General features: G+C 44.8%; 1 protein-coding gene across 2 annotated transcripts; it reads left to right on the top strand.

Moving 5' to 3' along the window:
• The first annotated feature begins 31,632 nt into the window (after window positions 1–31,632).
• LOC146060268 (KN motif and ankyrin repeat domains 1-like) lies at window positions 31,633–69,585 on the top strand. Of its 2 annotated transcripts, none has more exons than XM_083173278.1 (4): window positions 31,633–31,781; window positions 44,628–44,668; window positions 49,741–51,630; window positions 68,406–69,585. In XM_083173278.1, the coding sequence occupies exons 2-4, from the start codon at window positions 44,647–44,649 to the stop codon at window positions 68,435–68,437; spliced, it is 1,944 nt and encodes a 647-aa protein (XP_083029404.1). In that variant the 5' UTR covers window positions 31,633–31,781; window positions 44,628–44,646; the 3' UTR covers window positions 68,438–69,585. The 2 variants fall into 2 exon arrangements, with proteins under 2 accessions (XP_083029404.1, XP_083029403.1); XM_083173277.1 differs by having other exon boundaries at window positions 44,628–44,683.
• The last annotated feature ends 2,504 nt before the right edge of the window (window positions 69,586–72,089 follow it).

The following is a 72,089-nucleotide window of genomic DNA, read 5'->3' as shown; positions in this document are numbered from 1 at the left end:
TAGTATTGGTGTGGGGCAGCATGGTAATGCTCATGCTGCCCACCGATGGTGCAAATCACCATCGATGGGCAGCATGAACATAATCATGCTGCCGTACACCAATGCCCCTTCATTTTTTTTTTATGTCACATAGTATTGGTGTGGGGCAGCATGGTAATGCTCATGCTGCCCACCGATGGTGCAAATCACCATCGATGGGCAGCATGAACATAATCATGCTGCCGTACACCAATGCCCCTTCATTTTTTTTGATGCCACGTACTATTGGTGTGGGGCAGCATGGTAATGCTCATGCTGCCCACCGATGGTGCAAATCACCATCGATGGGCAGCATGAACATAATCATGCTGCCGTACACCAATGCCCCTTCATTTTTTTTTTATGTCACATATTGGTGTGGGGCAGCATGGTAATGCTCATGCTGCCCACCGATGGTGCAAATCACCATCGATGGGCAGCATGAACATAATCATGCTGCCCAACACCAATGCCATCTACTACAGCCTATGCACTTACTGAATAGTGCGGCTGTGCAGGAGTCAGGACTAGCGTGCTGATGGGGGGAGATGAGCGCGGGCAGAGAAACGGAGCGGAGGTACTGTAGAAGCAGGGGCTGGCTCCGTGACACGGCGGGTGGGCGGTGACACGGCGGGTGGGCGGTGAAACGGGCGGCGCTGGACTAGCAGGTGTCGCTTGTCGCTGGTGCACAGTGCTTTGTGCACCAGCGACCAGCAATTTTGGGGGAGAATCGGAGGAGCAAGCTCCTGCGACCAGCGACCATGAAGGGCTGGCCGCGGGAGCGCGCTCACAGGCATGTATCGCTGGCTGCAAATGAAATTACTGGCAATATGGTCACTGAGCGACCATTTTGCCAGCGATTTCATGACAAATTGCAGCAGTGTGTACGCACCTTAAGACTGGTGAGTGACATCAATCCTTGAAATATATATATATATATATATATATATATATATATATATATAGATATATATATATATAGATATATATATATCTATATATATATATATATATATAAGTCCTGCAGATTCCTTTGGCTCATAGAATTGAGCTTAGAGGAAATAAGGCGGCACTCCAAGGGTTTAGGTAAATAGTAAAAAAGTTTATAAATGCATGGTGATAATAAAGGACATCTACGACGTTTCAAGGCCCACTGGCCTTTTCATCAGGTTGCTGTCCAAAGTGCAATGTGTGCACAGCACACATTGCACTTTGGACAGCAACCTGATGAAAAGGCCAGTGGGCCTTGAAACGTCGTAGATGTCCTTTATTATCACCATGCATTTATAAACTTTTTTACTATTTACCTAAACCCTTGGAGTGCCGCCTTATTTCCTCTAAGCTCAATTCTATGAGCCAAAGGAATCTGCAGGACTTATTTATAATTATTGGGAAGGCACCAAGGTAAATTACCTCATCGTCCGGAGTGCCGAGCGCACCAACCTACTACTATATATATATATATATATATATATATATATATATATATATATATATATATATATATATATATAGATATATATATATCTCAGGATCATCCCAAAATTCTTTTTTTTTTTTTGTCTAAATTGCACACTTATAAACACATTTGTAATCAAGACACACGCTAATGTTTTATTTTATGGCAATGGGTGATTATTGGTAAAGGGCCATCAAATATAACATTTTAAAGTCAGAGTATTTACTATGTTCCTGTTAAGCATTTCGTGTAGCTGTTACTTTGAAATATCTACTATCACTCGTAATGTACTGCGCTGTTTCCTTAGGATTTCCGCATATTGTTTAACTTCCTGTATTGAGCTAACTATCCAAGAAGTAACTGAAAAGACTGAGCTGAAGATTACAGGGAATCTAGTCACCGAATTGTATTATTGTGTAAAACTATGTTACATGCAAAAGAGCCATTTCAAAAATGGAAAAATACAGAAAATATCTATGATATAGTATATTAAATTGCCACCAGGGGCTGGCTGGCATCTTTTAGTCTAGGGGGGAAATCTATAGCACTGGCCAATAAGTAAAGGCTCATCCTTTACTAGAGGTTTTAGGTATTATAAACACTGATTAATGGAAAAAATTAGGCCTGGTGTCAGGGCCGTAGGGAGGGTGTTTTTGGGAGCCGAGGAGGGGAGAGGGTGCACCGCTGGCCCCCTCTCCTCCCTCCCCTGCTGTGCCGGGACTGTAGACAGAGACTGGGGAAGCGATGCCGCAAGGATGCAGAGACTCCATCCACATGCATATGGTGTGTGGCATAATGTGCAATGGGCAATATGGTATGTGGCCTAATGTGTAAGGGGCATTACTATTAGAAGAAAAAAGGACTAGGGGGGGACACCATTGCTCTGGGCAACATGTCACCTAGGTACTCCTCTGCCACCATGTCACATAGGTACTCCTCTGCATGTTATAACTAAAATCAAAGATACTTTAATATGACAAATTTCACAATGCAGATAATACAAATAAATAATACAATAATAGGTACTGCTTTCCTAGCACGGCGCCCACGATCTAGATTGTATGTATGGGGCTGATATCTCAAGCATCTCATGCATCTTATATGTTTGTGCGGCATAAGATGCATGAGATGATGCAATCAACGCGATCAACGAGATTAACGAGATTTTTACATTGCAAGCATCTCATGCATCTTATGTGTTTGTGCGGCATAAGATGCATGAGATGATGCAATCGACGAGATTTTTACATTGGAATCAATGTAAAAAGGCCCCAAAACCCCAATTTTAATCGATAACCCCCCCTCATGGGTGAAATGGCCCCCCCATTGTTAATGTTACCCCACTATTGACGCCAACCCGAAGTGTGGCGAGCACAGTGAGCCCGCGAGGGGCAGCGGTACGCGTCCTCCGACCTTTTCATACCCCCACTATCCACGTCGGCGTGAAGTTGATTTTATATAGTGTGGCGAGCGCAGCGAGCCACCGAGCCCGAAGAGTGGCGAGCGCAGTGAGCGGACACGGAATACATGTAAAGTAGTCCGCGGCCCCTCGCGGGGCTCGCAGCGCTCGACACGCTTCGGGCTTGGTGGCTCGCTGCACTCGCCACACTATATTTATGTATATTTATGTGTATATATATATATATATATATATATATATATATATATATATATATATAAATTCCACTGCTGGTCGGCACTTGTTTAAATAAATAAGTCCAGGTGCACTCCGCATCAATCAATAGGAATCCAAAGAAGGAGGCACTCCAGTGTAAGTAAGCAAAACAGCTGTATTTATAGCGCCAAGCGCTTTCGGGGATGAAAGCCCCTTCCTCAGGGCACAACATCAACAACCAACATTACACAAACACCACAAATAAATACCTTACCCTGTACAGCAGCCGCCCATTCGTAACCAGCGCCGGCCTCCGGCCCGCCGGAAGTCGTCATCCCGGAACTTCCGGTGGTATGCACTGTCAGCCAACGGGGAGCGTTCATGCGTTCCACCTGTCTCTAGCTTGCGTTCCACCGGAACAGTGCGTACCACCGGAAGTTCCGGGATGACGACTTCCGGCAGGCCGGATACCGGCGCTGGTTACGAATGGGCGGCTGCTGTACAGGGTAAGGTTTTTATTTGTGGTGTTTGTGTAATGTTGGTTGTTGCTGTTGTGCCCTGAGGAAGGGGCTTTCATCCCCGAAAGCGCTTGGCGCTATAAATACAGCCGTTTTGCTTACTTACACTGGAGTGCCTCCTTCTTTGGATTCATATATATATATATATATATATATATATATATATATATATGTATATATATACAGGGTGAAAGAGCCGGCACTCACTCCTAATGGTGGCAATTGCCTCTGGGTGTCCTCCGCAAGGTATGAACAAACGTAGCAGGAAGGCAGAGTCACTCCAAAAGGACTTTAGGTAAAGAAATTTATTCTGACATATCGGGGGACATTTACCAAAATGGATTCGTAGAAAAAAGGTGTATTCGTAGGGAGAAATACACCTTTTTTTTACGAATTTGTATTTTCGGGATTTACAATCCCAAAAATACAAAAATTCGTAGTCCTAAAGATGGAACATTCGTATTTGTATTTACAAATACGAATGTCTACACCATCGATAGAATACGACAGAAATCACCATTCAAAAGAATGGTGGTTTCTGATTTACTAAGCAGCCGTATGGATAATACGGCTGCTTAGTGGTGTAAAACACCCACGCAAATACGACAGGAAAATAGAACACCATTTTCATGTCGTATTTGCGTTTTAGCCTGCACGGATCAGTCAGATCCGTGCAGGCTTCAGTGTAAAAAAATAGAAAAAATAAATAAATAAAAAAAAAACCGGCGTGGGGTCCCCCCCACAGCCGAAACCAGCACCAGGCTGACAGAGCCTGGAGCCGGTAATTAAAAATCAGGGAACCCGACAAATAGGGGTTCCCCGATTTTTAACAACCAGCCCCAGGCTCCTGCTCTGGGGCTGGTTCCCAAAATACGGGGGACAAAATGACTAGGGGTCCCCCGTATTTTAAGAACCAGCCCCAGGCAAAACCAGCCAGCAGGCTAATGCCACAGCCGGGGGGAGACTTTTTATGCAAGTCCCCCCGGCCAAAGCATTAACACTACCGACCAGTCAGCCTGGCCAGGGGCCCTGGGGGAGTGGGGACCCCCCCAATAAAGGGGTCCCCCCCCTCCAGGACTTACCTGACCAGGCTGAAGCCTGGTGCTGTCCTCGATGCCCCTGGGCGGTGGGCATCGAGCTGATAGTTGTGTAAAAAATAGAAGAAACCATTGTTTTTTACTGTGGCACTACAAGTGCCAGCAAGCCTCCCCAGCAAGCTGGGACTTGGAGAACCACAAGTCCCAGCCTGCTGGGCATTAAAGGGCCCGCTGGGTCTTGTAGTGCCACAGTAAAAAAAATAGTTAAATAAAACACACTGACACACATTTTAAATAAAAGTTTAATACATACAAAACACACATACTGATACTTACCTAGCTTGATCCCGTTGGTAGGTCGCTGGCTCCGGTGTCGGCGGCTCCGTGTCGGCGGCTCCGTTGTCGGCGGCTCCGTGTCGGCGGCTCCGGGGTCGTCGGCGTCCTGTCCGAAGATAATCCATGTTGGACCTGTGGAAGGAAATCCTACTCACCCAGGTCCTGCATGGATGGTCTTCGTTCTTCATCCGTCGACATCCCGGTCTTCTGACAGCTGCTGGCGACTTCCAGCAGCTGTCGGCATCTTCCGCGACGCTCCCCGGCTTTCAGAGCCGGAGAGAGAACCTTCCTGGTCGGCGTCTGGGCTCAGAATGAATTCTGGCCAATCAGGAGCCGCCTAGCCGCCTAGCGGCCAATCAGGAAAGACCTTTCCTGATTGGCCGCTAGGCGGCTAGGCGGCTCCTGATTGGCCAGAATTCATTCTGAGCCCAGACGCCGACCAGGAAGGTTCTCTCTCCGGCTCTGAAAGCCGGGGAGCGTCGCGGAAGATGCCGACAGCTGCTGGAAGTCGCCAGCAGCTGTCAGAAGACCGGGATGTCGACGGATGAAGAACGAAGACCATCCATGCAGGACCTGGGTGAGTAGGATTTCCTTCCACAGGTCCAACATGGATTATCTTCGGACAGGACGCCGACGACCCCGGAGCCGCCGACACGGAGCCGCCGACAACGGAGCCGCCGACACGGAGCCGCCGACACCGGAGCCAGCGACCTACCAACGGGATCAAGCTAGGTAAGTATCAGTATGTGTGTTTTGTATGTATTAAACTTTTATTTAAAATGTGTGTCAGTGTGTTTTATTTAACTATTTTTTTTACTGTGGCACTACAAGACCCAGCGGGCCCTTTAATGCCCAGCAGGCTGGGACTTGTGGTTCTCCAAGTCCCAGCTTGCTGGGGAGGCTTGCTGGCACTTGTAGTGCCACAGTAAAAAACAATGGTTTCTTCTATTTTTTACACAACTATCAGCTCGATGCCCACCGCCCAGGGGCATCGAGGACAGCACCAGGCTTCAGCCTGGTCAGGTAAGTCCTGGAGGGGGGGGACCCCTTTATTGGGGGGGTCCCCACTCCCCCAGGGCCCCTGGCCAGGCTGACTGGTCGGTAGTGTTAATGCTTTGGCCGGGGGGACTTGCATAAAAAGTCTCCCCCCGGCTGTGGCATTAGCCTGCTGGCTGGTTTTGCCTGGGGCTGGTTCTTAAAATACGGGGGACCCCTAGTCATTTTGTCCCCCGTATTTTGGGAACCAGCCCCAGAGCAGGAGCCTGGGGCTGGTTGTTAAAAATCGGGGAACCCCTATTTGTCGGGTTCCCTGATTTTTAATTACCGGCTCCAGGCTCTGTCAGCCTGGTGCTGGTTTCGGCTGTGGGGGGGACCCCACGCCGGTTTTTTTTTTATTTATTTATTTTTCTATTTTTTTTTACACATTGCAGCCTGCACGGATCTGACTGATCCGTGCAGACTGCTAGAAATAATTCGTATTAGCGGCCGTATATACGGCCGCTAATACGAATTCCTACGACATCGGTGGGTTACAAAGCAGTCGTATATGACTGCTTTGTAAATCCCCCTCCGGAACACGACTTTGCATACGACTTAAACAGTCGTATGCAGTCGTAGGGAAAATACCAATACGAAAAACTAGGTTTTTCATATTGGTAAATTTCCCCCATCAGGTCACTAACGCCAATGTCGACGTTTCAATGTATAAAAATTTTCTCAAGACGGCGTGTATATATATATATATATATATATATATATATACACACTATATATGATTTTTTATCTCATGGATCTCATGCATCTTATGGATGCATAAGATCCATGAGATTAAAAAATCGGGTCCATCGCGTTGATTGTATGCCTTAAGTACCTTAAACTTAAGGCATACAATCAATGAGACGGGCACCGTGCTAGGAAAGCAGTACCCAATAATACTCATTTTAGGATTATAAATATCTTATAGAAAAGTAATTTTTTTAAACATTATCTGATTTTATAAATACAGATGTTCAATATTGGTGCAAAATGGCACAAAATATAATGCAGATGATTCACATTGTACCTATTCCCAGAAAGGACTGCCATATGTTTAATCTATCTATTTATGTGTGTACTGTATGTGTGTTTGTGTGTGTACACAGGGGCTGATAGGTATGGAAAACTAGGCTTGGAAATTTCTGAAGCAGCCACTAAGAGGGTATTAAGTATGTGGAGAGGCCATGTCGCGGTGCCCTCCATGGGTAAATAGATCATTTCAATGCAAGTTGATGGCACTCGCTATATAATGAAGAACTGACTTCAAATAGCTCAGAAATAACGTTTCAGTCTTGATAACTCTCTTATGATATAAACAGATGTAATTACAAAGTTTACCTTTATACAATGTAAAAGACACCATGAATGCCCTGTGCTTGCATCTGAAGTCCACTGTGTATCACAAAGAAGCCTTCTGATCTCTAAGTGAAAACAGTAGACACCACTGTTTCCATTTAAAGACTGGGAGACATGGGGCGTTCATGGGGAAGGGGTTGTCTTTGACATTGTATAACGTTAAGCTTTATATTCACATCTGTTTATATCTGAAGTTGGTTACTAAAACCAACTAATATATCTGAGCTAGGTTTTAGCTTGGTTACTAAAACCAACTAAATATCTGAGCTCTTTCAAGTATTTTTTCATTACATTTCTTGGCCAATGAATATACCAAGAACCTCTATTATTGATTGATTTGATTACTAATATGGAGTGTGCATCTGCACCACATGTTTTCCTTTGGAGTATTTTTTCATTACATAGCAAGTGCCACAACTTACATTGCAAATATATATATATATTATTTGGCGCCATGAATGTTTGCCCGGAGGGGTACTGGCTGTACTTGCATCATGCTGCCTGTTATTGATATCGACATGCTAAGTATATGCCCCTTCATGTTTTTAATATTTGTTTGATTGCACTTATGCCTTTTTTCAACATAAATAAAACTCTTTTGATATTTTTGCACTAAGATGTTGCTGGCTTCCTAATGCATGGATAGATTATATATATATATATATATATATATATATATATATATATATATATATATATATATATATATATATATATATATATATATATATAATCCAAATAATGCACGTCACTCCAGGTCTTGTACAGTCAAAATGGTAGTTTTACTGGTTTGCCTACGGCGTTTCGGGCTAGACCCGTCTTCAGGACATACCGAGTATGTCCTGAAGACGGGCCTAGCCCGAAATGCCGTAGGCAAACCAGTAAAACTACCTTTTTGATTGTACAAGACCTGGAGTGATGTGCATTATTTGGATTCTACATGTGGCTGAGGGGCAACCCTGAGCAACTGGACGAGCACCCGGGCAAGGTTTTACACATCAGCTTGGTGGGCAGTGCCGGACCTATTGGATTGTTATATATATATATATATATATATATATATATATATATATATATATTTGTAGGTAGGTTCTGGCACTCACTAATAAGCAATTTCTGGGTCCGTTGCCTTCCGTCAATTAGGAGTATAGAAACCCCACAGGTAGCAGCAGATGGCACGGCGGCACTCGGACAATAAAGCTGACAGAAACAAAGCGTTGATGCCAACGTTTCAAAGAGGTTTACTCTTTTTCATCAGGGCAATGCATACAAAAATCACTCACCATTTTATGTGCTCACCATCACCACGTTCCTGTCTGCGCAGCGCGGCTGCACGCCTGACACAGCCCACTTTAATGACGTCACCCAGTGCCCGTCACCAGTTTAAAAACTTTATGCGGCTGTCAAAATAAACAATGCAATCATTCCAGATGCATAATAAATGTTCCATAACATAAACACAATGCATATCCTCACATAAGAAAACAGTACAATGAATATGCGCGCGATTATAAAAAGCACGATTGTAAAAAGCAACTTAAACCCAGGGTTTCATTTAACCCCTTAGGGCTGAGTGAATCTAACCTAAAGATCCACTCGGCCTCTCTCTGCAGCAGAATCTGAGATCTATTGCCACCTCTATCAAGTGGAGGAATGTGATCTATTATTTTATGTTTGAATGCCGTGGGGGAATGTCCCATAAGCGCATAATGACAGGAACGTGGTGATGGTGAGCACATAAAATGGTGAGTGATTTTTGTATGCATTGCCCTGATGAAAAAGAGTAAACCTCTTTGAAATGTTGGCATCAACGCTTTGTTTCTGACTGCTTTATTGTCCGATTGCCGCCGTGCCATCTGCTGCTATATATATATATATATATATATATATATATATATATATATATATATACACACATACAGAGTACCACAACACTCGCCATCCCTGCGAATGGGGTGCAAACAGCACTCACCATTCCCAGGTTGGGGTGAAAGTGGCCTGTGACCACATGCTCTAATAAATACAAATACAGGGACTCAACACTCTCCATAATGAACTAACTCACCTTAGTATACAATTAATCAAATAAATAATGGGGTTTTAGTTCATGAATTGATCAATGCATTTAAGCTTGCAGCCCATCGCCAAGGGACCCCATTTCACTGCAAGTCCTACACTAGCATTTGTTTCTCAAGATCCTGCCAACTGCTGACACATCATAGCTAAAGTGGACATTTGTTTTTTCCTGGTTTAAAGCTCACCTGCCAAGTGCCTTATGGCTTTTAAAGATGAGGCAGTCACCTAACACAACACCTGACTTAGAATTAAAGGGGCAGCTGTAACAGGTTACAGATAAATTAGCTCATCTGGGGTGAAAGAGAAAGCTATGATCACAGTAACAAAGGTTAATAAAAATTAATTTATTAACCTTTGTTACTGTGATCATAGCTTTCTCTTTCACCCCAGATGAGCTAATTTATCTGTAACCTGTTACAGCTGCCCCTTTAATTCTAAGTCAGGTGTTGTGTTAGGTGACTGCCTCATCTTTAAAAGCCATAAGGCACTTGGCAGGTGAGCTTTAAACCAGGAAAAAACAAATGTCCACTTTAGCTATGATGTGTCAGCAGTTGGCAGGATCTTGAGAAACAAATGCTAGTGTAGGACTTGCAGTGAAATGGGGTCCCTTGGCGATGGGCTGCAAGCTTAAATGCATTGATCAATTCATGAACTAAAACCCCATTATTTATTTGATTAATTGTATACTAAGGTGAGTTAGTTCATTATGGAGAGTGTTGAGTCCCTGTATTTGTATATATATATATATATATATATATATACGTATCCTCTTTATGCCGGCACTCCCAGACAACATCACAATGACTTAGGTGCACTCCAATGCAATAATACAGACAGTCCAATAACGGAGGCACACAGGAGGTGAATTCAAATCAAGTGTATTGGCAAACGATCAAGCGCTTTCGGGGCTCTCCCCCTTCATCAGGATCACATCCCTTACAGTGCAACCAAGTGAACAACAAGAAAAATACACCCAAATGCACATTAAATACCTTCATACTCACCTGATTCCCGCGCTCAGCTCTGGACCTCGCCGCTCCGTTACCCAGAAGCCGCATCTCCAACTTCTATGTGGCGCCGGAAGTGCAGTCTGGAACATCATCCGTGCGTTCCATCTAGCTGCTTCCGCGTTCCACACGTTGCTAGGCAATGCACGCTTCAGCAGTGTGTCAGGAACCGGCTCACTCCGGGCGGCCACGCAGAATCTAAGGGAATATAAAAGCAGTATTTACAGAAACCAGCACCGGCTCAAAATGAACATGAGGGAGATAGCGATACAATACTATGCCAAGCTATTCCAATTTATTTTATCATTAAGGCCATCTGGTCTAATGGTGCCTAATCTAAGAATCCACTGAGTTTCTTTAATGAGTAATCTCTTGGCCCTATCCCCTCCCCGCAGAGAGGCTGGCACTTGGTCAATCATATAGTATCTCTGCTCTCCCTCATGTTCATTTTAAGCCGGTGCTGGTTTCTGTAAATAGTGCTGCTTTTGTGTACTGTAATTATTTGTAGATATAGATGTTTGTATGTATAATGTTGCTATTATATTCCCTTAGATTCTGCGTGGCCGCCCGGAGTGAGCCGGTTCAACTGCTACTTCTGAATACCATCCCTGCTGGGACCTATTGCCCATAGAGTGCCGCCACAGCTACACTACTATATATATATAAAAATGGTGTACTCCATAAAATTAAATCCATCCAAAGGTGTAAAATATATAGAGATGGGCGCACACCATGACCAAGGTTTTTTAGGCTTTTAATGAAAAATCATGATCATAGTCAATGTGACATTTTGGTCCCACACAGACCGTCATCAGGACATGAACATCATATGGCTAGAAAACAACCAGGCATCCTTCCTCCACAGAGGGTATACCTGCACTGCCTCACCGGGCCAGCTTAAGTACCATCTAGCCGGAAGTGATGTCACCTCTCCCAGTTAACCCAAAAAGCACACCAACTATCTCTTAAAAGAGCGAACAGAAACTGGTAACCCTAAGGTCAAGAACTATAAAATAACATATTACAACCTCTGAATTTATCCAAGCCAAATCGCCAACTGGAAGTGCCTCATGCATTCCACTGTGCCTGGTGGAAACCAGCGGTGTACTCCACCTGCCGTCACTGCTGGAAGTAGTACCTCTTCATGGGCTTAGAGGCAAGGCAGTGTTCCTGGGCATCTAATTCACTGAAAACGCCAGACCAGAAGCGCATCATGCGTTCCATAAGTCCCGGCGGCCATCTTAATGCATGTCAAGGACCCAGAAACGTCCTGCAACATAATAATATACGGAAGGGTACTTATGTAGTATCTGGGCGTCCGATTTAGAAATCGAATCGCATCGCATCGCATGCGACCAAATCTTATGCGATGCGATGGTCAAGATTTTTCCATAGGATTCAATGTTAAAATGGTCTGAGTCCATTTTAACATAGAATTCAATGGGAAAAAGGGGTCATTTTCCTTTCCCCACTATCCAAGTGGGCATGGAGTTGGATATAAACCTGTGGCGAGCGTAGCGAGCCACCGAGCCCGAAGCGTGGCGAGCGAAGCGTGGCGAGAGTAGCGAGCCCCGCGAGGGGACACAGAATACTTTTTAAGAAATATGCGTCCCCTCGCGGGGCTCGCTTCGCTCGCCACGCTTCGGGCTCGGTGGCTCGCTGCGCTCGCCACGCTATATAAAATCAACTCTATGCCCACTTGGATAGTGGGGAAATGAACAGGACCTTCTTAACATTGAATCCTATGCAAAATCGCATCGAATCGCATCGCATCGCATCTGATTGTATGCCTTAAGGTAAGGCATACAATCACAAAATCGGACGCCCAGATACTACATAAGTACCTACGGAAGAACTCTATATTTTAATATATATAACATATGGACAAAACTATGGTGTTCTTTCAGGGGAGTACCGAAGCCAGCCCGGGTGGCATCACACACAAATTGGCATACATATCAAAAAACAAATACAGCAAAACTACATACGTACTGTAAATATATACTGTAATACTAATACTAAATTATAAACAATTATACCAGCAAACAAAAAACACCCAATAAAATTATATATAAACAATTAAAATAAACCTGCATATACAATAACCATACTTATACTATGCATACATAATAGTACTATCTAAAACTAGATGTGGTCAATACACACATATATATATATATATATATATATATATATATATATATATATATATATATATATATTCCAACGGCGAGCACCTCCCGGCCTGCGTTCCACCACCAGCTTCCGGGTACAGCTATCCCAGAATGCTCATTGATTAGAACGCCAACACCCGGTTGTCAGAGAGATGCGGGGCTTCATAGTTACAAACAGATTCAAACCAAAATTACATACATGGAAACAGTGTTGCCAATAATTCAATTGAAAATTTAGGCAAACTAAGCATTCATAGAACAATTTATCAGACATATGGCCATATACATTACAGCAAATATGATATGATAAGGCAAAGGGTGAAGGTACTCTTTACCTAGCACGGCGCCCACGATGTCCATCACGGTCATCGGGGTTAAAAAATCGCGGGCATCGCGGGCCATCGCATGCACTAAAAAAATGGGTGCGACGCGATGCCCGCAATTTCCCATAGGGATCAATGTTAAAAGTGTGATTGGACGCGATTTTACTGTTCAATGCCTCAATGCCCACGATATTTCCATAGGAAACAATGTTAAATTGCCCACAGAGCCCTAATAGTCCCCCTGAAGTCTTAAATGGCCCCCACAATTGTTAACGCCACCCCACGATCAACGTGAACCCGAAGCGTGGCGAGTGCAGCGAGCCCGCGAGGGGCGGCGGTACGCGTCCTCCGACCTTTTCATACGCCCACTATCCATGTCGGCGTGGAGTTGAGAATAGAATAGTGTGGCGAGCGCAGCGTGCCACCGAGCCCGAAGCGTGGCGAGCGGACGCGGATACCTGTGAAGCCCGCGAAGGGACGCGTTTACCTGTGAAGGTATCCGCGTCCCCTCACGGGGCTCGCTGCGCTTCGGGCTCGGTGGCTCGCTGCGCTCACCACACTTTTCTATTCTCAACTCCACGCCGACGTGGATAGTGGGGGTATGAAAAGGTCGGAGGATGCGTACCGCCGCTGCTCGCCACGCTTCGGGTTCACATTGATCGTGGGGTGGCGTGAACAATTGTGGGGGCCATTTCAGACTTCAGGGGGACTATTTGGGCTCTGTGGCCCATTTAACATTGTTTCCCTTGGAAAAATCGCGGCCATTGAGGCATTGAACAGTAAAATCGCGTCCAATCACACTTTTAACATTGTTCCCTATGGGAAATCGCGGGCATCGCGTCGCACCCGTTTTTTAGTGCATCTGATGGCCGCGCTGCCCGCGATGGGCGCCGTGCTAGGTAAAGAGTACCAGGGTGAATTTATAAAAAAACATTCAAGTTTAGATGGTCATTCAAGCCTTTCCGCTTCACAGTATCTAGAATGTGAATCCACTTTGATTCAAGCTGTAATAACGCCCTGTGCCTGTCACCACGTCGCTTACTCTCAGGGACATGATCGATTATAGTATGTTTAAAATTAGATAGATTGTGTTTCATTTCTGCAAAGTGTCTGGCAAGAGACTGATCAGAAGGCTTGCCAGACACTGCAGCTCTAATAGATGTATGGTGCATTGCCATCCGCTCCTTAAAGGGTTCGATGGTTTTGCCAATGTAACATAGCCCACATGGGCATTTAACCATGTAGACCACAAATGCAGTACTACATGTTAGTGCGTGCATAATGTTGTATTTCCTACCCGTATGGGAGTAGTGACCAGCCGGTCGCTCGCCATTTTCTCCAGGCCAGACATACGGTGGCAGCTTTAAAATGCATTATTATAGACCATGACTATGTACCCGTCTCTATACGGGGCGGGGACCGTGCTCTTAAACTGCTGAGAAAAGAGGCGAGTTGGATTCAGCGTTTGGGGACGCTGGCACCTGGTGGCCTGAATGAGGCACCAGGGCTACACTGTTTTTTATGAACATGAGCATCATATAACTGTTTCTAATGTTCTTCCTAGCTTGTATTTACTGTAACAGTATTGTTCCTTTTTGTATCTAATTGCCCGCTGCTGTATGTTCCTCTGTTACACTGTTGTCTTATATTTTTGATATTTTTGATATTTGTGTTTATTCTGTTGTCATGGAGATGCGTGTGCGTGGTGAGCGGCGCCTTGACGTATCCACAGATCCGTGATGCCGTGCCCGTGGTCATGGCTACGGTGACGCGTGTGACATCATTGGGCAGCGCAAACCTGATTTCCCGCCATCGCCGCAATGTATCACTGGTGAGGGTATGTATATAAATGTATGTGGTTTCATTCTGTTTTATATATCCTGATGACGAGACATTAAATAAAGAGTCTCGAAACGTTGATGATACACCCGCTTCGAGTGTGATTTGTTTCTTCCGAGTGCCGCCCACGCATCGTCCTACATTTGGGCTCCACGCCAGGAGTATCCAGGGAAGGCACCGGGCAAGCTGTTTGATGAGAGGAGTGCATTCCCATCCTCGCTTGTATATATATATATATATCTATATCTATATATAAATGAGCCTGAGACGGCACTCCCAATCTGTTGCAGTTTAAGTCCCACCAAGGGACATAGGGAATGATGCGGTGCCCTCCGTGCTGGGTAGCAGAAGCAGCCAGTAATATAGCGTGTGTGGGCGGCGGCACTCGAACAAATGACAGGACAGCAGGTAAGTATACCGACGTTTCGGGACGGTGTTGTCCCTTTATCAAGGTGCTGGTGAATAACAAAAAATATACAATAATAACTCACCTAAATACCCCTGGAACCGTTCATGCCGCCCGGCGTGGCGCTGATGGGCTGCGTGTCAATGACGTCATCTCAGTCAGACGCGACGCAGGGACGCACGGAGGGAATCACGTGAACTAAAGCAAACCAATGACAGACATGTTAAAAGTTGCCATGGCAACGCGTTACAAACATAATACATGTACAGCTTAAAAGCATAAACCCGGTGAAAAATTACAGCAATCAAGCAGATCTAGCAAGAAAAGTGCATAATATAGTGCAGTTTAAACAAAGCTGTGAAACAGCATCTGCCAAGCGCTAGGCTCAATATGGGCAGAACAATGCAATGTAAATGCATAGCGAATACATTAAAATAAAAACCTGTATGGCACAATATATAATATTGCTGCATGCATATTACAGAATTATAAGAAATGGGCAAATCCCAGATTCTCATTTAAACCCCGGGGTGACAAAGTGTCGAGGCAGAAGATCCACCTACTTTCCAAGCGTACAAGCATCAATGATCGGTCACCACCCCTAGATAGAGGTGGGACATGATCAATGTGGGAAATCACTGTGGCCTGCAGCTAGGCCGATCTTAATATTGGAGCAGCAGCTCATCGGTCCAATATTAAGATCGGCCTAGCTGCAGGCCACAGTGATTTCCCTGTGGCCAGGCATTTTGTCGAGGCGAGGCATCCACTGACCTCCCTGCGATACAGGATCATTGATCATGTCCCACCTCTATCTAGGGGTGGTGACCGATCATTGATGCTTGTACGCTTGGAAAGTAGGTGGATCTTCTGCCTCGACACTTTGTCACCCCGGGGTTTAAATGAGAATCTGGGATTTGCCCATTTCTTATAATTCTGTAATATGCATGCAGCAATATTATATATTGTGCCATACAGGGTTTTTTTTTAATGTATTCGCTATGCATTTACATTGCATTGTTCTGCCCATATTGAGCCTAGCGCTTGGCAGATGCTGTTTCACAGCTTTGTTTAAACTGCACTATATTATGCACTTTTCTTGCTAGATCTGCTTGATTGCTGTAATTTTTCACCGGGTTTATGCTTTTAAGCTGTACATGTATTATGTTTGTAACGCGTTTCCATGGCAACTTTTAACATGTCTGTCATTGGTTTGCTTTAGTTCACGTGATTCCCTCCGTGTGTCCCTGCGTCGCGTCTGACTGAGATGACGTCATTGACACGCAGTCCATCAGCACCACGCCGGGCGGCATGAACGGTTCCAGGGGTATTTAGGTGAGTTATTATTGTATGTTTTTTGTTATTCACCAGCACCTTGATAAAGGGACAACACCGTCCCGAAACGTCGGTATACTTACCTGCTGTCCTGTCATTTGTTCGAGTGCCGCCGCCCACACACACTATATCTATAGATATATATATATATATATATATATATATCTATAGATATAGATAGATATATATATATATATATATATATATATATATATATATATATATAATGCAATGAGGCCGGCACTCAGGTCTGGGGGTGGATGCCAATAATTACTTGCTCCGGTGCCCTCTCTCTCGAGAGGGGATGGAAAAACGTTTCGGAATAAAGTTCCTGCTGTTTTCACCATTTATCAGCCTCCGAGTGCTGCTTATTACTGCTGTATGTATATATATATATATATATATATATATATATATATATATATATATATATATATAGATACAGAAGTACCAACACACTCGCCATTCCTAGGAATGGGGTGCAAACAGCACCCACATCCCAGGGTGGGGTGCGGTGGCCTGTGACCACACACTCTAGTAAATACAAACACAGGGGGCCCAGCACTCACTACAACAAACTAACTCACCTTAACATTCAAATAATCAATAAATAAATAATGGGGTTTTAGTTCATGAATTGATCAATGCATTTAAGCTTGCAGCCCATCGCCAAGGGACCCCATTTCACTGCAGTGAAATGGGGTCCCTTGGCGATGGGCTGCAAGCTTAAATGCATTGATCAATTCATGAACTAAAACCCCATTATTTATTTATTGATTATTTGAATGTTAAGGTGAGTTAGTTTGTTGTAGTGAGTGCTGGGCCCCCTGTGTTTGTATATATATATATATATATATATATATATATATATATATATATATATATGGTGCTTGCCTCTTTAATAGGGCCACTCCCTTTCTAAAGTGCCCTGTGTGCCCCTGTAGCCTTAATCAAAATCTAGTAGCAGCCTTGGCATTGTATTCTCTTACTGATTTCCTGGGTAAGTACCACACTCCCCATAATATCCTGTGGACATAAGTGTAAGGGGTATTACTACTGTGGGAATTATGTGTGGCACTACTTATGTGGGCATTGTGTGGCACTACTTCTGTGGGCATTGTGTGGCACTATTACTGTGGGCATTATGTGTATAAAAGGCCGTACTGTGGGTTGTAATGTGAATAAGGTACACTACTATTTTGTGCAATATGAATCACGGGCACTTCATGCGGTGTAATATAAATAAGATTGTGCTATTTTGTGGTGTACTTTGAATTGGGGGTACTTTTGTGTAGTTACTACCCTTCCATATGAGGCCACACCCCTTTTTGTGGGTGCAAATTTATAATTTGCAGGGAGGCTAAGAACATCCTAGCACCGGCCCTGGCTGCTGGTAGCTGTATTTGGAATTTTTAGCATTGTTAAATCTAATGGGACTATGCCAGGCAAGGGATTAAAGTAACAAAATATAGTTACATCCACAGTACAATTCACTTTTTTACTCTTTGTATACTGGCACTTATTCTAGTTGACTCAGATGAATGAATATTTTTCGGACAGCCACAGAGTGTTCTTAGCCCCGCCTACCATACGGATCGCTCCGTAATGCGGTAAGACTCAGAGTGAACAGACCGCCAGTGGATGTTTCATGTGAACAACTCCCCCATCTGTGGGAACCTCCCCCATCCTCCAATGGTCGCCGACCATCGAAGGATGGACCGAGCAGTCAGACAGCTCAGAGTGTTCCAGACCACTTGGACATTTCTCTGTGTGAAAGCAGGGATTTGGGTGGCATCTGGCATGTCAGCTGTCTGCCCCCCACACGTGCGTCATGGCTGGATTACCATACGTACGCCCAGCATTTTCATGGAGACGCCCATGAAACACGGGGCATACGCATATGGTAATGAGCCAAAAACAGCCCTTTTTGCACCTCTCCACCCCCTGCTCGGATTGTTCTGACTGATCATTTTCTGTACGAAATTCACGCTGTATTTGGATGTGCGCGGCATCCGCACATGCGTAGGAACTCCTCTGCACATGCACAACCTAATACAATGGCCGTCCGACCGAACACGCAGCCATCCGACTCAATCAGAATAAGGGCCACAGTACACTCTCAAGCCTGGAGTGGTGGCATTTGGCATTGTACTGTATTAATTTGGAATAGAAGCTGCTGGGAATGAAAATAAAAGTTTCATACGCAATAATAACAAAACAATTATTCAACTTTTTGGAAAAAGAATGTTAAATTCTTTGGAATGTAAATCATTTAAGGGGAAAAAGTTGATGACCTAATAATCATTATGGGAAGATTATTAGCTGGCAAATGTATATTCCTTACCTACAATAATAAGGTAAGACAATGCTATTGCAGTACAAAATCACCTCCATTGCAAAAGCACTGGAATGCAATAAAGTATGTTAGAAACATATGTGAAAGATACTATCAATTGATGCGTGATATTGCAGGTCTACAATTAGATTTTTGGTTAAATTTAGGAGTACTGTTGTGCTGCAAAAATTAGAAAATACAGTAACTCCTCACTGGTAGTAATGATACCCCTGCAGCTGAAATGTGTAAAAAGTAATCTGTTAAGAAAAAAAAAAATAGAAAAAATAATAGAATACAGTGAAAAATCTCTTAAATTAATTTTTATCCTTTGTATTCTTTACAGATTATTAAAGAATGGAATGTACTTTAATTAATGCATAGGCCTTGTTACCCATCCGACTACTTTTACAGAGAGTCCAAAATGACAAATAGAAAATTTAATAATTCAATTAATTTTGCATAATTTCCTTTACTTAATGCTGTCACTGTTGTGTGACACGTATAGCTGTAACTGTTGTGTGTATATTTGAGAAATTAGCAACATCCAGAACATTGTGAATGCAACTGGTCTCTTTGGCTATACCCCCATTTAAGAATACAGTACATGTTGTGTGTCCATTGCAGTTTGTGATCTGTTGGGTACAAAGAATTCAGTGTTTCAATTATAAATAGGAAATCAATTCAAATTTTTCACATTTCAGTCAGCTCTAATTTTTTCCAGATTTATCTGAATGTTGTGACTGTTTAGCTGTCATTTAGGCAGAAAATCACTCATTGTGTTCTGGGAAATCTATAGCAGAGCAGTGCCCGGAAAAAATAGGACTGTCTTGATAAAAAGAGGACAGTTGGGAGCAGGGCCGGTGCTAGGGTAATGGGCGCCCTCCTGCAAACTATAAATTTGCGACCTCCCATATCTTATAATAGAGACATGCTTGAGGTATGCACACTTTAGAGGGGCATGTTCTTAAGTGTAGTGTGCCACACCATGGCCCTTATTCTGATCGGTGCGGTGTTTTTCGCTTGCGGTCGTACCGCCGATGTTTGTCGTCTGCGCATGTGCAGAGGTCACTCTGCGCATGTGCAAGCGGTTTCGCCATACGTTTTTTTTAGACGCCGCACAGGGGGCGGAGAGGGGCGTGAAGGGCTACTTAGCCTCATTACCCTATGCATACGCCCCGCGTTTCATGGGCGTTCCCATGCAAACGCTGGGCGTATGCATGGTAATGAAGCCGTGACGCATGTGTAGGGGGCGGGCATCTGACATCGCCGGATGTCAGCTGCCCGCCCCCATACATGATTTCATACGGACAAGTGTCCGTGTGGTCTAGGGTGGCGGGAGCTGGTGGAGCGTGCGGCCCTGCATTCGATGGTCGGCGACCATCGAATGCAGGGGCTGCTCCCAAGATGGAGGAGGCGTATCCCCGTCCACTTTCATGCGGACCGCCACATATCCGCGTACGGACGGAGGTGGCGATCCGTATGGAAGGCGGGGATTCGCCTGCACGGTCCTGGCCGCATATTCTGATCTGTCCGCACAGATCAGAATAAGGGCCCATATACCTCTTAAACACATTATGCAACACAATAGTAGACCGCATAATACTTGCCCCTTAAACATTATGCGATACACCCAAAATTCTAAAGGATTTAGCCAAAAATCACATTATACCACCCAGATGGAGCAAAAATTCATGTTAAGGTGCCCGTACATGGACCGATGTGCTCTGTTGAACTAGAGCGCGTTGCATCTAGTTAAAAACATATGCAATGTGCTAAGGCAGCGTTGTTTTGAAATAGATGCGATGTGGTGCAATCTAGTTCAAAAAGTACATGCAGCATACTTTTTGTGCTTTGCGATGTGGGGGACCGCTTATCGCCTCGCAAAACAGGATCGCACTGTGTATGGGCACCTTTATGCAAAAATGAAGTGCCAAAATTCACATCATGTCACCCAGATTGAGCCAAAATTCACGTCATGCCACCCAGATTGAGCCAAAATTCACATCATGTCACCCAGATTGAGCCAAAATTCACGTCATGCCACCCAGATTGAGCCAAAATTCCCATCATGCCACCCAGATTGAGCCAAAATTCCCATCATGCCACCCAGATTGAGCCAAAATTCCCATCATGCCACCCAGATTGAGCCAAAATTCCCATCATGTCACCCAGATTGAGCCAAAATTACCATCATGCCACCCAGATTGAGCCAAAATTACCATCATGCCACGACTGAGCCGAAATTCACGTTATGCCACCCGGATTGAGCCGAAATTCACGCCATGCCATCCGGATTGAGCCAAAATTCACATCATGCGACCCAGATTGAGCCAAAATTCACATCATGCCACCCGGACTGAGCAGAAATTCACGTTATGCCACCTGGATTGATCCAAAATGAACATCATTCCACCCAGATTGATCCAAAATTCACATCATGCCATCCAGATTGAGATAAAATTTATGTTATGCTACATGGATCTAAGGGACTATGTAAAAACCGGACTCGGACTAAACTCCGGACCGCCGGACAGGACATCAAAATCTGCAGTCCGGAGCTTGTGGGGTCCGGTCCAGGGGGTGACCTGTCCGGGGGGTGTCTTGTCCGGGGGGTCCCTATGATAGCTATCACCAGGGACATGGAGAAGGGGAGATTACAGCCTCCCCGTGTGATCCAGACCGTCCGGTTTTTGCTACATGCCCGGACCATACAAGGAGACTTTATTCTACCCCTCCTCCTCTACCTGGTGACAGGTGTGACAGGCAGCCACCCCGGACAGGACACCCCCCGGACCGGAGGCTACTAGATCCAAAATACCCTGGATCTAAAAAAAATAATTCACGTTTTTGTCATGGATGGGGCCAAACTTTACATATAATTTGGGGACACAGGGACTGTGGGGAGGCAGGGATCAAGGCAGGGGGGAAGCAGGGACAGGGAGGGGATGAAGGGATGGGGAACAGGGGAATCAAGGGACCGGGGGGACACAGGGACCCGGGGGGGACAGGGACCGCTGAATGACACAGCGATAGGGACCAGGGGATGACTCAGGGACAGTGGTGACCAGGGGGAAGATGAAGGACTGGGGGGCAAGGGGGGGGGGGCTGCAGGAACAAAGGGGGGGGGCGCAGGAACAAAGACTAGGGGGATACAGGGACTGGGGGGACCCAGGGACTAGGGGGGGATGTAGGGATATAGACCTACCAGGTGTCCAGCAGTGTTGCCTTGCCGCAGATTTCCACCCTTCTTGCACGCCCGGCTTTAATAGCAGAGTCCACAGCTGCTCTCCCTCCTCCACAAGCAGTAACAGCGACACTGCATCAAACTCCTGCACAGTGCACCCTTGCTGCCCGCACACTCACTGTGCGGCTCCTCACCTCAGTCAGGCACAGTCTGCACAGCCTCTTTCACATGACAGCGGCACGGGAACCTTCCCTTGAAGCCGGCACACTCACTTTTTCTCCTCACCCGGCGGCTCCTCACTCAGGCATGCAGCACAGTGCAGCCTACAGAGCGCCAAACCTAGGACACAGCGGGGGAGCTCCACGCTGATGCTGATCGGTGCTCCCCTGCTGTGTCCTAGGTTCGGCGCTCTGTAGGCTGCACTGTGCTGCATGCTTGAGGGAGGAGCCGCTGGGTGAGGAGAAAAAGTGAGTGTGCGGGTTTCAAGGGAAGGTGCCCATGCCGCTGTCATGTGAAAGAGGCTGTGCAGTGTGCCTGACTGAGGTGAGGGTGCACTGTGCACTGTGCAGGAGGTTGACAAAGTGTCGCTGTCACTTCTTGTGGAGGAGGGAGGAGGGACAATTAGTGAAACAGGTGCCCCCTACAGCTGTCACTCGGTGGGGAGTAGGGAGCGCCTCACAGATCCGGCGCCTACCTGCTTTGCAGGCTTTGCTGAGCGGGTAGCGCCGGCCCTGGTTGGGAGGTATGGCATAGAAAGTAAATAAGGAGCAGACATTTGCACTGACTGGTACTGTATATACCCCTTTTGTGTCTTTCCTAAATCTCCTCCTCCTGGATCAGATAAATAAAGATGATCCAAACAGGTCCATGCACCCACTATTGATGGAAGAGATTCTTGCTGAATCCTAAGGTTAGGGGACTCCAGTGGCGCATGCAGGGGTGGTTTATGAGTACCCAGAAACCCCCCATGAGTCTAAGGGCCGAAGGCTGAAAGCTGAGGGTCCCCTCTTTCCATGGGTACAAGAACTTTAAAAATCGGCCCTTGGGAACCAGAGATATCTGACTTCAAAGCAGTGGTCCCCATCCAAGCCTGTTAATTGCTCTTCCTAGTCAGATATTTAATGTTCTGTCTGTCTTCGAGTTTTTCTGAGGGTATATTTCAAAAGCTGGGACTCTCCCCCTTTGATGGACACTAGCAGCTTGTCTCTACTTTTCCCAGAGCCAGAGATATCAGCCTTCCAGCAGCTGGTTACTGCTCCAGCTCCACACACCTGGTATGCAGTTTTATATACTCGTTGGCAGATTGCTCTGCCTCCTGAATTCTGATCCCCTAGTCCCCAATACCATTTTGTAGGTGGGATTCTCTTATTTTTAATTCCACTAAAATCTAAGAAATCAATTTCCGGGAACTGGAGATATCTGCAGTCAAACAAGCTGTCCTCCTACCAGAAAATTATGAATAATAAGCCCACTCCACTATTAACCCCTCCTCTGCATATTAAACACGCTCTACCACCCTGGAAGTTATGTATCAGGGCCCCTTCATTCAGCCAATGTCCCCTTCTCCCACCCCATCTCCCACCATATGTGCAGTAAAGGGGTAATTAGTGGAAATTACTGATCCAGGCCCTACATGCTGAGTGGTTGATATAATACCCCCTACCACCCGCGGGACATCAAAGCTTCCCCCACCCCTACCGTTGGAGGATCGTTAGGGGCCCCAATTTTTTATTATAATTATTTATATACATTTGGTCTATCTATAATACTTTAACTGACCCGGCATATACTGGGTCACCTAAGTGTCCATCTCCACACTTTGCTCCGCCCCTCTGGAAACCCCCTTCAGAAAATCCTGCGTTTGCCCCTGGACTCAAGGAATTTTGTGGCTTCCCTTTTCTATATCCGTTAAAGTCACTTGTTAAAAAGGGAAAGTGATTCTATATACTTGAAATGCTTGGGAACAGAAGTATTTTAGATATAGGATTTTTCCATTATTTGGAATATTTGCATACTATTATGAGATATCCTGGTGATGAGACCAGTCTCAACACAATATATATTTATGTTTCATATACACCTTCTACTTTGAAGATACAGTGGGTGACATTTAATAGGAATCGATTTCTGGTTTTTTTTGCGATATTTTCGCATAAAAACTGCGATTTCTCTTTTTTTCAAATTTTTTGGCCAAATCGCACATTTAATAGTGTGCGCAACGAGCCGTTTTCGCATTTTTTTGGCGATAAATCGCACTTTCTAAAAGTGCGTAAAAAATCGCACTTAATTCGCATCCAGATGTTTTCGCACAGAAAAGTATACAAATTGCTTATTTAATGGCATGCACAAACGGAAATCGCATTTTTTTGGTTGATATAAATCGCACTTTTTTCAGACCAGGTTCTGATTGGCGATTTGGCCCACAACTAACTTTGGTCAAGTGCACTAATGGTTAATTTTATCACAGGTGTCCTCATTTTTAATCAGAAACTCCCCCACATATACCCCAACATCATTAAGGACACCTGTGAGGGTTTCAGAGATGGAAATTTTGCAGAGTAGTTTGGAGTTGGCTCTATGTTATATGACCATTTGGAGGAACTGCGCAGGAGGAGGGAGGAAGCTGCGCACCAGATCCAGGTACCCAGACTACTGCGTGCTTCACGTATGTATCGTGATAGGCTGTACCTGGACTCCCTCTCGGATCAACAGGTTGTGGGGATGTTTAGGCTGAACCGCATTAACCTGTTGGACTTATATGATCAGGTGAGAGATGATTTGGACCCTTACTATGCTGTGTCTGGGCTGCAGAAATTAATGTGTGCCCTCTACTACTTGGCCACAGGCTCCACTCAGTCTGTGACCTTATGGTCCTTGGGGGTATCACAAGCCACTTTCTCAAAGCATTTCACTCAAGTGTTACTTGCTTTAAAGAAGTTGTGGTGCACATAAAGCAGATTCCCACATTCTGAGTCAGAGTGGCAGGACCTTAAGGTGGCTTTCTATAGGCTCTCAGCATTTCCTAACGTGCTGGGAGCTATAGATTGCACACACATTGGGCTTCGGGCACCGCACATGAGGGGACACGTCTATTTAAATAGGCGTGGGCGCCACTCCCTCAATGTGCATGTGGTATGTGATGCCAGCCTCAAAATCCTAAGTCATGGGTCCTCAAACTGCGGCCCTCCAGATGTTGTGAAACTACAATTCCCAGCATGCCTTGCCACAGTTTTAACACTCCCTTATAGGAAAACTGTGGCAAGGCATGCTGGGATTTGTAGTTTCACCACATCTGGAGGGCCGCAGTTTGAGGACCCATGTCCTAAGTGTAGTTGCAGGCTACCCGGGGAACTGCCATGATGCCTATATTCTGAGGCACTCAGCCCTCTGGGACCGATTCCATGACCAACAAATGCCAGAGGGCTGGCTACTTGGTAAGGACATTTTTAATTGTTTAAATATCTTCTCCTGTGGAGTGTCTCTATAGTCTGTGAAATTTACCCATACCTGCATTAAATCCTCATTAACATTACAATGCCCATTAAATGTGTGTCAAATATGCTGATAGCTCTTGTGGATTCAGTATAAAATCCCGGCGGTCGGGATCCCGGCGTTCAAAATCCTGACGGCGGAATCCCGACCGCCGAAATCTCGACAAGCGGGGGACGTGGATCGCTTCCCCCCCCTTGCGGGCTCGCTGCGCTAGCCACGCAGCGGTCCCAGTGCCTCGCTACGCTCGGCACGCTAATTTATTCTCCCTCCAGGTGTGTCGTGGACACCCACGGAGGGAGAAAGTGTCGGGATTCCAGCGTCGGGATTCTGAATGCCGGGATCCCGACCGCCGGGATTTAAACTGCATCCCGCTGTTGTCCCACTTACTCATGTTAGGCCAATGCACATACCTTACCATATACTGCATCTTTTCTGTGAAGGTGACTCAGGATATGGGTGTCTTCCGTGGCTCATGACACCTCTGCGATCCCCAGAAGGCCCTGCACAGCAACGCTATAATGATTCACATGTTGCCACCTGCAATGTTGTGGAACGCACCTTTGGGGTGCTGAAAAGTTGTTTCAGGTGTCTGGACAGGTCATCAGGAATACTGCTTTACCACCCAGCAAAAGTAGTGATGATCGTCCAGGCTTGCTGCATGTTACACAACATTGCCCTGGCCCAACCTTCCTATGTTGAGGATGCCGATGCAGCAGTCGTGCAGGAAGCTCAAACTACCTTGGCAACGGTTGTACGGGGTACGCAGAGGGGAGATCTGATGCACAGGGAGATCATCAGGCGCTACTTTTCAGGTAAGTAAATGTGTCTTTTTACCTACCCTGTACCTTGCATGTAAGTGTGCACGCATAAACTGACCCAAATACCATACTTTATCATCAACATATAGGGGAGTAGTTAGAGGCCTGTTGATGACAATCATTGATCCTGACGTTACCCAGTTACCTCTGGGTCCTAGAACCCCCTTCTCACCATTTCAACAATCTTTGTATGGGTCACATGTATACATGTGTATGTAAGCATATTTATGTGTGTAGGTATATATGCATATGTATGTATATATGTGTGTGTAAATATATATGTATGAGTATATATGAGTATGTACTGTATGTGTATAGGTGTTAGGCTCCCCTGCCCTGTGCAGCCATGTCGCCATTACAACTGGGAGGCAAGCTGTAAACAGGCTGGAGGCGTGGCATTCTCAGCAGCAGCAGGGGGCCGGCCCGGCACTCAGCTTCTGGTATAAACATCCGGTGCGGGCGTTGGCCACTTGCTGCTGAATCTTAGTCAAATAGTCAGTGAGCCTGTTCATGAGAAATACCAGTTAGTTAGAACTGTATTGCAGGTTTGCCGACCCTCCCGGAATTCCCGGGAGTCTCCCGAAAATCAGGTCCCCCTCCCGGCCCCCCAGAAGGGTGGGCAAACCTCCCGGAATCTGGGGGACCCCCCTGAGCCCCCCGAATCGCGGCATGTAAATGCCGCAATCCGCGGGTCTCGGAGGAGGGGGCGGGGCTAAAATATCACAATCGTGTCATTTTAGCCCCGCCCCCTCCATGGAGATCACTCATTTCTCCTATTTCCCGTAATGGGGGCGGGGCTTAATGATGTCACAGTCAAGCCCCCCGATCGGGTAAGGAAAGTATCCTCTCCGGGCTTCTCCCGGAGAGGAGCATTTAAAGTCGGCAACCCTGCTGTATTGTATTTTGTATTGTTTGCTAGTTTACTGCCAAATAGGTCTTGGAATACCATGTTCTATCCATCTGGTCCAGACCTAGCAGTAAACGGGACTCGGCCATTTGATTTGCTTGGGTCCCTGTTCCACACTGTGGATCCAGTAAGTCTGCAGATGTGCTCCCAGACCTGCCTTGTCCTTCCTCATTGTGTAGTGCTTCCAGGTGTCAGCTTAGTGGCAGTAAGCTGAACCGGTGTACTGCAAGTGAGGTTAGGCCTGTGGCTACACTCCTACGGTCCGTATTCCCATCTATGACCTAGGAGCTGCTAGCCTTATTTGCTTGTAACCCTCTGGGGTTCAGTGGTTGCCCTTAGCAACCGCACTTCAGTTGCTATCCACGTGTTGAAGCATAACATCTCGCTCCACTGTTTCTGCTCTATTACATCTGAGCATATACACCATGCTAGTGATACATTCTGTCTGTAGAGCCCTCGGCTCCCTAGTCTCTGTTTGTGTCTGTTAGTTAACCCACTACCTTCTGAGTAGGTAGTGTGTACTTCCCTGTTTATGTTCTATTGTTACTTACTCACTATCTGTGTATGCACTGTACCCAATCTGTGTGCGTGAGTCGTCCCCTATTGCTCCTTGTGTGTATCGTCTGTACCCCTTTCGTGGTTTACACCATATTTGAGCAAAGGAGTGCATAACAATAGGTATATATGTATGTTTATATGTGTGTAAGTACAGTATATGTCGCATCTGTATGACGGTGGTTGGAATGCCAGGGGTCAGAATACTGACACCAGCATCCTAATGGAGGGAATTCCTCCCCCTGCACCCCTAACCCTCCCTTCCTGCAGCCTAAACGTGTCCATACACGGTACGTTTTGTCCCGTGTGAGGCGATGCGCGCTTCCGTGCATCACACGCTACAAAAATAATGTGCTGCCTGTACTTTTTTAACTAGATCGCATCGCATCTAGTTTAAAATGCTTGGTGCTTTAGTAAATAGCATGCATGTTGAGCTAGATGCAATGCGATCTAGTTCAAAATGCACAGTTCGCAACTTGTAGGGGCGGCCTAACCCTCCTCACTAGTGAGGGGGGGGGGGTCAGCTGAGCCGATCCTCCAGGTCCAGGGGGTGGCAAAAAATATTGTGCCTAGGGGTGGCCTGACCCCTAAATCCGGCCCTGGGTGTGACTGGCCCCTCTGCCTCTTCCAAGTCTCCTTCCACTACTCTGTCCTCTCACTCCAAGCGCTCCTTTCCTCTCCATGCTCCTTACTCCCTATCAAAGATTAAAATGGCGCCAGTGCCCCTTAACATAGGGGGTGTGATGCATAATGTAGGGGACTTTTAGGTGGGCCAATAGGTTAGGGGGTTCTTTGGCATGCGGAGGCAGTGTTGTAAATCGCATTCCGGTTGGTCCAAAACTCGCACATGACCGGCGCATTAAATCATACTTTTCTGTGTCAGAATCTCGCACCACATCGCACCAAATTGCACTTTTTACCAGCTTATGCGCATCCAATTAAATATGTGATTCACACATGAAAACTGCGAAAAAAAAGTGCGATTTGCGGCGATATGGTGCGATTTTACTAAGTGCGAAAAACTCTCATTCTATTAAATGTCACCCAGTATTTTTAACAATTTTGTGCATGAAACAAGGGGCGAGATTTATTGTGTTGACCGTTTTTCCGAAAATGCGATTTTTGCTCAAATCGCCCTGTATCGCCGTTTTTTTAAATCACATTTTTTCCCAGAAATCGAATATTTAATGAGGTGTGTATTCCGGCATGAAAAGCGCGAGAAAGTGCGATGTAGGGCGATTTTCGGGATGAAAAGTGCGATTTTTTAGTCATGAAAAGGTGTGATTTTGTTAAAATGTGCGATTTTGTGTTTAAAAAAAAATAAAAAAAAAATTGGCGTGAGGTCCCCCCTCCTGTACATAACCAGCCCCGGGCTCATTGAGCCGGACCTGGTTCCAAAAATACGGGGGACAAAAAGCGTAGGGGTCCCCCGTATTTCTGAAACCAGCCCCGGACTCTTGGACCGGTCCTGGTTCCAAAAATACGGGGGACAAAAAAATCTGTGGGTCCCCCGTATTTTGAAACCAGCACCGGGCTCCAACAGCCCGCAGTGTCATGCCACAGCCGGGGGACACTTTTTACACAAGGTCCCCCGGCCGTACCATGAACACCGTGGCTGGTCAGCCTTGGACGGGATACCTGGAGGAGTGGGGACCCCCCCAATAAAGGGGTCCCCCCCCAGGCTTCACCCGTCCAGGGCTGAAGCCCGGGGCTGTCACCGGCATCCCTGGCCATTGGAAGCCGGCCTGATAGGGTTAAATTCACATTCCTAACATTGCTTAATACAGGAGAAATACAAGTGCCAGCAGTCCTCCCCCGCATGCTGGGACTTGGGGAACCACAAGTCCCAGCATGCGGGGCATTAATGGACCCGCTGGGACTTGTAGTCCACCTGTAAAAAGAATGTTAAAATAAAGCACACACACAGAAAAGTAAAACTTTATTACATACACACAAATCCACACACCTCACTTTTACACCGCTATACATACCGATCCAGGATCCATCGCTGGTCTCTCTGCAGCAGAGCCGGTCAGCCCGCACTATCAGCGGCCTGAAGCGGCTGTCTCCGATGCAGCTAACAGCTTCTGTCGCGCTGTCCCAGCGCGACACAGGCTGAGAGCGTCTCCGGCTTATGTGTCTCCATGGAGACGCATAGCTCAGCCAATCAGGGCGACACACAGACAGAAAGAGAAGACACCCCTTGTTAACTTGCGAGAGAATTGCAAATGTATGGGTAATCGCTATCCATTTTAAAATCCATACACAATTCCCGAACCATCAAAGAGTTTTTGCTGTGTGTGCAGTAGGTCTGAGGCTGCCACTAATCTGCTACTGAGATAGGGTAGAAACGGTTATTGCTGATATCAGAGACCCTCCTCAAGGAGACACAAAACAGAAAATGTCCGGTTTCCACCCCCAAACTCCAGCTTCCTGTCACATAAACTGCGGCTCAAGGGTGTTTCCCCTATGCATGCGCAGATGTTCGATAATATCTCGATATGGCAATTTTCAGATTTGCAAGGAAATTGTAAACTTTCATATATAAACCTGATACTTAATAAATAATTTCATTCCTTTACTGATTTGGCCGACTGTGGTCGCATCCCATACAACTTTTTTAATGGACAAAACCATGTGCACTGCAGGTGGGGCTGATGTAACATGTGCAGAGAGAGTTACATTTGGGTCAGGTGTGTTCAAAATGAAATGTGTTAAGGCCCATACACATCCAAACAGTAAGTTTGAGTGGCTTTCAGCTCAAATAATGAGTTTGCTTTTACAAACTAACCAGAATTACCGCCTGTGTTTGTTTTGTGCACATCCTGAGGTGTTTTGGTATTCCTATGATCCAGTGCGCGGGTCGTGAGATGGATCCTATGATCTTACCTGGTCAGCCTTGCATGAAAGATCTGAAGATGCTACTAAGGACCAGTATGCTGGAGTTGCAGATTTACAATAGATCTTATGTAAAAGTACACATATGAGATCTATCATGTGCCTGGGAAGCTGCCAGGGAGTTCAAGGGATATTGTGTCTGAAATCTTAAAGATTCCAAATCGTACTGTATGGCCAGGTAAGGTCCAGTGGCATAGCAATAGTCCCCATAGACCCCAAGGTGGCTTGGAGGTGCTTGGTGACTTGTGGGTGGTGGTAGGGACTTGTCTGCAGTCCTTTTGTGCCTGCCCCCATTGAAAATGACAATGCGCAGAACACAGGCAGGTATGACAGAACCTCAGACCCGTGGTGGTGGCAGCTTGGTATGTTTGTTTGATAGAATCCATGGGCAATGAGCATGTACCAATGGGGGATCGGGTGCCTGAAACTTTATTTGAGGGGGAGGGTCGCCTATATTATAGTTATAACACTGCCCAAGTCATTCCAGATGTTTAATATTGGAAGCGAACAAAGCTAACCTTCTGCAAAGCATTCTTCTTACTTACAAGGACCATAACAACAGATCTGTATAATTGTAATTTTTTATTTGACTATTTTTCTAAAAACTTACAAAAGACCAGATTATTGTGCAATGCATAAACAGAAGGTGCTTATTAAATGGCAAAGGTGAAGAAAAATCTGTTCTAGCTTGTCAGAAAAGAATATGTGGATAAAAAGGGGGATTTGAAAGAATATTTATCTTTCATTCTAATGTCACACAGCAAAGAATGCTAAGGATTTGCACTGGCCCAACTCGTGTTTATGTCAGGAAGCTGACTGAATATTCCTGACAATCTGGAATCATGTTCTAGCTGTACAACAATGAAGGGTTTTCCAGAGGAAAGGCTGCTTCCCAGAGCTGGCTTATCCTCAGGAAATCACAGACGGTTCTTGTGACACAGATGTTATTACAAGTTTCATTTCAGCTTGAAGCATTTTCTCTAACCATGTTCTCCGATTTCTTTGGGTAATCTCTAATAATTCTCGACTATTAAACATTGCTTCAAGACATTGGTGTAAAGGTATGTTCATAACACAATTGTTTAGCAGTTTTGCAATTTTTTTTGTGCAGCAAATGCTGATTTTTGGTATTTTTGTAGTTTCTTCCAACTACATTGTTTATTATTGGTTTGAACATTATTTTGTTTAGATCAGTAAGTATCATGCATTGTTCTATTTTATAAAACAAATAAAGAGGTATAGTTAATAGTGAAATTGTAAAAATACTGTATTTAGGCAAAATAATCAAAAAGCTGGCCTTCGAACACGTGATAACTTAGGATACTTTCATGCAAATATTAACATCATGGGTCGTTCATCTGTAAAATAGATTGAAGCTATGATATATTTTGCTTTTCTAATATCTCATTTGCATCTGTAATGGTATAGAATATTTACTATATTACTAATACTGTATCTGCTGTCTGCTTATTAAGCTGCATATCTTTATTTTTACTGTGCGAATATAGTGAAGTTAAAACTGATAGTGTCTTAGAACTGAATAAATAAGGTGTATATTTGTATACTATTTATGCAAACATTTCTCTTCTGAGATCCAGGACAGTGCAACACAACTCCAGAACCATGATTTTGTCATATTGACAATTAACAGTGGCTATTTTACATTAATTAACATTATTTATCAAAGAAATGGAGAAATATGGAGAAAGAAAAAGCACTAACCAATCATTTGCTAACTCTCATTTTACAAGCGATGTGTGAAAAAGGACATGAGCTAATTGGCTAGTGCTTTATTTCTCTTCAAGTTTTGATACTCCCCTAAATTATAGTTTCGTCAGCATCGGAGGTTATGCAAATGGAGATTTTTACTTAATGTTAGGAAACTGTTAATATCAGGTAACAGATTTGTATGGGACTCAAGTACATGTAGCTGATGTTGGAGAGAGTTACTATTACTACATGCTGCATTTTGTAAGTTTTATTTACATATACACTTTTTGAATTATGTAAAGATGGAGCAATGTTTTAGATATCTATCATTGTTCTCTAAAATTGTAATGACCTGTTTGGTTTGGAATGTAGTACAACCTACATTATTTAGTTCTAGTCATGTTTAAACAGTAAAAAAAATCTATACTTGATACAAGGTAATTTGTAATAATCGTTTGTCTTCTTTCATTTTTACAAAAAACATTTCAGAATCGGATTTTACATGAGTACAGATGCACAAAAATCATAATAATCAATATTCAGGACAAAATACTATTACTGTACATGAATGAATTTAATCTACTAATCATCTAAATAATTTTGTAGCTTAAAGAGCTTAAAGGCCACCGCCCCGTTAAAGAATGAAGACGCCAAAGTCGCCAAAGTCCTGGCTGCCATGCAAAAGAGCTCTAAGGCTACGCCCCCAGGAGAAGAATGCATACCACTCACTGCCTAACACTGTAAGGAAAGGGTGGCCAAACATAGTATACCACTATGCCAGGCCTGTCACAGAACCCAGGGTGTGTGGCTTGCTTGCCCTGCCTTTGTTATGCCACTGAGTTTAAATAATAGATCAGCATTTGTAAATCTTTACATTTGAATGCAGGAAATTGCAAAATAGACAATTTGGAAAATATAACGCCTATCCTATACCTAATTGTATATAGATACATTAGCTAGCAGCAGTGGCGGCTCCAGAATCTGGGCTGCACCAAAATCCAAAATATATACATTCTAGCAGCATGTTATTTTCACTTTCATCCAGCAGGGGACACTGGCGTACTACTCTGGGTTTTAGAGGTGAGATGCTGGGAGCTGGCACACTGTAACTTTAAGAAGCTAGCTCCTCCCCTCTAATACCCCACAACCCTCAGTTAGAAAATTTGTGCCTAGGGAGCTGGACACTCAGGAGTTCTCTCCTGATTTCTAATATTCTTTAGGCATTGTTTTCTAATATCTAGGCTTCTACCTCTGACTGCACTGAGGAATAGAAGCAAGGCGCCGCTTGATCAAACCAGCCTGTCTGTCAGGGCCTCCTAAAAGGCACCTGCCCAGACCTACGGTGTTCCTGCGGTCCCCCACCAAAGGGACCGTCATACACGCTGTCCCTGCTGCCCGCCTGCTGTACTCGCCAGGTCGGTGAGTACGTTTATGTGAAAGCGCAGCGCCGTGTTAGCGCTGCTCCAGGCGGCTCCTATAGCCACCCTATCTCACTGCCGCACACCGAGCGCTGTCTTCAGCACAGGTGCCGGTGAGGAGGAGGTGAGCGGGCAGCTGGGGGTACGCTGCGGCGCTGACTGTTTGGCGCGATCGCACGCATGTGGCGGGCGCCATTTTGGATTATAATCCACATTGCTGCAGGCTCTGAAACGAGTGGGGCAGCAGGGCTAATTATCTCTGTCACTACCTTTCCCACAGGAGTGTACAGAAGACGGAGGCTGTTAACACAGGGGATCTATCCCTCCTTGGCTTCAGGGCTATTCTATTAAAGGGGGGTTTTCTTGGTATCCTCCCCTCTGGTGCCCCACAGTCTCTGGTGCCCCTTCCTCTCCCTTGTACTGTGAGTGGTGGGACATATATACATAGATATATACAATTGCATTTATTGTTAAGTGTGTGTGTAGTGTGTGCGCTGTGCCATGACAGGCAGGGCTACCACCCAGAAAGCCTTCTCATGCTCCACTTGTGGAGCTAAATTCTCTCAGTCATCTGCTGACAGTAAGGCTACGGCCTGTGAGGCATGCCTGAGTTCATCTCAGGGGCCAGGGGCCAACCAGGGGGTTCCCCCTCTATGGGTGGATTCCCTAGCTGGGGCCATGTCCAGATTGTCTTCTGAACTTGCGGAATCCCGCTCGGCTCAGTCGGCGTGGGTATCCACCTTAACCAGATCTGTTGATTCTCTGGTAGCCTGCATGGCTGCTCCGGCAGCGCAGACGCGACGCCAGAAGCGCCCGTTAGCCATGATGCAGGACTCCGATGACTCGGAGGAGGACCCTGCTTTACAGCAAGATGATCTAGACCAGATGGATTTGGATGATGACCCTGCTCCCGCCACAGATACTGAGGGCTCATCAGGAGGGATGGATGCCCTCATTATGGCGGTAAGGCAGGCTCTTAATTTTCCAGAGGAACCTGAGCCTGTTCCACAGGAATTGGACCTTTTTTGAGGTTCAACCAAAACCTATGGTAGCTTTTCCTTTTCCTAAACAGGAACAATTGGCCTCAGCCTGGCAGAATCCGGAAAGGAAATTCCAGGTACCTAAGAGGTTTTCTAGCGTCTACCCTTTCCAACCAGCTGTTTTGCATAAATGGATAACCCCTCCTGCTGTTGATGCGTCAGTTTCCAGACTGTCCAAAAAGACTGTTTTACCAGTCCCGGGGGCATCCACACTGAAGGACCCCTCGGACAGGAAGCTGGAGAACACGCTTAAGGGGATTTACGTAGCTGCGGGGACCCAGCTGCGCCCGGCAGTAGTCAAATGTAAAACAGGGTTATACCGTTGTGGCGCAAAAAATAGGTCAGCTTAACACTATAACCTGATATTACCCACCAGGTTATACAATATGGACACAAAAAGTAACAATAATAGTGAAGCGCCCTGATGTTGGGATTAATTTAAATGTTATACATCATACCATCCAATGGTGTTGACTGTCCATGGATCTCCAAAGTCCAGTTGACATAAAAAGTAAAAATACAGAATGAAAGAAATTAGTCCCACATTCAAATAGGCCAAATGTTCAATTTCGGAACAAGTGTCCAAAAAGGGGATGTTTAAATTTCCTCTCGTCTAGCCAGGTGTTCTTTTTAGCTTTAAGGGTCACCGCGTGCTCTCCAAAAGACGTAGACTTACATCTGCTTACATAAATCAAATATATGGCAAAACCTATCAAGGTATCTTTTACTGTAAATACATGTCCACGTCACAGGGAAATCTCAAAGAAGTGCTCACATGTACGCTTACTTGAGTAAAGCAGGTGATCCTCTCATCAAGGTTTCTTTTACATCCAACAAGATCAGAAATGAATCTCCCATCCAGTGGTGCAGAAAGACTTTTTATTTTACACAGCAACCACAATTACAAAAAAAGGATTAAAAAGAATGTCCTCCTTTGCACCTTGTCTGTCTCTGGGAGAGTGTATTATTGACCCGGGTTACCTCACCAGATCTGGAACAAGGGCATCGGATAAGGGCAACTTTAAAATACAAACGGAGGTACCCCACCAACGCGTTTCGACCTGCTGGTCTTTTTCAAGGTGGTACCTCCAAACATACCCAGGTCAGGTATATATACCTTCCTGGTTGTCTCCTCCCTTTTCCCTCAATTAACCATAATAAAGCATAAAGAAGCATTTTACATACAACAGGTTTAAGAGGCTCCTATGTCTTGAATGCAGCTGCATAAACGTTGCCTCTCACATATGTAAAAACACATTTTGTATAGTGTAAGATACGTTTTTTTGGGGGGTTTAAATTAATTGCTCCCGGAAGTCCATATTTGGTAGCTCTCCTACCCGGTACCTTGTATAATTAATAGACCATCCGTGGGTCCTGATGTGGAGGGTATGGGATATACATACTACCGCAACTGCCGGTGACGCTGGCTCATGACGTCACTTACATCCGGCGGTGCGGCGGGTTTCTGTGTCCCTCGTCACAAGAGGCAGCCGTGGAGAAGTTCCCCCGGCTGTCTCAATGCTTGGGGAAGTGTGATAGCGGGTTCCTCCTGGTTGGAACGCACTGGGATGATGATTTCCGGTATTTGGTACGCAAACCCGGATGTTGATGCCTGCGTTTCATAGGATTGAAACGCAAACCCCGGAAGTATCATAATGCCGGAGATAAACACATGAATCCTTTAGAAACAGCAATTTTTTTAGGACCTAGATTATTGCCTACAGTATGGGAGCTGAAGTGACCGGTTTTCAAGAAATTTTAAATGCATAAGATGATATTAGAAGAACAATAGTTTGATGAACATAATAATGGTTTTTTCATGGTGAATACATATGATAATATTAAAAGAACCATAATTTGATAAAATGAACATGATAATCATTATAAATCCTTTTTCCAATAAATATTTATAAAACCTCATTCATGATACTTCTAAAACAAAATTTATAGAAACCACTTCATCTCGAATTCCCCGTTTAACCCCTTTGGGGTCAGGGTTCCAAGATTGTAAATAAACTTCATTTCGGTTTGGGCTAGAATGGATTCACTACCTCTCTGTCTCCAGTTTCCTACCACTTTTTTGATCCCAATTACGGACTTTATCTCTCCCAAATTACAGTTATGTTTATTTTTAAAATGTTCAGATAGGTGGTGGCCTATTAGGCCCTTTTTGATATTCCTCACATGTTCGCTCCACCTTTCCCTGAGGGTTCTGCTGGTTTTTCCAACATATTGGAGTCCACATTTGCATTCTATGAGGTAAATGCAATTTTTGGTGTTGCATGTAATGAACTCCTTTATGTTGTACTTTGTGTTATTTGATGAAGATGCAAACTCTGTTACTTTTATTGGAGTCCCTTTATGGGCTTTGCACATGGCACAGGTCCCACATCTGTGGAAACCCTTAGTATTAATCCTCCCTGTTTTTGGTTCGGGGGCTGCGCTCCTAATTACTTTAGTCCTTAGGTTATCTGCCTTCCTGTATATAAAACGAGGACGTTCTCCTATATATTCTTTCAAAAGGGGATCTTTTTGGAGGATATGCCAGTGACGTTTTAATATTTTCTCTGTTTCTTTGTATTGGTTATTAAATTTTGAAATGAATGGTATGGTGGAAGTTTTTTTCTTGATGTTCTCTTTATAGGTTAGCATGGTATTCCTTTCTTAGTAGTATCAGCCTGGGTATCCAAGGCCATTTCCAAATGGGCGGCCATGTTGATTCAGGGCATTGATGAGGGAACTTCTCGCCAGGAGCTCAGAGTACTTGCGGAGCATATCCAGGAGTCTGCGAACTTCATGGCAGATGCATCCAAGGATATATCCAAGATTGCCATGCGCATCTCAGCCAACTCTGTGGCTGCATGTAGAGCCCTCTGGCTGCGTTCGTGGCAGGCAGACGTGGAGTCGAAAAAGGCGGTTGAAGCTCTTCCCTATAACGGGGACATGTTATTTGGTCCAGAGTTGGACAGGTGGATTGCCCAGGCCACAGGGGGGAAGTCTACGTTTTTGCCCTCAGCTCCCCCTCCAGCAAGACGCCAATATTCGGGTCCATAATTTCATTCCTTTCGTCCTCAACCGTCCTTTCGAGGCCGCGGCAGAGGATCTTCCTTCTCTTTCAGAGGAAACCGAGGTAAGACAAGAGGACAGTCCTCCTCGCGTACAGCTCAACAGCCAAAGCCCCAGGACAAGCCAACAGCATGACTATCCACCGCCAATGGTTGGAAGTTCGCCGGTCGGGGCCCGCCTGCTGGATTTTCGAGATCAGTGGTTCGCCACGACTTCAGACCCCTGGACCAGAAACTTGGTGGCAGAGGGTTACAAAATCCAGTTTGCGGGACATCCACCGGCAAGATTCTTCAGGACAGGACTACCTCTCATTCCAGTAAAAAAGACAACAACTTCGACTGGCCATACAAAGACTCCTACGGTCCAGAGTTATCATGCCGGTACCGAACAAGGACAGAGGAAAGGGCTTCTACTCCAACCTGTTCGTCGTCCCCAAGCCGGACGGGTCAGGGAGACCTATTCTTAACCTCAAATCTCTGAACTTGTTCGTTCAGTATCAGCGCTTCAAAATGGAGTCCATTCACTCCGTGATTACGTCTCTGGACTCTCAGGAATTTTTAATATCAATAGACATCAAGTACCTTCGGTACTTTCACGTCCCTATCTGGCTTCCCCTTCAGGCCTTTCTTCGTTTTGCAATCAGTCCCGAACACTTCCAGTTTCGAGCCCTCCCGTTTGGCTTGTCCTCAGCTCCTCGAGTTTTCACAAAGCTCTTGTCGGTACTGATGGCCCAACTCAGGTTGCAGGGGATAAAAGTAGTCTCCTACTTGGACGACTTACTGTTAAAAGCTCCGTCACTGGAAATCCTGCAAGAACACACCAGCAAGACTATTCAACTGCTGATTCAACACGGCTGGATAATAAATTATCAGAAGTCGTCTCTGTAACCAACTCAGCAACTGCAGTTCCTGGGACTACTTCTGGATACGAGGAGCCAGAGGGTAATTCTACCAGAGGACAAGGTGGAAGCACTGCGCTCGCTAGTCCGTCAGGTGTTACGTCACAGGCATGTCCAAATTCTCCTTTGTATCCGTCTCCTCGGAAAGATGGTGGCAGCCTTTCCAGCGTTGCAGTATGGCCGTTACCATTTAAGGGTCTTTCAACTGGACCTACTCAGCCAGTGGTCGGGATCTCACCTGGTTATTCATCGAAGAGTACAGCTGTCCAGACGGTCCAGATCCTCTCTGATGTGGTGGCTACTCAGACGGAATTTGACGCAGGGCCGTCGCTTCGCAGTGTGGGACTGGATAACGGTGACCACAGATGCCAGCCTCTCGGACTGGGGGGCGGTAGTCTTACACCATCGACTGCAGGGCCGTTGGAGTCATCAGGAATCGCTTCTTTCCATAAACATCCTGGAGCTGAGGGCGATTTTCAATGCTCTTCTACAACTGCAGGACACCTTAAAAGGTCACCCAGTAAAGGTGCAATCCGACAACGCCACCGCAGTCGCGTACGTGAACAGGCAGGGAGGCACGAAGAGCAGAAGCGCCATGAGGGAAGTGGCGAAGATCCTCTGCTGGGCAGAATATCAGGAAGTCATTCTGTCGGCCGTATATCTCCCAGGAGTCGACAACTGGGAGGCCGACTTTCTCAGCAGACAGGAGCTACATCCAGGAGAGTGGGCGCTTCATCCCGAGGTCTTCCAACAGGTCGTCCGGAGGTGGGGCGCGCCTCAGATAGATCTTATGGCGTCACGCCAGAACCATCAGCTTCCTCTGTATGTCTCAAGGTCACGGGACCAGGGAGCTTACACTGTAGACGCCCTAGAAATCCCTTGGACATTCAGGTATGTTTACCTGTTTCCACCAATCCCTCTACTGGGAAGAGTCTTGCAAAAGATAAAAAGGAAAGAGTTCGGGCGGTCCTCATAGCCCCCTTCTGGCCGAGGCGAACCTGGTTCGCAGACCTGCAGCATCTTCTAGCGGACGAACCTTGGATTCTCCCGGACCGGCCGGACCTATTACAACAGGGTCTTTTTCTGCATCAGAACCTAGCCTCGCTGCGTTTAACGGCGTGGCTATTGAGACCGACGTCCTAAGAAAAAAGGGCATACCACCATCAGTTATACCCACCATGCTGAGGGCTCGGAAACCAGTTTCAGCAGCCCACTACCATCATATTTGGCGGGCTTACTACAGGTGGTGTTCCACTAGAGGGTACCCCTTCAGATCCTTCCTTCTCCCACGACTGTTAAGTTTTCTTCAGGCGGGATTGGATGGTGGCCTTCGTCTGGGATCGCTAAAGGTACAGGTGTCGGCACTTTCAGTGCTTTTTCAAACAAGATTAGCACTTCTTCCAGAAATTCAGACGTTTTTACAGGGTGTGACCAGAGTACAAACACCTTTTGTTCCCCCCACCTCGCCGTGGGACTTAAATCTGGTTCTTGGTTTTCTCCAATCTGGGATGTTTGAACCACTGGAGTCGGTCGATCTTAAATTCCTTACCTGGAAAACCGCTATGCTACTCGCCTTGGCATCAGCAAGGCGCGTTTCTGAACTTAGTGCGCTTTCATGTAAGCCACCTTTTCTGATTTTCCACTCTGATCGGGCTGAACTTCGTACGAGTCAGGCCTTTTTGCCCAAGGCTATTTCCTCATTTCACGTAAATCAACCTATTGTTATTCCTGCTTTTCAAGACACAGACCAAGGTTCTGCTTCTTTGGATGTCATACGCGCCCTGCGTATTTACGTCACCAGAACTGCATCCCTGAGAAAATCAGACTCGCTTTTCGTACTCTACGATGCCGGAAAGCACGGTTGGCCTGCCTCGAAACAATCTATCGCCAGGTGGATTAAACTTACTATTAAGCAGGCTTACACATCTGCGGGAAAGGCACCGCCGGTTCCCCTTAAAGCTCATTCCACCCGATCAGTGGGTACATCTTGGGCGGCGAGGCGTGGAGCCTCAATGTCCCAACTGTGTAGGGCGGCTACTTGGTCGTCCGCACACACTTTTGTTAAATTCTACAGGTTTGACACGTTTGCCGCTTCTTCTGCGGACTTTGGCCGTTTAGTTTTGCAGGGCCCCACGAGCATTCCAGCCCAAGGGGATAGCTTTGGAACCTCCCCAGAGTAGTACGCCAGTGTCCCCTGCTGGATGAAAGTGAAAATAGGAATTTGGTACCTACCGGTAATTCCGTTTCACTGAATCCGCAGGGGACACTGGCCGCCCACCTCTTCTCGTGTGGCCTGTCTGTCATGGTTCAGTGTACATAGTTGTTTGTTTTTGCGTATGCTTACCTGATGTCCTCTCCTCTTGTTCCCAATTTTCCTAACTGAGGGTTGTGGGGTATTAGAGGGGAGGAGCTAGCTTCTTAAAGTTACAGTGTGCCAGCTCCCAGCATCTCACCTCTAAAACCCAGAGTAGTACGCCAGTGTCCCCTGCGGATTCAGTGAAACGGAATTACCGGTAGGTACCAAATTCCTATTATTACATTGATGTGTAGAATCTTCTAGAACCACCAATACATTTTCCACAGTGTTTTTAATAAATATTTTTGTTGGAGGTGTCAAGTATCACCATCATGAGATAGTGAGAGTGATTAAGTTACTTTTACTGCTGCTGTCCTCCAAATACTATCAGGATGGTGAAAATTGGTCAATGGTAAAGGATAAAATGTTTTATTTACGTAAATATATTTTTTTCTTCTTTAAAAAACTAGTTTCTAGTTTTTACTAACATTCTGCTATTGGAAGTCTATAACCCAGCTTCCAATACAGTGTGCATATATAACCTAGACTACCAGAATGACTTTTATCTGCTGCCAGATGGAAAAATGAGGTATGCCAAACTGGGAAATAATAATAATAATAATATTAATAATAATAATAATAATAATAATAATAATAATAATAATAATAATAATAATTAATAATATTATTATTATTATTATTATTATTATTATTATTATTATTATTATTATTATTATTATTATTATTATAACAATACGCTGTGAAACCCATCATAAGCATTGTTTTAAAACTGCTTGATCAAGGTTGGAAGGATGGACAAGTAGCAGAGTAAAAAAAGTTTATTATACTGTGTACTGTATTATTGTTCTAAAAACATAAAAATCTTATAAGTTCAACTTATACCCCTTTCCCACTGCAGGCTTTACACGTGTAAATGCCGTTTTTTTAGCCTTTTTAAACGGCTAGAGCTGCAGTGGGAAAGCTCCAGGTTGCTTTACACGGGTAACAAATACCGGTTTTTGTTACCCGTGTAAAAAGCAGTGTTTTTAACGTGTAATAGCCGTTTTTTCGGCAGTGGGAAAGGGGTAGCCCTTTACCCGTTAAAAAAAAAAACGGCATGGGGTCCCCCCCCACTGCCGAAACCAGCACCAGGCTGAAGGAGCCGGGGCTGGTAATAAAAAATCAGGAAACCCGACAAATAGGGGTTCCCTGATTTTTTACAACCAGCCCCAGGCTCCAGGTCCGGGGCTGGTTCCCAAAATACGGGGGACAAAATGACTAGGGGTCCCCCGTATTTTAAGAACCAGCCCCAGGCACAACCAGCCAGCAGGGTAATGCCACAGCCGGGGGACACTTATGATATAAGTTCCCGCGGCCAAAGCATTAACCCTACCGACCAGTCAGCCTGGCCAGGGGCCCTGGGGGAGTAGGGACCCCCCCAATAAAGGGGTCCCCCCCCTCCAGGACTTACCTGACCAGGCTGAAGCCTGGTGCTGTCCCCGGTGACCCTGGAGCGGTGGTCACCGGGCTGATGGTATTGTGTAAAAAATAGAATAAAAACCATTGTCTTTTACTGGTGAACTATGAGTCCCAGCAAGCCTCCCCCGCAAGCTGGGACTTGGAGAACCACAAGTCCCAGCCTGCGGGGCATTAAAGGGCCCGCTGGGTCTTGTAGTTCCACAGTAAAAGAAAGAGTTAAATAAACACACTGACACACGTGAAAAATAAAAGTTTAATACATACATAACACATACATACTGATACTTACCTATCTTGAGCCCGTAGGTAGCCCTGGTCCTGATGTCCTGGTCCGTGTCGGCGTCTGTATCCAGTCGGCATCCCTGTCGGCGACGGCGTCGGCGGTCCGGAGTCCGAAGAAATCCATTTGGGAAGCTGTGGAAGGAAATCCTACTCACCTGTCCCAGCGCGACGTAGTCCAGGTAAGGTCTTTGCAAAAAAAACAAACCGACACCCGAACCAAGCGGACTGACGGAGACGCACGGTGTGTTTGTTTACATCGTGCGGCTCCGCCTCCCGAATGCCGCTATTGGCCGCCTTGCGGCCTAGCGGCTCCTGATTGGCCGCTAGGCCGCAAGGCGGCCAATAGCGGCATTCGGGGGCGGAGCCGCACGATGTAAACACCGTGCGGCTCTCAGCTGTGTCCGCTTGGTTCGGGTGTCGGTTTGTTTTTTTTGCAAAGACCTTACCTGGACTACGTCGCGCTGGGACAGGTGAGTAGGATTTCCTTCCACAGCTTCCCAAATGGATTTCTTCGGACTCCGGACCGCCGACGCCGTCGCCGACAGGGATGCCGACTGGATACAGACGCCGACACGGACCAGGACATCAGGACCAGGGCTACCTACGGGCTCAAGATAGGTAAGTATCAGTATGTATGTGTTATGTATGTATTAAACTTTTATTTTTCACGTGTGTCAGTGTGTTTATTTAACTCTTTCTTTTACTGTGGAACTACAAGACCCAGCGGGCCCTTTAATGCCCCGCAGGCTGGGACTTGTGGTTCTCCAAGTCCCAGCTTGCGGGGGAGGCTTGCTGGGACTCATAGTTCACCAGTAAAAGACAATGGTTTTTATTCTATTTTTTACACAATACCATCAGCCCGGTGACCACCGCTCCAGGGTCACCGGGGACAGCACCAGGCTTCAGCCTGGTCAGGTAAGTCCTGGAGGGGGGGGACCCCTTTATTGGGGGGGTCCCCACTCCCCCAGGGCCCCTGGCCAGGCTGACTGGTCGGTAGGGTTAATGCTTTGGCCGCGGGAACTTATATCATAAGTGTCCCCCGGCTGTGGCATTACCCTGCTGGCTGGTTGTGCCTGGGGCTGGTTCTTAAAATACGGGGGACCCCTAGTCATTTTGTCCCCCGTATTTTGGGAACCAGCCCCGGACCTGGAGCCTGGGGCTGGTTGTAAAAAATCAGGGAACCCCTATTTGTCGGGTTTCCTGATTTTTTATTACCAGCCCCGGCTCTTTTAGCCTGGTGCTGGTTACGGCAGTGGGGGGGACCCCACGCCGTTTTTTTTTTTTAAATTCTCCCCCCCCCCCCCTATCTTTACACTGCTTAAACGGGTTTTTAAACGGGTAAGTGTGAATGTGACAAAAACAGCTTTTAAACGGTAATTTACCGTTTAAAAGCTGCAGTGGGAAAGAGTCTTTATGGCTCTTACCCGTTTAAAGACCCGTTTAAAAAAAACGGGTCTTTACCCGTGTAGGCAGTGGGAAAGCAGCATTATAGTAGTAGCAGCTAAAGAATGTACAATTATTCATTCAGAACAATTATATTAATTACTTTCTTCTTAATAGTATCAATTTATTGTAATAAATTTTGTTGATCATTAACTGTGAATTTTATTCTGTTTGAAATAATAATTGAATCATTATTATTGTAGGATGGTGTATACAATATGCCTATGTGTATTTGTGTTTCACTATTGTAAAACATTTCTTTTTCTTTTGTGTAGATTCTCATATCTTATCGGGATGACACAGTCTGTTAATTTAGGTAATAACCTTCCAGGTAATGCACCTACAGGTATCTTTCTAAATACCACTTTTAAGATGAAAGTTAAATAATGTGAAACATTTTGCAGATACTGTGTGGATGTGAGTATTCAATATGGTCGAAACAAACGGGTACAAAGATAAAATGGTGGCCAGACAACGTTTTACAGTACACAAACTTGGGCCTGCTTGCAATGGACATACAGCAGGGCTAATGGCATGGCTGCGAATTCGCACAATGGCCGATTATCGATACACTATGGCCCATAGTACACATGCGCTCTGACTATGCGGTGCCTGCGATGAGTTGTGGCCAGTGTAAAAATTATTTGATGGTGAGACTGTTACCATGCGGTTTGGACATGTTCGCACAGCTGTGAATGGATATGTACTGTAGCTGTACCCATAAATGTGCACAGCGTTAAACAACGATGATCTGAAGCTTAAAGTTTCACTACCAGTTTGACCCTTAGCTTAATTCTAAACAATATTGGGGCAGATGTATGAATTGCATATCTGCACTTAACGCTAGTTACCTGGGGGGAATAATGTTTTTTAAAATGTATTAACAGTGCACCTAAAGTACGCCAGGGACAGTCCACCAAGTAATGCTTGGTGGGGCTGTCCCCTGCAATTAGTGGCGCGGGTGATGTATGACCATTCTCCTAGGCATACTGTACATCGCCTGTTAATCTCCCCAGCCGCTTTGCCTGTCCAGGGCTAGCGCTGTCCTATCCCACTGCAGCGACAGTGCTAGCAATGCTGCTGGCTCCGGGCTATTATTGAGATCTCACAATAATAGCGGCCGGGCAGGCAGAGACAGTGCATCAGTGTAAACTGATGCGCTGTCTCCAGGAGGGGGACATTGCCGGAGGGGGGAGTTTGCACTCCCCTGCTTCGGCAGACAAGATATTAATACATTTTGTCGATGTCGGACTCATGATATATTGACTCTAGGTCGACAGTCATAAGGTTGACCACCATTGGTCGACAGTGAAAACGTCGACAGGGTCAAAATGTCGGCCGTCAATAGCTCGACAGGGTCAATAGGTCGACAGCCAAAAGGTCGACATGGTTAAAAGGTCGACTAGGTCCCAAGGTCGACAGGGTCCAAAGGTCGTGAAAAGCTTGACAAGCTCAAAAGGTTGACAGGGTCAAAAGGTCAACAGTGAAAAGGTTGACATGATCAAAAGGCCGACATTCTAAAGGTTGACAATTAAAAGGTCGACATGAGTTTTTCATGTTTTTTGGGGGTGACTATGTTGACATAGGTCTAAATGGACACTGTCTAAGTGCACCGCGTGCCCATGCATTTTTTTAACAAACTTTTTAGACCGAAATGTGCCGACAGGCGGTATTTCATACCCTGGACAATAAGAAAGAAATATACAGCGCTATGATTTGACTGAATAATGAACACTACTACATGAAAAAAATAATATACATTTATTAATACATACATAAAATATATGAATAAAAAAATATAAAAACAGTGTGTCAGAGAATTCTCATAGATTTAAAAATGAGCAATTAGGTGATCACAGATGTTTTTAGTGACCAATCCAATCTAGATTGTGAATCTTTGTTAGCATATTAGCTCCATTAAGTGAGAGTAAGCAACAGCTTACTGCATCAAAATTTCTAATAATTACCCAACTTGAGAGCAGCAGGAGGTTTTAGTTCCTTATGAATCAAGGTTGTGTAGATTGAGATAGTCCCGGAATCAGAGGCGTAGGGAGGGCGGAGCCACCGGAGCTCATGCTCCGGGCGCCGATTGGTCGGATGGCGCCGCCGGCCCGCCCCCCCTCCGCAAAAATCATCCCTGCACAAGAAAGATCAATACGGGCAGCGTGCGCCGGCGGCTGCCCTGCCCGGCACCTGCCTCATGCCCCCTGCCCGGTCCGTGACGCTTGGTGACTCACTCCAATGTAAATTCGTGCTGCTGCTGCTCGGACCGGCTTCCGGGCAGCGCAGCAGCACTCAGATTCCTCCCACAGTCACCTGCCTCTCACTCCCTCCTCCGTCATCAGCCACAGCCATCCAAGCGCTGGTGAGGAGAGTTTCTGCTGGTGAGGAGAGTTTTCTTTTCAAATGTAACATGCAAACACATGTTAGCTACGCCCCCAATTCATTACAGGGGTAGGGGGGGCGCGAAATATGCCCTTGCTCCGGGCACCATGGCACCTAGCTACACTGCTGGCTGGAATATTACCCAGTGGGATCCTCATTTACTCAAAGGCTAATCATATAGGCAGTCTGTGTGGTATACCTTGCTTGGCTGCTGGAAAACTGAGATTTAGGGGACCCCTACTATCCACTATGGCATCCAGGGAGAATATAGCGTGCCGAGCATAGCGAGGCACCGAGACTGAAACATGGCGAGCAGACGCGATACACTTAGACAGTGTCCATGTTTACCGATGTCAACATAGACACCCAAAAAAACCATGAAAAACTCATGTCAACCTTTTCCATGTCAACCTTTACAATGTCGACCTTTTGACCATGTCAACCTTTTCCCTGTTGACCTTTTGACCCTGTCAACATTTCTACTGTCGACCATTGGACCCTGTCGACCTTTGGACCCTGTCGACCTTTGGACCCTGTCGACCTTGTCACTGTCGACCTTTGGACCTAGTCGACCTTTTGACCTTGTCGACCTTTTGACTGTTGACCATTAGAGGTTGACCATATGACTGTAGTCCTAGACATTGTAGATCTGATATACTATAACCGAAATTATGTTAATTTGGCCTGCAGGGAAAATACAGTTTTGTATGTAATACAGATGGAGTGCCTCTCGTTCATGCGGGTCCTGGAGATTATATCGCCAATTGTCAGGACCCGCCATCAGACAAAAGGGGGCGCGTATGCACGAGACGCTTGAGTGCCCCATTCTGTCCAAAATCGCCTCTCGTCGCGTCCACGTCGCCCCCCAATCGGTGCCTGCAGCCCCACGCAGCCCCCTAGCCCTGCCTGTCTCCCTGAAGCAGAGACAGGCAGGGTTTCTAACATCCGCCACTGATAAAAGGGCAGGCGCGGGTCCCGATGAGATAGAGCGCCTCTCCGCCAGCTTTCGCCAGCAGAGGGGGTCTGGCGAGAGCTGCCACTGAATAAGAGGCACTCCATCTGTACATACAAATACTGGGAAGCTTTATATTCACACCACATATCAGAACTAATATCCACTCCGCCCAATTCTAAATTTGACTGAACATTTACCCTCTTCTCACAGTTTGGGGGAAATTTACTAAAGGAAATTTGTAAAAAGTAGGTGTATTTGTATCCAGAAATACACTTATTTTTGACATTTACTATCCCGAAAATACGGCAATTCGTAGTCGTATTGATGTGCTATCAATACGAAGTGCCGTATTTTCGGGATAGTAAATGTCAAAAATAAGTGTATTTCTGGATACAAATACACCTACTTTTTACAAATTTCCTTTAGTAAATTTCCCCCTTTATATCAAGGAACAAAACCATGCACTGGTAAAAAAAACACAAAAAAAAGCCTTGGAATTAATTCCTGACTCTGAGAGGTCCATTTATTAACATTATATTTACTAAAATAATGTAAAATAATTGGTACTTGTTTCCTAGCACGGCGCCCGTCGTGGTACATCGCATGCCTTAAGTTAAGGTACTTAAGGCATGTGATGGACACGATGGACCCGATTTTCTGTCTTTAACTGGCTCAATTGCCGGTAAAAGTGACAATCGCGTTGATCGCGTCCATCGCGGCCCCTAATAAGGGGCCGCGATGCGACCGTCGCGATCAACGCGATTTTCCCATAGGGAACAATGTTAAAGTGAAAATCAGGTTGATCGCGTCCGTCACGGGCCATTATAATGGCCCGCGATGCGATCAACCCGAATTCACATAGGTGACAATGTTAAATGGGCCAGTATGGCCCATTTCACATTGAATATGTGTAAAAAGCATGGTTAATGGCCACCCCCAATTTTAACGCCACCCCGCTATTGACGCCAACCCGAAGCGTGGCGAGCGCAGCGAGCCCGCGAGGGGCGGCGGTACGCGTCCTCCGACCTTTTCATACCCCTACTATCCACGTCGGCGTGGAGTTGAGAATAGATAGTTAGATAGTGTGGCGAGCGCAGTGAGCCACCGAGCCCGAAGCGTGGCGAGCGTAGCGAGTTTTCAGCGAACGCTTGTAAGTTTGGAGGCTAGAAGACAGTCTTAATGTGTGTTGAAGGGCATTCCATAGGGTGAGTGCTGCCTGACGAAAGACCTGTATTTATAGGGCAGTGTGATCAGCTACTGTATTTATGTCAGATGGACATCACAGTGTAAAAAATAAATCATACTTACCACCCCATGGTCAGATGATCACTGCTCCAGTGATTGCTGTCAGTCGCCGGGGCGCCCTGCTGCTCTTTGACCCTCCAATGCAGTAAAGTGATGCTGCAAAGTGTCAGCTTACTTTACAGACCGGCAGTGCTAGTAGAGTGGTGAGAATGATCAGCAGTGGTGGTCGGAGGTGGCACATGAGGCTGGGGTCTTTGTGGGGGGAGTGGGGGCTACCGGCAGGGGTACGAGTGATATCAGCAGTGAAGTCTCATGTGCAGTACTGATAGGGGTATTTAAAAAAAAAAAAAAATATCCCAATAGTTATGCAGATACCTATGCAGGGACAGAGCTTTACCACTAGTTATGTTCCTGCATGTGATAATTGGTACATCTTAATTTAAATTAAATTGTGGACTGTGAAAGAGCCAACATGTGCCCTTTGCATTTCCTAATCAGGCCCTTTATTCTACTTTTAATTATTTTGATTTACTTTTATTCATGTTCATGTTCTGCATAAGACTGATAAATGTAGACAGTATATGAATGATAATAATAATAATAGTAATATACTACTACTACTACTACTATTATTAATAATAATAACAATAAAATAACGTGTCAAAATCTCACAGGCATACAATAAACAAAACTATTTAAGATTCTGATGGTTCAGTAATTAATATTTAATAGTTTTAGTGCAATTTTAATTGGTTTGGTAAATAATTATTTAGCTAAGAGAAACTTTTGTTTAATGTTAATAGATCTTGGAGGTCCATTTCTTTACTGGGACCAAAATGAAAATGAGAAAACGTCATACTGCGTGGAAACTCCATATGGTTTTCAGTTGGATTTGGATTTCATGAAATATGTTGATGACATTCAGAGTGGTCAGACCTTGAAAAAAGTGACCGGTAACCGGAAGCCTAGGGTACCACGACGCTCCACATCATCCTTAAGAAGCCTATCAAGTCAAACTGGCGCTTGGCTTTCAACAGAATCTTTGGACTTTAGTGAGGATGGAACATCAGATTCTGTATTTTTTGATAATGGCAGAACTGAAACTAGTTTGTCTGGCGCAAAGGAAATATTGGGTGTGCGTAAATCTAAGCCACTTTCTCCAGCACCTATTATTAAACTGCTACCTCCTCCATCATCAAAGTCTCAGTTGAAGAATTCTCGTGTTGAGAAAACACTGTCTGAGACTCGTAAGAGACTTGAACAAGAGCATTTGAGTCTGTATTATGGAGAAGTACAGGGAAAAACATGTCAACCATCTAACCTTTCAAAGCTTAGTGCTGCTAGCAGAAGTTCACCAAACCTCACCCAGACATCCTTAACTGTGCATCACAATAAAAGTGGAGAAAGGCAACCTATGTTAAATCAAAATTTCTCAGGATCTGTGAAAATCAGTCCCGTAAATTCTGGAAGAAGTACCCCAGCTACTAATATTTCTTCAACTCATCTTCAATATATAAGGGAGCAGATGGCTTCTTCACTTAAACAACTAAAAGATCTGGAAGAACAGGTGAAGGTCATCCCTTTATTACAGATGAGGATTTCAAAGTTGGACAAAGAAAAAAAACAGCTGATGGTTGATTTGGAGAAGCAAAAAACAAGCTCTGATAAGGAACTAACAACTGTTAATGATCCTAGACCGAATGGTAGTGATTCAAAGAAAAACTTAGATTCTATTTCTGAACACGACACCGGCTTAGAGTCTATAGCATATAAACCAAGTAAAATTGCAGAGCTAAAAAGACTCACAGAAAAGCTAAGTGATACAGATAAGAGTACAGGTGCCAATAAAATGGTAACTGACAAACTTCTTGCTCGTCACCAACCTGCATTCAAAAACTCCCACAAGTCCATGGCTGTTGGAGAAGATTTTAACATGGCAGATGCTGTGTTCTATTACAGGTCTCAACAAGAAAACAAGGAGGTGTCAGTACAATGCACAGCTGAGACAAAACATGTTGGAGTATGGGTAATGGAATCACTACTGGGACTGACTTGTGAGGCTGACAAGGAAATACAACTTCTTCAACATACAGTAGAGCATCAAAAGGCAGTCATTAGCATGCTTGAAGATCATGTAAAGGCTGCAGCTGATGAACTAGAAGAGCTAAGGTTAGCTGTTTTCTCTAGACAATTTGTAGATATGGGGGATAAAGAAACTGAGCCGCAACCACAGACCTTTGAATCTTTACCTGAAGCATATGTAACAACAATGTTACCTGAAGAATATTTAAATGCTGACACTGAAATTAACTCTTCAGACATGCCTACCACTGGCATTACATATGTCACAGAAACAGACAGGGTTAAAGCCATATCCAATATGATGATGGTATATAAAGGTAAAAACATTCAGGAAAATAGTGAAGAACCATCATCATTTGGTGACAATGCAGTACAAACAATGTGTAAGCCAGAGGTTGTGAATGCCAAAAATAGTATGGACATGTATGATGAGACTAAGGCAAAAAATAACATGGTGGATGAAGAGAAAGTTGCTCTTTGCTCATCTACAGAAATGAGCTACACACAGTCTGCAGACATTCAAAGAACATGCAGAGCAGCAGAAGACAGTATGGGTAAAAAGAATGAAGTCACAGAGGGAAGCTGGAATCTGGAAAATGTAGATGTGGTTGGTAAGTAGCATAACTCCAGAGCTTGCCTGTATTTACATCTATCCTTACATCTTACAGCTACAGTATCCCATATATAATTGTATTGATTTAATTTGTAACCACATACTCTTATATGAATAGTGGTACTATTTTTACTTTGCTTTTAATTTATTGGCTTACACATGTACCAATAAATGATTACATAAAAAATAGCAAATACCTGTATGCTTTAGGTTTGTAAAACACAAAATTAATGTACATTATGTTGCTTTATAATACTCTGTACTGTAATTCTAATAGTAGAACTCACAAGTCTGCTCTATTTTTGGAACATTTGAAACAAAGAGAAAGAAAAGAAATCAGTTTGGACGGGACGCACTCCTCACCCACAATGTCTATTTTAGACTCTTTATAAAAACATACCTACAATTAGGTGTATACTTTATTGGTGTATATTTACACATTGACCTAACCGGTCATCATTTATTTTGGAGGTTCTCAATTTTATTAATTGTATGCAACCTTTTTTATATATATGTGTCCCCTTTGCAAGGGAAAATAAGTAGCGAAATTATTAAAACAAATTAAGCAAACTAAATACAGCAACAAACAGATCACAGAGATACTTTTAAATCTTTATTAAACCCTTTCTTCTTCTATATCTTCACTTTGTTTTAATAATTTCGCTACTTATTTTCCCTTGCAAAGGGAACACATATATATAAAAAAGGTTGCATACAATTAATAAAATTGAGAACCTCCAAAATAAATGATGACCGGTTAGGTCAATGTGTAAATATACACCAATAAAGTATACACCTAATTGTAGGTATGTTTTTATAAAGAGTCTAAAATAGACATTGTGGGTGAGGAGTGCGTCCCGTCCAAACTGATTTCTTTTCTTTCTCTTTGTTTCAAATGTGTTAATATTAAATCAGGGGGCTGCACCCTAGCAGGTCAGGAATTGTATTTGGATAAAACTCCTGGCAGGCTGACAGTTCTTCCACCCACAAAACAATACAAACTATTACCACTAAACTTATGGTGTGGGTCCCAATCCCTTTCTCTCCACTATTTTTGGAACAGTAAGGGGGAAATGTACTAACAAAAAATCATATAAAATAGTCGTATTTGTATCCAAAAATACGCCTATTTTATACATATTCATATTTTTGGGATTTACTATCCCAAAAATACGTTAATTCGTATTCATGGAACATTCATATTTGTATTTACAAATACGAATGTATATATGCCATTGACAGAATACGAATAGGAATCACCATTCAAAAGAATGGTGATTCCTAATTTACTAAGTGGCCATATTGAAAATATGGCTGCGAATTAGCGGAATATGGACACTGATTGCCGGCCAAATACGCCTGGAAAATACACTTCATTTTCCAGGCGTATTTGGCAGAAAGAAGACAAATGACAGAGCGTCCCGGCTGCTGATTCCTTGCATCCTTTAATGGATCCACACAGGCACCGACCCCTTTGCCACCACGCTCATCACCCTGTGGAGAGACCCCCAAAAGGCCGCATTGCATCTGCAAGGAATCAGCATCTGGGACACCACAAAGAGGGACTGAGACATAGAGCCGAGAACTGGCAAGTGATAGCTCACAAGAGCCTAAGCTACTAACCCATATGCTTTCTGAATGACTGAGCCTAAAATTCTGCTTGTTTCTGCATAAACACCTGCAGTGTGCATGATACTAACAGTTGCAGCAATAACAACTAATAGCTGTGAGAGAGCTAATTGACTGTATGTGCCAAACTGCCCATTCTTCAAAGTACAGTAATAGACTTGCAACAACCCCATTAAATAGGATCAACCCTAAGGAAGCATTATAATTATCAATCTGGTTGCTTGCTGACTAAGCTATACTAACCTACTAATTAATATGCTTGTGTAGCATTTCTGGAAGCAGCAGTCTTCAATAAAAGTGTTATTAAGTTTTAATTGTGTATTTCCCGGCCAGTGATTTGTGTATAATCATGTTATAATTCTTTAATGTATTAAAAATATCAATTATAAATTTAATCATCTGAGTCAGCGCTGTCTTTAAAATATTTTCCTGTATTTGGCAGAAGCCTGCATGGATCAGTCAGATGTGAAAAAAAAGTGATTTTTTTTTTTTTAAACGGCATGGGGTCCCCCCACCACGCCCGTAACCAGCCCCAGGCTCACAGAGCCAGTCCTGGTTTAAAAAAAATCAGGGAACAATTAACCAGCACCAGGCCCAAGAGACGGTCCTGGTTCCCAAAATATGGGAAACAATTTGAGTAGAGGTTCCCCATATTTTAAGAACCAACACCAGGCCCAACCAGCCAGCAGGGTAATGCCACAGCGATAGAGACTTTTTATACAAGACCCAACGGCAGAAGCATTAACCCTCTGACCCCAATCAAGGGTTCTCCCCCCCAGAATTTACCTACCTGTGGGTACTGGGCTGATGATTGTGTAAAATTTAGAATAAAACCATTGGGTTCTGCTGTGGAACTATGAATCCCAGCAAGCCTGGACCACATACTGGGACTTGGAGAACACAAGTCCCAGCATGCGGCCCAGTAATGGGCTTGCTGGGACTCTCCCACAGCAGAACCAATAGATAAATAAAAAAACACACACAGCAGAAAAAGAAAACATTATTACACATGGAGCCCTTTTCTTGACCCCATAGGTAGGTCTCTATCCATCCATCAGCTGGTACTGAAGAAATGCAGGACCAGCTGACAACTTGTTTTGTCCACCGTATTTTGGGAACCAGGACTGGCCCATCGGCCTGGTGCTGGTTTTAAAAAATACAAGGAACCTCTACTTAAATTTTTCCCTGATTTTTTAAAACCATTTTTTTAAAAACTGCTGATACGAATTTGTATTTAAATTGTAAATATGATTTTGTATCAGCAAAAATACGAATCCATACACCATCAGAAAATACGAAGCAATCAAATACGACTTCTTTGTAAATTTCCCTCCTGAATACATATTCGTAAATGAAATACGACGCCATGCCAGGGAAATTCATCTCAGAGGCCAGGACAACCAGCACGGGTGCACCACAGGGGTGCGTTCTCTCTCCCTTTCTCTTCTCTATCTACACAAACGACTGCACCTTGGCAGACACATCTGTGAAGCTCCTTAAATTCACCGATGACACCGCACTGATATCACACTTATCACAGAGGGCAACGAGTCTGCCTACAGGACGGAGGTCAAGCGGTTGACCGCCTGGTGCAGCAAGCACAACCTACTGCTAAACAAAACAAAAACTGTGGAGATGATCACTGATTTCAGGAAGACCCCTCACCTCCCACTCATTATTGAGGACAGCATGGTAACTACGGCCGAATCCTTCAGATTCTTGGGCACCACAATGTCCAAGGACCTAAGATGGGGACCTAACATCGAGAGCACAGTAGGAAAGGCCCAGCAGAGACTTTACTTTCTTCGCCAACTAAGGAAGTTAGGGGGAAATTTACTAAGAATACGAATACGTATTTTTCCATATGTCAATACACCAGTCACACAAAATAGGGAGTAAAACTAAATTGGAATCTTTTTGTCATAAATGTGCAAACTCCAAAAGGTTTAATATCAAGTATTTATCAACTCCTCCTTAAGCTGGGAAAGCCCGGGTCGTACTGCACACGAATTGGCCTGGGAATTAGATCTAGGTATCCAACTAGAACCAGGGACATGGGTGCAAATCAAACAGAATTTAGTCTCAATATTGATGACAATTCGATACAGAGAAAATACTTATGTTATTTACTCAATGTATATGACCCCATCGAGGCTATCCCGTATTTACCCAAATGTCTCGGATTCCTGTTGGAGAGGCACTTTGCTCCATATCTTTTGGGAATGCCCTAAGGCAGTAAATTTATGTAAATTTATACATGGTTTAATATCACATATTACAGAGTTTACAATACCGTTTGCCCCTGCCTTTTTTTATTACCCCAAAATATACCTAATATATCAAAAGATGCTCAGAAACACATATGGTTCATGACCAGTGCAGTAAAGATCAAGATTGCCTCCTACTGGAAGTCACAAACTATCGCGTCCAGGAGCGCAATATTTGCAGCAATCTGGGATGTATACCATATGGAGTACATATCCAGTATTGTTGAAGATAAATCATCACCCTTTAAGAAGATCTGGGCACCTTGGCTAGCATATCATAATTGAACACCTCCATTTGCAATCAGGTTATAACTCGTAGGAACTAGGGATTAGGAAAAGGAGAGACTGTGAGAGATGGATAATAAATATAGTGGCATGGTTTACTTGGGTTTTTCTGTGTATTGGTAAGGTTAATTAAGGTGGAGATAATGTAATGAGAGTGTTACGCTTATGAAGAAGCAATGGTATCCCCTTCCCTCCCCTCTTTTCCTTTTTTTTCTATTTTTCCCCTGATGTATATGTCTTCGGATTTACATTCATAAAAATTTCTAATAAAAATGAAAAAAAAAAAGTGTATTCATATTCTTAAACTGAATGAATACGACTGCCTTGACTCTCTGTACCCTCACAACCGAGATTTGATGAGATGTGATATTGTATACAATATTGTATACAATAATTGTATAGTGTATGGGCACCTTAAGTGAGTGTTAAATTGGTTCAACATTGCACTGACTTTGCACATTTCCTACATACAAGTGGCAAACTCCCCACATTAATAGCTGCCACTTAGCTAAGTCCTAAGGCCAGAGATTCTAGTCTTGCATGCACCGAAATTCTATAGACCAATGGCCCTAATTTACTGTTGACAGATATACCAAAAATAAACATCCTAGATATAGAATTAACAAACCTATACAAAGTAATTTCTTTCTATACATTTACATAAAGCATAGTTGCCTTTTTCATAATCTCCTCTCAGTAGCCTGTACAGGTGGCTGGTGATGGGGGTGGGACTGAATTATTTCCAGGATTATGTTTTGGAAACCCAAGATTTAGTAAATGCACCCAGGGCCATCTTCACATATAGGCACACTGGCAGATGCCTAGGGCAACGTGATTCTAGGGGCCTTTGAGAATGGGCAGGCTGGGGCAAGGTTCATCTGTCTCCTTGGCTGGTGCATGCAGAGCTTCTTTGGAGGCAGGTAGAGAACATTGCCTGGCTACTTAGATTGTGAATTACACCCAATCAAAGTGGGACACAGTCGTTAGGTCGACAAAATTAAGGTCGACATACATTGGGTCGACCACTGAAGCTCCACAGGGCTTAGGTCATCACAGAAAAAAAGTCCACATGCCTGAGGTTGACAGCATTATAAGGTCCACACATGCATTAATTCAACATTGGGAAGGTTGACATGGGTTTCACTTTTTTGTTGAGCCGACATGTTCCGACAGGCAGTATTTTATGCCCTGGAATGAAATAACAAGGTTGGTGAAATTTGCGCTTCAATAGGAGCAGCTAAATTCCTGCAGTATTACCACCTGCCTAAATATAACATAAACACAAGATTTGGAAATGCACTTCCAATTGGGATAACTCTGGGATACAACTAGTGATGATGAGTCCTTGAAACACACTTATTATTCTTCTGTCTGAAGTTTTCAAATTTCCTTTCATATAAAAAAAATAAAAAGAGAATCTTATGAGTGTTAGCTCAGATTCTTTTTAACTTTTTAGATAGCCAATATCATCTAGTAGTAGTAGTAGTAGTACGTTTATTTATAAGGCGCCACAAAGTGTCCGCAGCGCCGTACATAGCAAACAAATAAAAAAAATAAAAAAATTACAAGGTAACGTACAGGGTGTGTAGAAAGATACAGTATAAATAGGGGTATAGCTAGTAGAACTAAAATCAGCATCAGTTCAGAAGTAGGTGTCAAAATAGTCAAGGAGACCGAAGATGAAGTAGAGGAAGGGAAGAACAGGACAGGAGCACAGGTGAGGTAATGAGGTAGGGTGAGTACGTGAGGAAGGAGGGCCCTGCTCATAAGAGTTAACATACTAAAAATAGGTGGGTGGACGAACGAAATACAATAGGATAAGTAGGAACGGAGGGGAACGGAGGCAGGATAGGAGGATCAAAAGAGGTTAGGAGGAGGGATAGGCTAGTCGAAAAAAGTGGGTTTTGAGGGAGCGCTTGAAGGAGGTAAGGGAATCAGATAGCCTGATGGGTGGCGGGAGGTTGTTCCAGTGCAGGGGGGCAGCGCGAGAGAAATCTTGGACACGGGAGTGGGAGGAGGTGATTAGGTGAGAGGTCAGTCGGCGGTCAGCGATGGAGCGAAGAGGACGGGAGGGAGTGTGGATAGAGATCAGTGAAGAGAGGTAGGGAGCTGTGGAGGAGGAGAGAGCCTTGTAGGTGGTGGTGAGGAGTTTAAAGAGAACTCGGAAAGGAATGGGAAGCCAGTGAAGAGATAAACAGAGGGGGGAGGCGGAGGTAGAGCGGCGGGAGAGGAAGATGAGCCTAGCAGCAGCGTTAAGAATGGATTGGAGAGGTGCGAGGCGGGTGAGAGGTAGCCCAGAGAGAAGGATGTTGCAGTAGTCAAGGCGGGAGATGACAAGAGAGTGAATGAGAATTTTGGTCGCGTCAGTGGAGAGGAATGGTCTGATGCGTGAGATGTTGCGTAGGTGAAAGCGGCAAGACTGTGAGAGAGCACGAATGTGGGGGGTGAAAGAGAGGGAGGAGTCAATGATGACACCGAGGCAGCGCGTTTGGTCGGTGGACGTGATCTCGGTTTCACCAATGCTGATGGAGATAGTGGGAGAAGAGGGGATGTTCGGGGGATGGAAGATTAGAAGTTCAGTTTTAGCCATGTTTAGTTTCAGGAAGCAGTGGGTCATCCAGGCTGAGATGGCCGTGAGGCATTCGGAGACCTTGGACAGAAGTGATGGGGATAAGTCGGGGGAGGAGAGATAGATTAGGGTATCATCAGCATAAAGGTGGTAATGAAAACCATAGGAGCTGATGAGGGTGCCCAGAGAGGTGGTGTAGAGGGAGAAGAGGAGAGGGCCAAGGACTGACCCTTGGGGAACACCGACTGGCTGGGGGGTAGTAGGAGAGGAGGAGCTCGGAGTGGAGACGGAGAAGGAGCGATCGGAGAGGTATGAGGTAAACCAGGAGAAGACCGTGCCAGTGATGCCAAAGGAGCGGAGGGTGTTGAGCAGGAGAGGGTGGTCAACAGTGTCAAAGGCAGCCGACAGATCAAGCTGGATGAGGATAGAGAAGAGGCCTTTGGATTTAGCCGATAGTAGATCGTTAGTGACTTTGGTCAGGGCAGTTTCAGTGGAATGTAAAGGGCGGAACCCGGATTGGAGGGGGTCTAGAATGGAGTTAGCAGTAAGGTGGCTTAGGAGACGATTATAGGTCAGACGTTCTAGGAGTTTGGAGGCAAAAGGGAGGAGGGAGATGGGCCTGTAGTTGGATGGAGAGTTGGGGTCCAGATTTGTTTTTTTGAGAATTGGGGAGACAAGAGCGTGTTTGAAGGAGGAAGGGAAGATCCCAGAGGATAGGGAAAGATTAAAGAGGTGAGCCAGGTGAGAGCAGACTGATGGACTGAGACGACGGATAATATTGGAGGGGATAGGATCAAGCGGGCAGGTGGAGGGAGAAGCGGATTGAAGGATAGAGTGGACTTCAGCAGCAGTGGTGGGGTAAAATGAGGACAGGGGTTGGAAGGAGGGGAGTGGAGATGTAGGAGGGGAGGAGGGAGAGGGTGAGGTCATGGCAGCAGTGATGGCAGTCCTGAGAGAGGAGATTTTGGTTGAAAAGTAGGTAGCAAAATCAGCGGCTACGATGGAGGACGGAAGAGCTGGAGGAGGGGGGGAGAGCAAGGAGTTGAAGGTGGCGAAGAGCCTGCGGGGATTGGATGATTGGGAAAGGATGAGGGACTTAAAGTAGGATTCCTTGGCCAGAGCAAGGGCAGAGCTGAAGGAGGAAAGAATGAATTTGAAATGGAGATAATCCGCAAGGGAGCGTGATTTCTTCCAGAAGCGCTCAGCAGTGCGAGAGCACTTTTTAAGGAATCGGGTGATAGGTGAGTGCCACGGTTGGGGGTTGGAGCATCGAAGGGGGATAGAGGAGGGAGGGCAGGCAGAGTCCAATGCCGAAGATAGGGTGTCATTATAGAGGGAGGCAGCGAGGTTCGGGCAGGACATGAGGGCGATTGGGCGAGAAGAGGACACAGCGTGTTTGAGAAGGCAGCAAGATCAAGTGTGTTGACGTTATGCCGTGAGACAATGCGCTTGGGAGGGGGGGTGGGAGAGGGGGAAGCAGTGGGGGAGAAGGAGATGAGGTGATGGTCAGAAAGAGGAAAAGCTGAGATAGTGTAGTCAGTAAGGGAACAAGAGCGAGAGAAGACGAGATCGAGGGAGTGTCCTTGGATGTGGGTGGGAGAGGTAGTCCACTGAGATAGGCCAAGAGAGGAGCAGAGAGAGAGGAGTTTGGAGGTGCCAGGATCAGCGGGGTTATCCAAGGGGATGTTAAAGTCACCAAGAATGACAGATGGCAGGTCAGAGGAGAGGAAGTGTGGAAGCCAGGCGGCGAAGTTGTCAAGAAATTGGGAGATAGGGCCAGGGGGGCGGTAGATTACAGCGACACGGAGGTGGTAGGGGTAGAATAGACGGATAGAGTGAGACTCAAAGGAGGAGAAAAGGAGAGAGGGTTCAGGGTGAATGACACTGTGGGTGCATGAGGCTGAGAGGAGAAAACCCACACCGCCACCTTGGCGACCGTCAGGCCTGGGAGTGTGAGAGAAAGAGAGGCCACCGTGGGAGAGAGCAGCTGGAGAGACAGAATCAGAGGTGGAGAGCCAGGTCTCGGTGATAGCAAGGAGGTGGAATGCTCTAGAGATGAATAGGTCATGGATGGCAGGGAGTTTGTTGCAGATGGATCTGGCGTTCCATAGTGCACAGGAAAGAGGGGGGGTGGGTTGTGTATTTATGTGGATAAGGTTTTTGGGATTGCAGAAGCGAGGGGGGGTCATTGGGAGGGTGGGGGTGCGGGGGCGAGTGGTCAGGATAGGTATGGGATGGGAGGGGGGAGGAGCAGTTGGAGAAAGTGAAGTTGAGAGATTAACAGCCATGAGGAACCGAAGGTGAGAGGGTAGGTTAGTGAAAGCAGACAGAGGGATTTGGGAGGACAGACAGCGTCTGTAGTAAATTTGGTAGAAAACAGAGTGAGAGAGAAGGTAACAGGCAAGGAACTACTGTCAGAGAGGAGACCAGTGGGTAAAATCAGGTAAATTAAGTATGAAACAACAACAAGTGAGAGGATGAAGGGAACAGAGAAGGTCAGAAGTGAGGCAAGTGTGACCAGGCGTGAAGAGGGAAACAGGGTGCGATAAATGTGTGGCAAAGATAAGAGAAAATAATAGTGAATGAGTGAAAATGACATACAATGTTGGAAAAATATAGATACAACGAATTTAAATGTCAAAATTGAGCAACAGGTTACAATAGGATAGAAAGAAGATGAATATATTACAATAAAACAGAATATGAAAATTTAGACTGTGTTCAAACTCACCTTTTTCAGTATTCTAACTCACCTGCTTCAGTTTCCAACTCACTTAAGTAATCAAGCTTCACTTTAGTAAGCAAGCTTCCCTCTCAATGAGCACGCTAAATGATCTATTTACCGTACCATCTACAGGCCTCAACCAGGCCTGTTATGAAGCATATAAACCAAAAGGATCACTGGATGTCACATCTCCTCAAGATATTTCACCGATGTTGCCTCCAGTATACTTGTTTTTGTGTTTTTCTTTAACATCCACCTTCATTAGAATGGGAAAGCCTCTTTATCTGAAGTCAACATCCGTTACATAGGACGACTGCTCTCGGCTTACTACCTAGTTCAGGCAGCCTTACTAGTTGGCATCACTAGTTGTATCCCAGAGTTATCTCAATTGGAAGCACATTTCCAAATCTTGTTGGTTATGGTATTTCATGCCCTACCATCCACTAGGACATGGAGGGAGAAAATTTGAAAACAAACACAGAGCTATCTCATTTAAAACAATGGCACTTCAATTACTTAATAATCATAGGACTACTCCCCTGTAAATGTGTTCATATAATGGCTCCTTCCTAGGATTCTTATGATGGTCCTGATGATATATGGAAAATATAAAAAGAGAGAATACACACGTCTCCTCGTGTAATACTGCTAACTTATTTTTGTATATAGTATTTTAAGTGAACGGTATTTTTCTACAGTAGAGTGAATATATTTTTTTCAGGGATCTATCCCCTTTTCAACAGACTCACAAAATTATGAGATAAACAGGCACTGAAAGAGATTATACTCCAAATAGGTCTCGATTCTCAAAGTGTAGGGTTTAGGGGAATCCACTAAACCAATTACTCACAAGCAGTCACTGGGAAAACTGCATATCTGATGGGTCTTTTTCCTTTTTCCTTTTCCAAACTTCCTCATGCAAGTCACTAGATAATGATGTACATAAAAAAAGCACTGTGTAAAGTTTGTTTAAATACTTTTAAGGAATTGAAGCGCCATTGTTTTAAATGAGATAGCTCTGTGTTTGTTTTCAAAAAGTATTTTTGGGGTCAGGTGATACCCCTTATCTCATTGATACATAGGCGACTCATATTTTGCTAGATAATCTATATTCTATGTTTTTGGAATCATGGAGGGAGAATTTGACATACTGCATTTGACATACCTAATTTAATCACCATGTTAACATACTGATGTTAGACCATTATACCGTATTACTTCAATATGCCTTTATCCAGTACTCCCTTCACTCCTTTAAAACCTTGACTCCAGCAACAATACAAAAAAGGAGAACAAAATAAAAAATAACAATAAAAGAATAAAAAAGATTTTAACATCTCCCACAATGGTATTATTATACCCCTAATTCTGCACAGATGTGACAGCTTCACCTCCCACAGGTGGGGAGGATCCCACAGTGCTTAAATAAAGGGAAGTGGGACACTTCAGAACACACACACCCACACACACACACACCTCTTACTGAGGAAGCCGCCCACCAATACGATTGGGTGGCAGCAGCGCAATCGTTACCTGCGGTAAGACGGCTCCTCACCTCTTCTTATCTTTAAACTGCACACTCGCTGTAACTCTCATCCCATAAGTGGGTCTTTGAGCAACCCCTGCAATGTTATTAAACAACAGGGTGCTCTACTCCATGTATTGAGACAGCAGATTACAGCATCTTTTATATCTCAAAATTGTTAATACCATAAAACCAGACAAGCTTGCCTGCAATACCCACCACCCCATACCCTAGTGATGGCAGCTGGCAGTGGATAACTTAGGTATGAAATATAAAGGGCGACCTTTCATGACTACCTAATGACCGACACTGCTTAATGTGGTATACATAGCGAAGCATTAGCCATCTGGGCGGATTAACATACTTGGGAGACTTTTTCCTCACAGTCCTAACTACCACTAAGGGGAGACGGTTACCCTTACAATCTAATTATCATCTGACACTCTGGGTGACATTTATTAGAGATCGATGCCGTTTTTTCATTTTTTTTCCCAAATCGATTTTTTAATGGGTGGCGATTTGCGGCATAAATCGCACTTTTTGCCGCGAAATCGCACTTTCTAAAAGTGCGGGTTTTTTTAACTCCGGAATTCGCATCCAGATGTTTTCCCCATTGAAAAAGATACAAATCGCATTTTTAATGAGATGCGAATTTGGAAATCGCCACAAAAAATGGTCTAAAGTTCCAAAAAAAAATAGACCTGATCCTGACTGGCGGTTTGGTCAGAAACATGGCGATTTTGTCAGAACCATGCACAGATCATTGTGATCTGTGTATGGTTCTTTGTCAAAGCCGGACCTGGTTCCAAAAATACGGGGGACAAAAAGCGTAGGGGTCCCCCTTATTTCTGAAACCAGCCCCGGACTCTTGGACCGGTCCTGGTTCCAAAAATACGGGGGACAAAAAATCTGGGGGTCCCCCGTATTTTTGGAACCAGCACCGGGCTCCAACAGCCCGCAGTGTCATGCCACAGCCGGGGGACACTTTTTACACAAGGTCCCCCGGCCGTACCATGAGCACCGTGGCTGGTCAGCCTTGGACGGGGTACCTGGAGGAGTGGGGACCCCCCAATAAAGGGGTCCCCCCCCCAGGCTTCATCCGTCCAGGGCTGAAGCCCGGGGCTGTCACCGGCGTCCCTGGCCATTGGACCCCGGCCTGATAGGGTTAAATTCTCATTCCTAACATTGCTTAATACAGGAGAACTGCAAGTGCCAGCAGACCTCCCCCGCAGGCTGGGACTTGGAGAACCACAAGTCCCAGCATGCGGGGCATTAATGGGCCCGCTGGGACCTGTAGTCCACCTGTAAAAAGAATGTTAAAATAAAGCACACACACAAAAAGGTATAACTATACGCTTTTTGTCCCCCGTATTTTTGGAACCAGGTCCGGCTCAATGAACCCAGGGCTGGTTATGTACAGGAGGGGGGACCTCACGCCAATTTATTTATTTATTTTTTCAATCACAAAATCGCATATTTTACAAAAAATCGCACCTTTTCATGACTAAAAAATCGCACTTTTCATCCCGAAAATCGCCCTACATCGCACTTACAGATGTAGCAGGATTCATCTTTGCAGGGGATGGCGATGGCGTCGCCATCGCCATCCCCTGCCCCGCTGCCATCTGTATGCCGGAAGGGGGCGCGCGCACACGAGGTGCGCGCGCGTCCCCTTCCGAAGGTGCTGCCCTCGGTCGCCCGGTGCCCACACTGGGCGACCGCACCCCCCCGCAGCCTCCTCGGGTCCCCCCCTGCCCCCTCGAGCGGGAGGCGAACAGTAATGCGTCCGCCTCGCCGCCCCGTCGCCCGGATACTGAGACGCGCGTGCGTGGGGGACGCACGTGCGTCTCAGTCCGATAGCGGCGCCGTGTTGCTGGCGATCTGCCAGCAGCATGCTGCTGGCGGATCGCCAGCAAGGATGAGGACAGATACATCTGTACTCGCACTTTTCATGCTGGAATACACACCTCATTAAATATTCGCTTTTTGGAAAAAAATGCAACTTTAAAAAATGGCGATAAAGGGCGATTTGAGCAAAAATCGCATTTTCGGAAAAACGGTAAACACAATAATTCTCGCCCTCTCTGTCCAGTTGTTACTTTCCACAAGTCTCCAGACTGCAGTTTGTCACCTTATAACTACTGGTAATACCTAACCTACTCTATTCTATTACCTGATTAAAAATCTCGCTGGCTATCAGATAACCAGAAAAAAACTAAAATGCACTGTTGTTTGACAAATATGTCTATATTATATTAATTGTACCAAGTGAAAAACAACAGTGTTGCAATCTATTGATTTTTCAGATGTGTGAACTTGTTCTGCTCTAAAGACCAATTACATTTATCACAGTGACAGCAGACTCCAATTACAGACAACAGTGTTACAATTTATTGATGTCTTAGGTGTGTGAGCTTGTTTCTGCTCTGGAGTACGTTTATTACAGTTACAACAGAATTTAACTGTCTAAATCACTAAATGCACCACTTATCAACAAATGTGTCTTAATTAAGAATACTGCACTTAGCGACCAACAAAAGTGCTGCCATTGTTTGATTTGACTTTTTCCAAATGTTGATTGAAAAACTGTCTACACACTACTTGTCAGCAACTGTGTCATCACTATTAACATTGTACTCAGTGAGTAACACTAGTGTTGCGACTCTTTAATTTCTCTGACTTCTGAACACGCTCTGAAAAACTGTCACTTGATTTATAATGACAGCAGAATTTAACCGCATAGATAGATACACTATATTTGATCTAGGTTTTTCTTGTAAATATTCTATGTTGTATGTGTGTCCTTTTTCATGTGTGTGTGTCTAACCAAAAAAAAAAAAACTTTTTTAACGGAGTCATTAAAAGTTACATTTTAGAAAAAATAAATAGGGGGATTACCCCGCATCACTTATACATACTGGTGGAGTCTTCCTCTAGATACAGTACCCCCTACTATACCAATCTCTTGATTAATTTAATCAAACAGTCAAAAGAGTGCCCCAACAAAAAGAGAGTCCCTTTTCTCTCTTCCCTTCTCTAACTGATCTCACTCTCATGGGTGCACCTCCACACATGCTATTTGTTTAAACAATACAATTTTTTACTTGTGGACTAACATACTTGTACTTAACTAGCTTAAGATTCCCTACGCTTGTGCAATTGTTTTTTTCCATTTCCCCATTCCCTTACAAACAGAATAGAATAGTGTGCTGAGCGTAGCATGGCACCGTGCCCAAAGTCTGCCAATGCGCAGCTAGCCATGCAAGGGGACACGCTGCACCAAAGTGTTGTCTAAGTTGACTATGTCAACACTTTGTACAATTTTTTTTACATCCATGTCGACCATTCCCGGTTGCATGTGCCGACCTTATGACCGTGTCAACCTTCGGTATGTTGTTGACATTTTGGCTGTGTCAACCTAAGACCTTTTGACCTTCAGTGGTTGACCCAATGTATGTCGACCTTCATTTGGTCAACCTAATGACCCATACCCATACCAGACAGTGACTACCTTTTCGCATGCTGATTTTTTAATGGCTGGAGCTAAACAGCAATCAGAGTGCTGACAGCTATTAACTGAATGGAGTCATGTGGGAGACTGCAGGAGGGGGCAGCTATGATACATTTGTTTTTATTAATTGCAGTGAATAGGTAAGGGCCTATTATGCGCAATAATAGGGGTTGTGGCCAGCACCTAATAATGTGGGGGGCATGACCAGTGTTTAGGTGGTCTGCTCATGGGTGTGTCTTTATTTGTGTAAATACTTTCAACTAATTATATATGCCTGGAAAAAGCAGGGGGCCGGCATAGGAAAAATGCAGGGAGATACAGTATTGGCGGGTGCCCTCCAAAGGTGCACCCACAGGATGCCGATGTCCTAACATACTTGCGGGGTGAGGCGGCACTCCAGTCATAAAAAACATACTGAAAGCCAAAACTTGGTAGACAACATTTCAGCACCTTTTATGTGGTCACCTAAGTTTAACACACCATACACCCCTTATACAAATCATGCAACACAATAGTAACCCCCTTATACTGTACTTGCCTCTTACACATTATGCCACATGGAATGAGCCAAGATTCACACTATGGCACACGGATTGAGTCAAAATTCACGTTATGCCACACAGATTAAATCAAAATTCACATTTTGCCACATGGATTGACCCAAAATACACACTATAACAAACAGATTGAGCAATAATGCACAATATGCTTCATAAACAGGGGCATTGCGTGCCAAAGGCGCACATTAAAAATGTACACCATAATGCCCATTACATGTTAAGCCACACACCATAATGTCCATTAAGTATTATGATAAAAACCATAATGCCTATTGAAAATTATGCTACATAAGTGCTGCTTACCTATATGCTCTTTGCCAGGGGTTCCATGCTCAGTGTCATGTGGGATTGCATGCTCATTGATAAGGGGGAATACATGCTTGCGGTAACTGGGGGACAGCCACCGCAGGGCAGAAATGACAGCCATTGACAGCCGGGCAGAGAGCAGGGGGCTGCCCGGCTGTATTCAGAGCAATGCAGGTCCCGGCTGTTTAAAAGAACCAGAAAATGCAGGGATTTACCCGCCTGGGCCCTTTTACACCAGCCTAGTCCCTGCATTTCCTGGTGTGAGGAGGAGAGAAAACTACCCCTCCCCCCCTTTAAACAACCAGCTATATCTTTGGAACCAACTGACCCATATACATGTTGGCTTCAAATGATTTTCAAATTATTTTGGTCCTGTGAAACTGGGCCGTTTGGTTTCAGTGAAATCTGTCCTCAAAAAACATGAACAGCCATGAAATTACAATTAAGAAATGAAAAAGATCGGTTTACCCACAATATCTCTAGAACCAATGAACCCAAATGGCTCAGCGATTTGGGTTAGACTGAGATCAACCTCGAACTTCTGTGATGCTGTTGGAACCGGGTGGGGGTCGGAATTAGCGGGTCCCATGTGGAAAATGTTGGGGAAAACGTTCCAGCTTTGCCTGACGTATCTCCGGTTCCCGGGGGGGCTAGCGACGCGGGGCCAGGCTCATTGGAAAGCCCTGGCCCTCAGCTTTAAAATATGGGCCTATTGGGAGAGTGGACCTGGAGCTGTAGCTCCATCAGTCCCATTGTTAATCCGGCCCTGGGTAAGTAGGGGCCACAATGCATTGCTTTGCCCAGTGCCTACAATGGCGATGCCCTAATTATACCCCAAAATCATAATTTGCTCTACAACTGCTATCAATAACAATATTACTTAATTTTAGATAATTGAAAAGTATATATTTTAGAGAATAAACATTGAAATCTGAGTATATATATATATATATATATATATATATATATATATATATATATATATATATATATATTTAATTATCAAATGTTATGCTTTATATTGTAGTGGTGGTGTTTGGGGGGCACATATTTTTTTCTTAAACATATCACAATTACAATGTGCCAAGTGATTGCATATTAATGGTTTGGATTACTTTGTGGTCCGTAAATGTTGCTACATAAATATTGTGAGCTTTGTGATTAGAGAAACGCAGTTATTTTCAATTCAGTAGACTTCTGGATAATTTATTATTCCATAAATGATTTACTAGTGTAGTATAAATAATGCTGATAGCAGAGTTTTTAGGGCATTAGAGAAATCAGAGATTATGTATGGGATATTATTTTGGTTATCTTTGATAATGGAAACACGCAATATTTTGCTGGAGTATGAATAATTATTAATTTTAAATATTATTTATTTTCTTTCTTTTAGTCACTGATTGTGCTCAGGTCTTAAGTAATTAAACTGTTGAGGATGGTTGGACGGTAACTACTATCAACAAAGAAGCTGATTGGTCATCACATCATATCTGCTCCATCAGCAACTGCCACAATTGTTTTGCCAAGTTAATTTCATAATACAGGTTGAGTACACCTTATGTGAAATGCTCAGGACCAAGAGCATTTTGGATAAGGGATTTTTCCGGATTTCGAATATTTTTTTCCCCTATACTTACCTGGTCCCCCTGCGGTGCCCAAATGTTCCCACGGCATCCATGGTGTCCCCCGGTGTCCATGGTTGCCTTCAGGATCCTCTTCAGCAGCATCACCAGTCCCAGGGGTGTATTGCGTCAGTTAGCAGGCGCGCCTGTGACATCACCGGCGTGCCCATACACTCACTCAATGCACCCCTGGCACCGGGGATGCCACTGGAGAGGATCCTGAAGTCCCCTGTGGACATCAGGGATGAGGTGAGTATTAAAAAAAAGGTCAGGGGAACCCCCAAGGAAAGCCCTGAAATATTCAGAAAATCCGCGGTTTTCAGTATATTTTGGTTTTTGGAATACATGTATAAGGGAAAACCGACTTGAGATATGTTTCAATAAAAATAGTATGTTTATATGCTGTAGTTGTAATCTATTTGGAATATTTAGAAAATACTTCTGCTGATTTTGATTTATGTCAGTGCCTCATATAATTCTTCATAAAATGTGGAAGGATTGCATTAAATTCTGTTGCTTTGGAAATACATACTGTACTTGGACTCTAAGAAATGTATTTGCTTCGTGGGTGTACAGATTTCATGTGATTCTGACTACTATATGTACACAGTGTATAGAACAAATTATTTAACATGCAGCAAATCGAAAAGATATAAAGCCAGATGCACTAAGCTTTGAAAAGTGATAAAACGGAAAGTGATAAACAGAAAGCCAATCAGCTCCTAACTGTCATGTCACAGACTGTGTTTGAAAAATGTCAGGCAGGAGCTGATTGTTTCGTTTGTGTGACCAAAGACGGTGAGCGGGATGTACTAAAGCATTTTGGTATTAACTAAAACCCGTTCGCCGGGTTACCGGGTTTATCACTATTTAATGGCTAGTGCATCTGGCCCATAGTATGTAACAAATTAGGTTATGAATTTGAAAACCATTAAAGTTATCTTTACCACATTCAGTAGTCCCTACTTTCTGACTTTTCCTGAATGTCAGGGAAACACCTTGTAATAGTGAGTGATCTGCCTGATTACCTTGAAAGTCTAGCAATTTCTCTGATTTCGGAGTGGGTGAGATGGCTGCAACACAGTAATGATATCACTCTTAACAAAGCATGGTGGAAACAGGATAAGGAGAATATGTGAAACAAGTCCCACAGACATCTCCGATATGTGTATTTCTAATTTACAACAGTATAGAACTCCGTAGTAGAGGCGCTGCCTCAAAGTACTGAAGTTTGATACTATGTTTTGTGCATGCTTTGGACCTTTACTATACAGTATATGTGTAGTACAGGTCTTTGATGTTGGTGGCACTACAGCATCAGACTGTCAGTAAATTACAGTTGGGTTGCAGAAAGGGCGATTTATCACATGCAAAAAGTGGCATATCAAATGCCAAATTGTATGCCAAATGCCAAATTGTATGTAACAAAAAGAGAGTCCTTTTTCTCTCTTCCCTTCTCTAACTGATCTCACTCTCATGGGTGCACCTCCACACATGCTATTTGTTTAAACAATACAATTTTTTACTCTTATTGTTATTATTTGTGGACTAACATACTTGTACTTAACTAGCTTAAGATTCCCTACACTTGTGCAATTGTTTTTTCCATTTCCCCATTCCCTTACAAACAGAATAGAATAGTGTGCTGAGCGTAGCATGGCACCGTGCCCAAAGTCTGCCAATGCGCAGCTAGCCATGCAAGGGGACACGCTGCACCAAAGTGTTGTCTAAGTTGACTATGTCAACACTTTGTACAATTTTTTTTACATCCATGTCGACCATTCCCGGTTGCATGTGCCGACCTTATGACCGTGTCAACCTTCGGTATGTTGTTGACATTTTGGCTGTGTCAACCTAAGACCTGTTGACCTTTAGTGGTTGACCCAATGTATGTCGACCTTCATTTGGTCAACCTAATGACCCATACCCATACCAGACAGTGACTACCTTTTCGCATGCTGATTTTTTAATGGCTGGAGCTAAACAGCAATCAGAGTGCTGACAGCTATTAACTGAATGGAGTCATGTGGGAGACTGCAGGAGGGGGCAGCTATGATACATTTGTTTTTATTAATTGCAGTGAATAGGTACCGTATTTATCGGCGTATAACACGCACAGGCGTATAACACGCACCTTCATTTTAAGAGGGAAATTCCAGGAAAAAAATAAGAATAACTCAGATAAAGCAGAAGCCAGAGAAATTCACTCATCATTTCCCCCCCCCCCCGCCCCCCCAGCCCCCAGGTTTATTACAGTGTTATTACACTGTTTATTAGCATACAGCATTAATTTAAATACCGTACTGGATTTTACTTGCAGGGCAGCACAGTTATCCTTCTCCTCCTCCAGGCTACAGCCAGCGCTTGGAAAGGCTGATGACGCTGCTGTAGCCAGGGAGGAAGGAGTCACTGTGCAGGGAGGAGCTTTAACCCCTTGGGTGGTGGGTTGTGCTGGGGCAGGACAAACCTACCAGGGCAGGTTTATCCTGCCCCAGCAAAACCCACCACAGAAGGTTAGAAGCAGCCCGCCCCCCCCCTCGCCTCCGCTCCGGCGTTAGTACGCCGGAGCTTCCCTGCTGCCTCTCTCCCCCTTCCTAGCCGCCTGTCACATTTAGCAGTGACGTCGGCGGCAGGCTGGGGGATGTTCGCGGCTCGGGAGGACTCGGGTGCCTGAGCGCTTCCGAGTCCCCCCGAGCCTGGCCGACATTACCCGAGCCTGCCGCCGACGTCACTGTAAAGTGACAGGCGCGCCGGGGTGATCGGGTAAGCTCCGATCGCCGGAGGACAGGGGGACTGGGCTGGAGCTGATCGGAGGTATGGGGTAGAGGTGCTGCGCCAGTGGTGCACACCTGGACACCACTGGCGCGCACCTATTATATAATACAGGTACCGTCGGGTGTATTTACCGCAATTTACCGCCGTATAGCACGCATATCGGCGTATAACACGCAGCCATCTTTTCCCCCTGTTTTCAGGGGGAAAAAAGTGCGTGTTATACGCCGATAAATACGGTAAGTACAGTACCAGATTAAGGTCTAAATGGGCCTGGAGCTGAAAATGATCAAGGGCCTATTATGCGCAATAATAGGGGTTGTGGCCAGCACCTAATAATGTGGGTGTGTGACCAGTGTTTAGGTGGTCTGCTCATGAGTGTGTCTCTATTTGTGTAAATACTTTCAACTAATTATATATGCCTGGAAAAAGCAGGGGGCCGGCATAGGAAAAATGCAGGGAGATACAGTATTGGCGGGTGCCCTCCAAAGGTGCACCCACAGGATGCCGATGTCCTAACATACTTGCGGGGTGAGGCGGCACTCCAGTCATAAAAAAATACTGAAAGCCAAAACTTGGTAGACAACATTTCAGCTCCTTTTATGTGGTCACCTAAGTTTAACACACCATACACCCCTTATACAAATCATGCAACACAATAGTAACCCCCTTATACTGTACTT

This window comes from Crinia signifera, chromosome 2 (assembly GCF_055691185.1).
Source record: "Crinia signifera chromosome 2, ASM5569118v1, whole genome shotgun sequence".
Lineage (NCBI taxonomy): Eukaryota > Metazoa > Chordata > Amphibia > Anura > Myobatrachidae > Crinia > Crinia signifera.
Note: the sequence above shows the minus strand (reverse complement) of the source record. Positions and strands in the feature narration are given on the sequence as shown.

What these genes read in the sequence shown, in the direction of transcription:
- LOC146060268 (XM_083173277.1), top strand. Translation starts at nt 44,647, where the DNA reads ATGACACAGTCTGTTAATTTAGGTAATAACCTTCCAG. An exon ending in TTTAGGTAATAACCTTCCAG is followed by an intron (nt 44,684 to 49,740) that starts GTAATGCACCTA and finishes TAATGTTAATAG; the next exon opens with ATCTTGGAGGTCCATTTCTT. An exon ending in GGAAAATGTAGATGTGGTTG is followed by an intron (nt 51,631 to 68,405) that starts GTAAGTAGCATA and finishes TCTTTCTTTTAG; the next exon opens with TCACTGATTGTGCTCAGGTC.